The 65,028-nt window shown below is 35.7% G+C and overlaps 9 protein-coding genes across 9 annotated transcripts in view; 2 read left to right on the top strand and 7 right to left on the bottom strand.

The window, feature by feature from the left end:
* LOC111805571 ((R)-mandelonitrile lyase 1-like) overlaps positions 1-917 on the bottom strand; it is a 3,475-nt gene extending 2,558 nt beyond the window's left edge. Inside the window, exons 1-2 of the mRNA XM_023690686.2 lie at positions 764-917; positions 1-447 (exon numbers count right to left, since the gene is read on the bottom strand). The exon at positions 1-447 is cut by the window's left edge and continues 201 nt beyond it. Of these exons, the coding sequence (XP_023546454.2) occupies positions 1-447; positions 764-842 (526 nt within the window). The 5' untranslated portion in view covers positions 843-917. The remainder of the gene's footprint in view (positions 448-763) is intronic.
* Positions 918-6,096: 5,179 nt separating this feature from the next.
* Positions 6,097-9,948, top strand: LOC111804712 (linoleate 9S-lipoxygenase 6). The gene is made up of 9 exons (XM_087128736.1): positions 6,097-6,404; positions 6,483-6,772; positions 6,866-7,100; positions 7,273-7,611; positions 7,711-7,796; positions 7,885-7,992; positions 8,093-8,397; positions 8,477-8,740; positions 9,069-9,948. The coding sequence occupies exons 1-9, from the start codon at positions 6,149-6,151 to the stop codon at positions 9,820-9,822; spliced, it is 2,637 nt and encodes an 878-aa protein (XP_086984862.1). The 5' UTR covers positions 6,097-6,148; the 3' UTR covers positions 9,823-9,948.
* A 4,275-nt stretch (positions 9,949-14,223) lies between these two features.
* Positions 14,224-16,333, bottom strand: LOC147790425 (GDSL esterase/lipase At5g03980-like). The gene is given in 5 exon segments (XM_087128682.1): positions 14,224-14,426; positions 14,429-14,440; positions 14,516-14,786; positions 14,877-15,025; positions 16,321-16,333. Coding segments are annotated over 5 exon segments (648 nt in total).
* A 1,153-nt stretch (positions 16,334-17,486) lies between these two features.
* Positions 17,487-18,921, bottom strand: LOC111805559 (GDSL esterase/lipase At5g03980-like). Its single transcript, XM_087128720.1, has 5 exons — positions 18,651-18,921; positions 18,357-18,569; positions 18,128-18,276; positions 17,780-18,053; positions 17,487-17,704 (listed from the first exon to the last, which is right to left on the bottom strand). Exons 1-5 carry the CDS (start codon positions 18,919-18,921, stop codon positions 17,487-17,489), a joined length of 1,125 nt encoding a protein of 374 aa, XP_086984846.1.
* Positions 18,922-24,326: 5,405 nt separating this feature from the next.
* On the bottom strand, positions 24,327-25,821 carry LOC111805564 (GDSL esterase/lipase At5g03980-like). The gene is made up of 5 exons (XM_023690671.2): positions 25,554-25,821; positions 25,259-25,471; positions 25,031-25,179; positions 24,690-24,963; positions 24,327-24,602 (listed from the first exon to the last, which is right to left on the bottom strand). Exons 1-5 carry the CDS (start codon positions 25,819-25,821, stop codon positions 24,385-24,387), a joined length of 1,122 nt encoding a protein of 373 aa, XP_023546439.2. The 3' UTR covers positions 24,327-24,384.
* A 3,630-nt stretch (positions 25,822-29,451) lies between these two features.
* On the bottom strand, positions 29,452-31,010 carry LOC111805568 (acetylajmalan esterase 1-like). Its single transcript, XM_023690682.2, has 5 exons — positions 30,685-31,010; positions 30,378-30,590; positions 30,143-30,291; positions 29,794-30,067; positions 29,452-29,706 (listed from the first exon to the last, which is right to left on the bottom strand). Exons 1-5 carry the CDS (start codon positions 30,953-30,955, stop codon positions 29,489-29,491), a joined length of 1,125 nt encoding a protein of 374 aa, XP_023546450.2. The 5' UTR covers positions 30,956-31,010; the 3' UTR covers positions 29,452-29,488.
* Positions 31,011-31,986: 976 nt separating this feature from the next.
* Positions 31,987-33,421, top strand: LOC111805569 (acetylajmalan esterase-like). Its single transcript, XM_023690683.2, has 5 exons — positions 31,987-32,245; positions 32,328-32,540; positions 32,615-32,763; positions 32,842-33,115; positions 33,207-33,421. Exons 1-5 carry the CDS (start codon positions 31,987-31,989, stop codon positions 33,419-33,421), a joined length of 1,110 nt encoding a protein of 369 aa, XP_023546451.2.
* Positions 33,422-39,109: 5,688 nt separating this feature from the next.
* Positions 39,110-40,995, bottom strand: LOC147790424 (linoleate 9S-lipoxygenase 2-like). Its single transcript, XM_087128572.1, has 3 exons — positions 40,648-40,995; positions 40,310-40,573; positions 39,110-40,051 (listed from the first exon to the last, which is right to left on the bottom strand). Exons 1-3 carry the CDS (start codon positions 40,986-40,988, stop codon positions 39,298-39,300), a joined length of 1,359 nt encoding a protein of 452 aa, XP_086984698.1. The 5' UTR covers positions 40,989-40,995; the 3' UTR covers positions 39,110-39,297.
* A 9,506-nt stretch (positions 40,996-50,501) lies between these two features.
* On the bottom strand, positions 50,502-54,279 carry LOC111804714 (linoleate 9S-lipoxygenase 6). The gene is made up of 9 exons (XM_087128390.1): positions 53,969-54,279; positions 53,602-53,891; positions 53,304-53,526; positions 52,813-53,154; positions 52,610-52,695; positions 52,417-52,524; positions 52,031-52,335; positions 51,693-51,956; positions 50,502-51,446 (listed from the first exon to the last, which is right to left on the bottom strand). The coding sequence occupies exons 1-9, from the start codon at positions 54,222-54,224 to the stop codon at positions 50,693-50,695; spliced, it is 2,628 nt and encodes an 875-aa protein (XP_086984516.1). The 5' UTR covers positions 54,225-54,279; the 3' UTR covers positions 50,502-50,692.
* Positions 54,280-65,028: the final 10,749 nt, after the last annotated feature.

Raw genomic sequence — 65,028 nt, 5'->3', positions numbered from 1 at the left:
CACTTTGCCAAGCACTCAACCTCGGGCGAGAAACCACAGTCTGTTCAACCCATTCATAAGCCTCCTCCACCAATTCCATGTCCCAATCAACGCCTGCACTTTCAAAGAACTCCCGATGGCCCCTCGAGTAGAACCCAGCATTCACCATGCTACCACCGCCAAGAACCCTTCCTCTAATGACATCCACACCATCCTCAGTCATGAAGCGCTGGAAGGGGTTTTGGCCATCATCTTCTTCAGCAAAAACGTTCATTAAACCTTCCTCCTTCAACACGGACGGGTATTTGTTGGGCTCACTTCCTCTTTCCAGAACAAGGACTGAATATTTTGACGACAACGTTGCAGCTAATGGACACCCCGCTGTTCCTCCTCCTATGATTATGTAATCATATTCTTCGTTTTCGGGTAAGTCGGTCGCGTCATGAACTAGCTTCATGTAGCTCTCATCTTCAAAACAAGAGATAATATTGTTAGACGAACACTGACTCTCATGGCTTTACTTTGGGCTTCCCCAAAATGCCTCGTACCAATGAAGAGTGTATTCTTAGATTATAAACCCATGACCATTCCCTAAATTAGCCGATGTGGGACTTCCATCATCCAACGAATATAAGATCCCACGTCGGGGAGGAGAACAAAATACCCTTTGTAATGGTCTGGAAGCTTCTACTTAACAGACGCGTTTTAAAATTTTTTAAGAGAAGTCCGAAAGGAAAACAAAAAAAATAATATTTGCTAACGATGAGTTTGAGCTTGTTCTTACCTCGATTAGGGATAGCGTGCGAGGAGAGGACTCGTACGAGAAAGAAAGAGATAAAAATTAGTGGAAGAGTGATAGCCATAGAATAATGCTCTATGGTTTTGAAAAGCTGAATACAATATTATGCTCTCTAGTATGTTTCTTCCTTGGTGTTTATATAGATCAAAAGTTAGGAGTACGGATAGAGAAGTTAGCGTTTTCTATAGTTGTTGCCGTCATATGTTCTAACGAAAATTTTCATTTATTTTTGTAGGGATTAGGATGAAGATTCCGTGTAATAGTCGAAGTCTACTGCTAGTAGATATTGTCCGCTTTGGCCCGTTACATATGGTCGTCAGCCTCACGATTTTATAAGGTGTTTACTAAGGAGGAGTTTTCATACCCTTATAAGGAATGCTTTGGGGGCCAGCGTTCTCGCTGGTGCACCGTTAAGTGTGTGGTTCTGATATTATTCTTTTGGGCTTTTGAGATCCAACCCGATTGGAATTAGAGGAGGAAAACGAAGTATTTCTTGTAAGGGTGTGTGGAAACCTCTTCATAGCAGACGCGTTTAAAATCATGAGGCTAACGGCGATAAGTATCAAGTCAAAGCGAACAATATCTGTTAGCGGTGAGTTTGGACGATTACATTTCCAAAATTGATTGAGTTTTTCATAATTTTTTCGTTTTTATATTTTTTTATAAAAAATTATTCGTCAATAAATCTATTTAATTGATAATTTTATTTTTTTTTAGTAAACTTCTATTAAAAAAAATGTAAAACCTCTCGTTAATCTAATAATATTTTATAAACAAATAGTTAGTATAATTTCTAAAAAATTTAATTTTAATATTACAACGCCAATTTTCGAACACTTAAAAACAACTTCAATATTCTAAAGAAAAAAATCTCACCTCACTCCCTCAATTTCCCATCAAGCGGGTTCTTCGTAGGTTAAATGGAAAAACAAGCTTCGTACCAAATCAGAAGGGTCTTCGTTAAATATGGATGACAATCCAAACTTGATATAACATAGATAGAACAATCAGCACCCGAGATGGTATTACAAAGATCTAAGAAGAAAAATGAAGCGTTATTTGTCATAATCAGATGAGTTATATATAATTTCTAATACCAAATGCTCTCGGGTTCTATAATTTTAAGCGAACTGTGTTTGGAACACGAGAAATTTTGAATTTTTTTTAACGACAATTCAACAAATTTGATTTAATATTTACGAGCAAGAATTTAATGTACGGCCGACCTAAGTACTACGGCACGTCCAATAATGGCTACACCTAAATTAGGCGGCCATAACATTCTTTTATAAACTCTCTTAATATAATAAACTAACGTAATTTAGATTAATTATTACAAAACTATAAGTTAAAAAGTAAAAATATTTTTTAAAATATATATTATTATTTTTAAAACAAATTTCAATATAATTTTAATAGAATTTTCAAATTATTTTTTATAAATATTATAGTGTACTAGCTTTCATATTTAATGCTATTAAATAATAAAACTACGGAAGTGGGTTCCAACCCGTCCTTGCCACTTGTTCCAATGAAATTTCTCGTTTACTTTTGACAAACCTATTCGGGGCTAGTCTCTGCAAGGACATCGCTACTCGGTTTGGAGTTTAGATGTCAAATTGATTAAGGTTGGTTGGTGTGTAATGTCATGTTTGATTGGTCGATTCACATATATTTATTAATACGAAACGAAAATATGTAGATATGAGTATTCTTGTTTCTCACGCATGGTGGTGTACAGGGTCTAGGTTGGATTGGGTTAGGTTTTTTTTTTACCCAACCCTCTATTTTCGGGTTGGGTCCGGGTTCGAGAGTAACGAAACATTCTTTATAAGAGTGTGAAAATCTTTCTCTAACCGACACATTTTCGATAATAGGTAATGGGCCAAAGCAAAAATATCTACTAGCAGTGAGCTTAAGTATTCGACAAATCGAATCCATTCATAAAAAAAATCATTTATTTTGGCTTTTTAAGCGATACGTTAATAAAACAACAATTACACGTCAAATTTTCTTTAATAATTTTTTTTATTGATTAAACCTAATTGAAAAATTTTTAAACACAAAATTTACATTAAATATTAGAGAATATTTAATATATATATTATATATAAAGCTAAAATTAAATAAAAGTTCTAACAAAAGCAGGAGAGGGAAAAAAATCCACGTAAAACTTTAGGAATTGTGGTCGCCAGGGTTCGAACAAGGGAACACACATATGAGACGACCTATCGGTGCACGAAATGTGGCATGCTAGGAGTGCGAGTTCTTCCCCTGAAGTGTGTGGCTTACTCGTGCGTGGGCATACGCGTATAAGGCTCCTTGAGTGCGTGAAGGCGCGTGGGTGGCGCGTGAGGTTAGTTTTTCAACTTGTTCGACTCTCGTTGGACTGTTTCGCTCTCGTCTCGAAATTAATCATATTTTGACTTGAATTATGACCTGCCGGAGAAATTTTAGAAATTTTGAAAGTATTAATACGTGAAAAAGTTAGCTCGAAAAGGTACACGTCATTCAAGAAAGTAATCACACGGACTTTAGGCAAGTAATACTTATAAGAATCGCTAGGACATGCTAACATGTGAACATCTATTACCTTAAATGGTTTAAAAAATGCATGCTAAGGACTTCAAAATGACATTTTTGAATGGGTATGTAGTATACTTATGTTATTGTAAAATTACGGTTAGGATCCTAGGTTTAGATTTATGAGAAACATGTTGTTTTACACGTTATGCAAAGCTAGAAATAAAGATAGCACGTGATTTAAAGTAATACTCAGTAAGTAACCCAATTGTTGGGGTCGATGTAGCTTGAGTATTTTAAGCATATGCGAGTATTTCTTAAAATACTCAACCCACGCATACTCTTATTTTTTCAAATGAAGCTAAGACACCCCTGTACGGATAACGACGTCGTGGAGAAGGCTATGAGACTGAAGCTAGGGTCGTTGCATTCATGTTTGTTTTTGTAGCTCTTAAGTTAGATCAGGTTATTGCTTTATTTTATTTTATTTATTGTTTAAATTCACGTTATTTATGTATGCTATATAATTTAAAAATGACTATATTATTAACGTTTAAGTTCATGACATTGTTTATCCTCTCGAGATACAACTTCGTGCCCCAACTCCACATGATTCACATTTGAATTGTTTTCTTATTTTTAATTTTTAAATACATAAAATTTAGTTGCTGTCTCATCTTCTAAAATCACAGATTTCTTGAAATGCTAAAAACGATAATATTATTATCTTTTATGTACAGAGACAAAAATTTACCCATAAATTTAAATATCAATTTTTTCTATTTTTTAATTTCTGAAATTTTTTCTCACTAATTCTCTATTTTTTTTTTTTTTAAATGGGTTTTTGCACAAATGTCCGGGTGGAGATGGAGACAGAGAATATAAGCCCGTCTCTAGCCCCATTTATCTAATAGAGAAAAAATGCTCATTCCCCATCTAATGGAGAATGCCCTCCCATTCCGGGCGGGTAAAATAGACATCTCTATGTCTGATACAATATTGTGCTTTTTGAACTTTTCGATTCGGTTTTCCCTTTTAAAATGTGTCTGATAGGGAGAGGTTTTCACACCCTTGTAAAGAATGTTTCGTTCTCCTCCATAACCGATGTGGGATATCACAATCCACCCTCTTCGGTTTCCAGCGTCCTTCCTGGCACTTGTTCCCTTCTCTAATCAATGTGGAACCCCTCAATTCACCTCCTTCGGGGCCTAGCGTCCTTGCTGGCACACCGCCTCGTGTCCACTCCCCCTTCGAGGCTCAGCTTCCTCGCTGGCATATCGCCCAGTGCCCGGCTCTAATACAGGCCCAAACCCACCACTAGCAAATATTGTCCTATTTGAGTTGTCCCTTCCACACTTCCGCTCAAGGTACTAAAACGCATGGATTAGGGAGAGGTTTTCACACCATCATAAAAAAAGTCATTTAGAAAAAAAAAAAAAATGGAAAGAACATTCGAAGTTTTTGTGTAAGAAGCTCGAGAGTATATGTAATGCTTAATGTCCAAGATTCAAATCAAAATTTGGAAACTTAATTATGGACATGAGATGTTACAGATGGTATCGGAGCAGAACCTCTCCAATAGAATATTGTGACACTGAGTAAAAGAGAGGTATAGGAATAAACCGAGACAAAATCTAAATGAGAGCGACCGTGAAAATAAGATAAATAAGAAAAACTTAAAAAAAAGTTAAAGTTACCGTCTATATCAACAAGGTATACCTTCATTTTTTGTGGTTCATTATAAAAACTTCATAGTAAAGCGTGCTTACGTGCCAGTAAAATTTAGAAAGTCTCTCTTTGAAAATATATTTATACTAAGCTATGTGGGGTGGGGCAGGTCGAAAAATTGAGCAAGGACGGGGATGGAGATTATCGTTGAAAAAACTCTATCTCCGCTCCCTCTTCCGTTCCGGTCTAAACGAGAAATCTCTACCCGTTCTTATTTTATATATATAATAAAATAAAATAATAATAATTGGAGGGGGAGACGTGGATTATTCATAATAATTGAGAGTGGGACTGTGAATATTAATTGAATTGGCAGAGAATATGAGGGTGGAATTTGTTACTGTTAAGGATAAGATATGGAAAATGAAAGATTGCAAGTTTCAATGCCCAAATTTAAAATATTATACGTCTATTTTATTATATTTATTTACTTAACATTATAAAAACTACTCCCAATTAAGTTCATTTTTCATTTTCATGCAATATTGAACTAAAATAAAATGTCACCGCCCATAGATATTGTTATTTTTGGACGTTCCTCTCTTTAATTGATGTGGGATCTTACAATTTACTTTCTGTTGAGGCCCGACGTCTTTGTTGGGACATCGCCCTATGTCCACCCCCTTCAAGACCTAGCATCCTTGATGCACAGTGCCCACTGCTAACATATATTGTCATCTTTAGACTTTCCGTTTCACGATTCTCTTTAAGGTTTTTAAAACTAGTCTATTAAGGAGAAGTTTTCAGACACTTATAAAGAATGTTTGTCTCCATCTATAACTGATGTGGGATCTCACATAAAAATACTGTTGTATCGTTACAAAGTAGTGGTACATATAATAGTCCATATCAATTATCAAAACATATACGTCGATAAAAATATAACGAAAAATAAAAATGTATAAATGATGATATCGAGGTCGAAAACTAATTAAATAAATATATCTATTATTGAGGGATTTGAAAATGTGAATGATGTGAGGTGTGGAGGTGGGTATGGCTATGAACATGTGTTGATATTGAAGAAAGGACAAAGTTTTTAGTGTTATAAATAGCATTCCCTGAAACCCTCTTCTCCAAACCATCTTCTCTAGCACTTCCAAATTAGAGACATACAAAATGTTTGGAATTGGGAAGAACATCGTAGAGGGAGCCTTGAATACCACCGGAGACCTTGCCGGCTCCGTCATCAATGCCGGCGGTAACATCATAGACAGAGTCACCCATCTCCGGGGAAAGAAGATCAAAGGGAAACTCATTCTTATGCGAAGCAATGTGTTGGATTTCACTGAGTTCCATTCCTCTCTTCTCGATAACTTCACGGAGCTGTTGGGCGGCGGCGTTTCTCTTCAGCTCATCAGCGCCACTCATGCTTGTAACATCTCTCTTTCTCTAACTCTCTCTCTTTGTTATCTCTATTTGGTGTCCACTTTGTAATGAGTGATATCCACAGCAAATGACTCACGAGGGAAGGTCGGGAGCAAGGCGTTTTTGGAGAGGTGGCTCACTTCACTCCCCCCGCTATTCACCGGAGAATCTGTGTTTCAAATCAACTTTAATTGGGAAGATGACTTTGGATTTCCAGGAGCTTTCTACATAAGAAATGGGCATACAAGTGAGTTCTTCCTCAAGTCACTCACTCTTGAGGATGTTCCTGGCTATGGAAACGTCCATTTCGATTGCAACTCATGGGTTTACCCTTCTCCACGATACAAGAAAGATCGTATTTTCTTCGCTAATCATGTAATCATTTGTTTTTCGTCTTTCTCTCTCTCTCTCTCTCTCGTCTTACTTTCGTCGAGGTTTTATGTTTTTAATGGAATTATTGGCACGTAGACATGTCTTCCAAACGACACACCAGCTCCTCTTCGTAAGTATAGAGAGGAAGAGCTCTCGAATTTTAGAGGAGATGGAACCGGAGAGCGGAAGGAATGGGATAGAATCTATGACTATGATGTCTATAACGACCTTGCTGATCCTGACGATGGTGACCATCGTCCTATTCTTGGTGGTAGCCAAGAGTATCCTTACCCTCGTAGAGGAAGAACTGGAAGACCACGAGCAAGAAAAGGTAAGACTTACTGTTTTCTAAGGTTAGATTATACTTTCACGTTTGTATTTAACTAACGTCAGGTTAAAGTAATAAATAAGTTAACGACCCATCAGTAAAAAGTTCAAATAGACATTTTTAAAACTAAGGAACTTATAATTTGAATCATGAAATCATATTTCTTTATTTGCAGACCACAACTACGAGAGTCGATTGTCACAAGTGATGAGCTTAGACATCTACGTACCAAAAGACGAGAATTTCGGGCACTTGAAGATGTCGGATTTCCTTGGGCATACCTTGAAAGCGGTTTCGATATCTATCAAACCAGGGCTTCAATCCATATTTGATGCAACTCCGACTGAGTTTGACAATTTTAAGGAAGTTGATGATCTCTTTCAAGGAGGGTTTCCCGTTCCATTTAATGCGTTTAAGACTCTCACCGAGGACCTCACACCACCTTTGTTCAAAGCTCTTCTTAGGAATGATGGTGAAAAATTCCTCAAATTTCCCACTCCCCAAGTTGTCAAAGGTAACAACATGGATATCTTTTTCATACAACATGTTTTGAGACCAAATTTTACTAGTTTTTAGTTTATTATTGCATTGATCGTGTAATGATATGGAACAGATAACAAATCTGCATGGAGCACAGATGAAGAATTTGCAAGAGAAATGTTAGCCGGAGTCAATCCTCTAGTGATTCGTCGTCTTGAAGTAATCTTAATGCAGACTCAATATCAATTTTTTCAAATCTTATTCTTTTCTTCCCATTCGTTAATTCAATTTATTTTTATATTCACAGGTTTTTCCACCGGTAAGTAAGCTTGACCCAAAAGTTTACGGGAATCAAAGAAGTACAATCACTGAGGAACACATAAAGAATGATTTGAACGGACTCACAGTCGATGAGGTGAGGTGATTTTAAATGACTTCGAAAACAAATTTGATTTTTTTCTTCTCATAGTTTAGATGAAAATAGCCAAAAATGATTTGTTGATTATGTTGGATAGGCAATCAAACAAAACAAACTCTACATACTAGACCACCATGATGCGTTGATGCCATATCTTAGAAGAATAAATGCAACATCCACAAAAACATATGCCACAAGAACATTGCTCTTTTTGAAAGATGATGGGACTTTGAAGCCTTTGGTTATCGAGTTGAGCTTGCCACACCCTCAAGGAGATGAACTTGGTGCCATTAGTAAACTCTACTTCCCAGCTGAAAAGGGCGTCGAAGGCTCAATTTGGCTATTGGCTAAAGCTTATGTAGGTGTAAATGATGTTGGATATCATCAACTCATCAGCCATTGGTATGAATCTTTCTAAATAATTCTTCAATTCCAACGTATCAATTACGAACTTACGATACCAACTCTTTTGAAATTACAGGTTGCATACTCATGCAGTACTCGAACCTTTTATTATTGCAACACATCGACAATTGAGTGTGATTCATCCAATTCATAAGCTACTCGTTCCTCATTACAAAGACACCATGTTTATTAACGCATCGGCGAGACAAGTTTTGATTAATGCGAATGGTCTGATTGAATCGACCCATTTTCCATCCAAATATGCTATGGAATTGTCATCTTACATTTACAAGGAGTGGACCTTCCCTAACCAAGCACTACCTAATAATCTCATCAAGAGGTAAATTGGTTGAACACAATTCTCCATGAGAAACACTCACACTCTTTATTAACACAAATCAAGAAGAGATTACAAGACTCTCTCTCTCAGCTTTGCATTTCTTGGGATGAAAAAACATTGGTAGGGTGGAAGGGTATTTATAGCAGACACTAACCATTTATTCTAGTAACAATTTATTCCTAAAATACCTAAATCATTTTTTTAAAATGCACCGACAATTGACTCATAGATAATTTGGTTTGACCTTATTGGACTAGTGATGATATATTAACAAAATCATCTTCGACATGAATTTCGTATTGACTTCCTTTGGGTTTGGTTTGTGTAGAGGAATAGCGGTTGAGGACTCAAATTCCCCGCATGGACTTCGACTACTAATAAATGATTATCCATTTGCTGTCGATGGGCTTGAGATTTGGTCGGCCATCAAATCATGGGTTACAGATTATTGTTCTCTTTACTACAAAGACGACAAGGCAATCCAAAACGACTTCGAACTCCAATCTTGGTGGACTGAGCTGCGGGAGAAAGGCCACGCTGACAAGAAACACGAACCATGGTGGCCAAAAATGCGAACTTTATCCGAGCTGATCGAGTCATGCACAACCATCATATGGATCGCTTCAGCTCTCCATGCAGCGGTGAACTTCGGACAATACCCATATGGAGGCTATGTTCTCAATAGGCCAACTACAAGCCGCAGGTTGATGCCTGAAGTTGGCACCGCTGAGTATAAGGAGCTTGAGTCCAATCCTGAGAAGGCCTTCCTAAGAACAATCACCTCAGAACTACAAGCACTTATTGGTATCTCAGTCATTGAAATCTTGTCAAAGCATGCTTCGGATGAGGTGTATCTTGGGCAAAGAGCTTCCATCGAGTGGACTTCGGATAAATTTGCATTGGAAGCGTTTGAGAAATTTGGGAAAGAGCTGTTTGAAGTTGAGAATAGAATTATGCAAAGGAATCAAGATGGGAAGTTGAAGAATCGATCTGGACCTGTTAACATGCCCTACACCCTACTTGTTCCATCAAGTACTGAAGGACTCACTGCCAAAGGAATTCCGAATAGCATCTCTATCTAAGTCGTCTAATTAGTATTTCAAGGGAGTTGTGTAATTTGAAGGTCGCAAATTGCACTTTAAGCTACCCATTTATGAGGAAATAAAGACCATATTGTTAGTTTAATGTAGCCTTTTAGGGTTGGATTTCAAACTCAAAGTTCATGTACTTCGCATTTCTATTTAATGAATAAAAGTTGAGTTTAGAATTAATTTCAAATTTCATTCCAATGAAAATTTAGGGTTTGAAATTATACGCTAATGATAACATCCCCAACAAAATTACGCTTGCAAAATCTACGTATCAAATGTGGTTGTCCAACTACTTGATAACACCAACTGGTCTTGTCATATATATTTCTTATTGCAAATCTCCCTACGAGAGAACTGATTTTTATACCAAGTTGTGCAAGCTCAAGATTAAATTGAGCCACCAAAGCCAACAAAATCAAATGGATTGAGATAATCATAATTCTTGAAAATAGAACAGATAAGCAAACTTGCAATGAGAAACTTATTTTCAATAATTAATGGTGAATGTGAGCACGTCTAGTGGTCGATGAGGTTAAGTCTTTCACAATATCCCAAATGTCACAACTTGGTACTCTGATACCACTTGTTGAGTCGTAATGCCACAATCTTCAATACTGTGATACCACTTATTGTGTCGTAATGCCACAACCTTCAATGGTTTGATACCACTTGTTGTGTTGTAATGCCACAATCTTCAATGCTTTGATACCATTTGTTGAATCTGCCTACCAAATGTTGTACCCTAATGCCACAACCAAAATGTTCTGATACCCAATTGTTATTTGGAAGCAGAAGCAAGATCGATCGTACTCACATACCAACAAACAAAAATTAAACAAAGAACACAAAGATTTAGGTGGTTCAGAGAGAAGAAATCCCCCTACATCTATGAGTGATAGCAATCACTATAACCAAAGTGTTTACAAGTGTATCTCTCACACTTTCACACTACAAAGTCTCTCAACAAAGTTCCTCCCAATTGTCTCTAGACAAATATAAAATGACTATGACTTCGCATCTAACCCAAATGCCACTAGACAAATACAACTTGGACAAACATTTCTATAGGCATAGCAATATTAATTCTCATATATCAACCAAATACATGAGAACATAAACAAAAAGGGTTATGAACTTAATGACTTATGAACCAAAATAAATGAGAGTTATGACAATACATCTTCATAAGAACTTACAACACTATAAATGAGTTGGGTCAGTGCTCATAAGCTTTGCAGCCCCACCAAAAAAGAGGATCCGTCAAGACGTAGAGTCGATTTTCAATTTGGTTTCAAAGATAATTGTGATGCTACTTCAATCACATTTTTATGGTGTTTTGGGTGGTGGATTCGTGATGATTTTTTTTTCTAAAAATGTAGGGAAACAAAAGGGCATTGGATTGTTATGAAAATTTAAGTAAACTATGAGCCTGAATAATTTGAGAAGAGAAAATATTGGAAACCCTTACAAATTTAAATAGAAACCTTATGCAATTTATTAATCAAAACATCGGTCACATTTAACTTACTAGGTAATTTATTAATAAAATATTTTCTATTTTGATGTGTCTTATGTCAGAATTTAGTGCAACTTATTTCTAGTTTTAATTAGTCAACATATTCGTAATCGATTAATATTTGAATAATATATTAGTTATAAAATATAACTTCGTAATCAGTTAATATTTTCCTTTGTGATTTGATGAGTAGTATATTTTATTTTATTATAAGATTTAATTAGTTTATATCTTCCTTATTTGTAGTATTAGTTCTTAGCTTAAATCCTATTTAAATGTTGTGAATATCAATGAAGATTGAACCTTCGATTTCAATTCTATTTTTCATTCTTAACTCTGTTTTGTTTTCTTGAGTTCCCAATTCTATTTCTCATTCTTAACTCTAATGAGTAGTTCCCAATTCTATTTCTCATTCTTAACTCTAATGAGTAATAATATCTTCAGATCTTCACACTAGTGATAGATATTGTGTCAGTTGGTATTAGAGCCAAGTTGGTAATCAAGGGTTTGATATTATTACTCAACATGAAAATAGTAGAAGTGCTTGGTATAGCTATGGAAAAGCTTGTTGGCAATAATCATAATTATTGGAAATTATGTATGGAAGCTTATCTACAGGCACGCAAAATTGATTTGTGGGATTTAATTGAAGGTGATGACACATCAATTCTAGTAGATACTCCACAGAAGGCTGCATTACGCCGAAAATGGAAGATCAAATGTGGAAAAGCTTTATTTACCTTGCGAACTTTCATTAGCAAGGAATATATTTATCATGTTTGTGGAAAAGCTTTATTTACCTTGCGAACTTTCATTAGCAAGGAATATATTTATCATGTTTGTGAGTTAAAGTCACCAAAGCAAGTTTGGAAAACACTTCAAAAGCTGTTTTCTAAGAAAAATAGAGCTCAATTGCAATTTCTAGAGAATGAACTAGATGTGGTAACTGAAGGTAATTTTTTTGTTGAAGAATATTTTCGGAAAGTGAAAAATATGTGTTCTGAAATTTTAGAATCAGATGCTGAGAAGACAGTGAGTGATGCTCGATTACTGCGTTATCTTATTCGTGGATTACGAAAAGTCTTTATGCCCTTTGTTTCCTCGATACAAGGTGGGCAAATCAGTTATTGAATTGGAGAATTTGGTTTCTAATCATCAAGTTTTGATTAAGCAAATGACTAGCAGCAACGAGCTTTTCCCAAAGTTAGAAGATGTGTTGTATCTCAAAGATAAAAGGAGACTGAATTTTCATTCAGAGCCTTCATCAAGCAATGAGAATCAATTCAGGAGTGAGGAGTTGTCAAAGAAGCCATTTACAATTTGTTACAAGTGTGGAAAACCTGATCATTTCAAACGAGATTGTCGGGTGAAAGTGGTGTGTGATCGTTGCTGAAAGCGAGACCATATTAAGCCAAATTGCCGAACCAAAATGCAGGAATCAGAAGCAATGAGGGATCAGGGGAAGAATGGAGTTTTAAAGGTCATGGTAAACAAGAAGAAAAATGTGAGTGGATCATCCGAGATGTATGATCATTGCAAATTAGAAGAAAATGTTATGGCAGGAAGTTGAATGACAGAAAATATAATGAGCAAGTTGCAGATATATTTACTAAAGCACTCGCTAAAGTGAAGTTTGAAGTTTTTCGTGAGCTCTCCAAGTTATTGAGAAATAAACTTGCACTATAGGAAATTCTCATAATTGAGTGATACTTATGCTAGTTTGAATTAGTTAAGATATTCTTAATCCATTAATATTTGGAGAATATATTAGTTATAAAATATATCTTAAAATATTTGTAATCAGTTAATATTTTTTTTTTTATGATTTGATTAGTAGTATATTTTATTTTATTGTCAAAGTTATTTATAGTATTAGTTGATAGCTTGTATCTTTTAAATGTGAATATCAATCAAATTGAACTTGGATCCCCATTCTATTTTATTTATGTTAAGAAAGAGGAATGGAAATAGAATTAGAATCCTGTATTCTCATTCATATTCATAACTTTTAAACAGTATATAAACTACTCACTAATACCTATCAATAAAGAAAATATAAACTAATTAAATATTAAGAATAAAAATAAAATATACTACCAATCAAATCATAAATCATAAATAAAATAATATTAAGATATAATATTTAAGATATATTTCATAAATAATATATTCTCCCAATATTATATCTCAATAGTTTCGAGTAATAATATTTCGAGTAATAATATTTTTAGATCTATTCACACTTTTGAGTAGTAGATATTGTGTCATCTTAAACCAAATTTAATACTCAAATTACAGCTCCTCATATAAAAATATAGACTCGACAACAACCAAACATGTTCATGAGGATAATTTCATTATATTTCTTAGCTTTTGGAATAATGTAATTATTGGAATATATTTTAGATAGAAATAGTTAGATTTTCAGTAGGAATTAGTTAATAGTATATTTGATATAAGATTTGGTAGGTAGAATCTCTTATTTTTAGAATTTAGGTTAGTACTTTGTATTATGTTCAAATACGGTGAACATTAATGAAAATCTGACTTTAGATACCATCTATGTTTTCCAGACTTTCGATCTCTTGAACTTTTCAATCCCACTTTTGTTTTTCATTTTCAATATGATATCAGAGCTTCTCATTCTTAACATCTAATCAGAGCTTCATTCTTAACTGTAATGAAAAAAATATCAACCAAATATATTTATATGTTTCAAAAAAAAAAAAAAAAATACTAATATTCTATTAATGAACTTTATAAAATATCACACCCACCAATAAATAAATAAATAAATAAATAAATAAATAAATAAATAAATAAATAAATAAAAAGGGGGAAAGCCAAAAACTAAAGATAAACAACTAAAACAAAATTCAAACAATGCAATGAAGTTGTGGAAAGATGTCGTGAATGAGCCAATATGCCATGAATTTGTAAGCCTTTTGAGTCAAATGGATTCCATCCCAACTAACACGTTCATCTGGATTTGAACAAACGGATACTCCACCAACTCCGCACATCTTCATGAGGCTGAAGTTGTAGTCTCCTCCAATCCCGCAACATGATTTTTGCAAAGAGTTTCATCAAACTCTAAATACAACAAACATGAATGATTAAGATATCAATTCTTTTGTATTAAGCTAATAATAATGAAGAAAACCATACCGAGGGTAAAAGCACGACGAAGGATCCACAACAATGCATTATAGTAGTCACCATATACGATTATGTGTGGATTCTCTCTCTTGAGCACTTCAATAGCTTGTTTGATTTGATCATTGTGATAAGTAGCCAGACCATTCAAATCTTTCAAACAATGAAGTTCATCATAGGCAGTTGTATCATTGGTTTGGAATCCGGTGAGATAGATGGGTAAACATCCGATTGGAAAGTTTCCAGGAACAACAACTCGAGTAGCTCCGTAGCTTATTACTTTCTGCACAAAAAAAAAAAAAAAAAAAAAAAAAAAAACTTCAGAGGTAAGTAAAAAACTCTAATTCAAATAAATATATAAACACAAAGTTACCTCAACGGCGTTCTTTATGGTTTGAACAACTTGGGGCACCATATCTTTCACCTCTTGAATAGTTTTGCCTTGGAACAACGCATAGTTATAATCATTCCCACCGATCTCGCCCACCAAGAACAAAGCATTCCTTAATTTCTCGTTGCAATCTAGAAGATAGGAGCATAATAAAATTAAAATAAACATACATAAAACAAAAGCATTGTATATATATATATATATATATATATATATATATATATATATATATATATATATATATATATATATATATATATATATATAATATTTCAAGACTTTTAACAATGGACCGATCTAAACTAGAGAAATAATTTTATAGAGTTCAAACTTGAAACTGATGTCATGGGCTCAAACTTGGATTTCAAAGGACAGAATCTAACTTTCATTAGGGATATACGAGTGACACTAGCCTACACTAATCAGGTAAGTGGTCTTACTATCGACATGGTTATATTTAATGTTGACAAGTGCCCCGTAGTTATGTACATGTCATATATATTGATATGTGTGAATTGTTTGTGGATTAATATGCTTATGATATGTTATGATATGTGAATTGTATGATAATAATTACGGTACAATGTGTTCAATGATATGTTTGAGATAGAACACGAGAAGGATGCACAAAACGAAATGTAACGATAGGAGTAAGATACGTTCATGAAACGTCAAGGTTAGGTTACATACTGAAGTGCTATGGATATGAGAGATTGATAAAAGAATACGGTTAAGTTATGGATAGAAAGGGATAGGTTTGTGATAGAACGATAGCGTTAGGATACGTTCCTGTGATGATATGACTAAGGTACGTTCATGTAACGATATGATTGTGATATGTATAAGAATGTTAAGGCTATGATAAGTTAGGAACGATATGACCACGAAGTGTTTACGATATGATATGATTATGATACGACATGTGAATGACGGATATATATATATATATATATATATATATGCTGTCGTATGATATAAAATATGTTATGGTACGAGATATGTGATAAATTGACAGGTTTATGATATGATACATTGTGATGCAATATGTTATGGTATGATATGTATATGATGAAATGTTATGTTAAAAAGCATAGAACGTTATGATATGTCTCATAAATTGTGTGTATAGAGCATGATATGAATGACATGAAATAACAATAAATGACATGAAATATAACCCCGTTAAAATTATGTATGATACAAGAACTGAAGAATGAGAAACAATATGATATAAATGATGATCGATATGAAAAATGGTATGATATGTATAGAATGCTAGCAGGATTGTATTAAATGATAATGAAAATGAAAAAATGTTGGGATCTCATGCATTATGTGTTCTCATGCATTGGGGGATACCCCTATTCCATCACGAGGGTACGGATGCGTACATCCATTAGGCAGGCGAAGTATCATTATGTTTTACATAATGCTGCCATGACGGTTACTAATTCTCTAATGGGTGTCCGGCCAAAGTTGAGCTACCAGAGAAGGCTCGTTCCATAAGAAAAGGGGCCCAGCAGTGTGCGAACTGTCTGGTGAGCCCATACTCGCACATATGGGCTGTGTGTTGAGTATATGGTACACATCCAAGCTTCCCATTAGAATAGTGTTGTATGAAAAAAATAGACTGATTGGTCCTGTCATAGCATATTGCATGTTCTTGCATTTAACCCCCAATAGTGGGGTCACTTACTGCGTATTTTTTAAAATACTGAAACCACGTGCTACCTCTATTTCAGGTTAAGGCAAGACATTCATATATGGCTAACGACGACATCGCAACTCGAGACCTTAATACATGCATAGGGTAGTCGTATCATTTTCTTCGACTAAAGCTAGAATATGATGTTTTTGATTCAAATGTTTATTTATTTTATTTAGCCTTTTATTATGTCATTTTTAAAAGTGTTTTCAAACACGCAAGTCCATGACAATGTTTTAAGTTAAAGTGTTATGTTTTACAAAGTCGTATTATTTTCAGGTTATGTTTTATGAAATTTAAATGAAGTTTCCGCATTCAATGTTTACGATATGGATACAGTAGCGACCTTAAATTAAGTAGAAAATTTTGGGTCGTTACATTTTGCATAGAATGTTTCTCGTTGTTTTATCTTAAGACTCTTATGCAAACGTATAAGTCCATGACATCGTCTTATAAAATTATTTTAAATGAGTGCTTCCACATAAAAAAAATTATGTTATGCCTAGGGTGATAGCTCTAATTCAGCAATAAATTAGGGTTGTTAGAATGTAAGAGTAATGAAACATGTTCATGATAAAAATTTCATTATATTTCTTAATTTTTAGAATAACACAACGAAAATATCAACCAAATATTAGCTAGGTTTCAAATATGTTTCAAAAGAAATTTAGAAGAATTACGAATATTCTATTAATGAAATTTATAAAATATTACAAAAAAAAAAAAAAAAAAAAAAAAAAAAGAAAGAAAAAACAATAAAACAAAAACAGAAACAAAAGCCAATAACTAAAATTCAATTAATGAACTTTATAAAATATTACACCAAAAACAAAAATAATAAAACAAAACCAAAACCCAAAAACTAAAAATAAACAAGTAAACAAAATTCAAACAATGCAATGGAGTTGTGGAAAGATGTCGTGAATGAGCCAATATGCCATGAATTTGTAAGCTTTTTGAGTCAAATGGATTCCATCCCAACTAACACGTTCATCTGGATTTGAACAAACTGATACTCCACCAACTCCGCACATCTTCATGAGGCTGAAGTTGTAGTCTCCTCCAATCCCGCAACATGATTTTTGCAAAGAAGTTTCATCAAACCCTAAATACAACAAACATGAATGATTAAGATATCAATTCTTTTGTATTAAGCTAATAATAATGAAGAAAACCATACCGAGGGTAAAAGCACGACGAAGGATCCACAACAATGCATTATAGTAGTCACCATATACGATTATGGTGTGTGGATTCTCTCTCTTGAGCACTTCAATAGCTTGTTTGATTTGATCATTGTGATAAGTAGCCAGGCCATTCAAATCTTTCAAACAATGAAGTTCATCGTAGGCAGTTGTATCATTGGTTTGGAATCCGGTGAGATAGATGGGTAAACATCCGATTGGAAAGTTTCCAGGAACAACAACTCGAGTAGCTCCGTAGCTTATCACTTTCTGCACACAAAAAACGTCAGAGATAAGTAAAAAAAAATCATAATTCAAGAAGTTAAATATATACCCAAAATTACCTCAACGGCGCTTTTTATGGTTTGAACAACTTGGGGCACCATATCTTTCACCTCTGGAATAGTTTTGCCTTGGAACAACGCATAGTTATAATCGTTCCCACCGATCTCGCCCACCAAGAACAAAGCATTCCTTAATTTCTCGTTGCAATCTATAAGATACCAAACAAAATACACATTAAAATGAAGATATATAAAAGAAAATATAATTAATTGGAGAGAAATTAGAAACCTCTTTGATTGTAGCAAATGGAGTTGAAATGAGAGAACATCCAATAAAGTTGTTGGTTGAGAGAAGAGTTGGTGAGCGGAGATAAGATTTGGTTTTGAGAAAGAAGTTGAGAAGACAAAGCCGTAGAACCAGCCACTGCGAAATTCACACCATGCCTTGTCAATGCATCTTTGTTCAAATAAGGGTTCACCAAGGGAAGTCCAGCGTCCAAAGCTGCAATTTGACATATCATTAGACACCAATTTGGGGGGCTTCACAATATTAGTACACTATAAGGTTAGAAGGAAGGGATACCAAAGTAATCAATCATGAGAAGACCATTGGAGCAGCGACCAGTGGATTTGTTGAAGAACGTTTCACCGTAAGGAAGATTAGAAAATGGGGTGTTGGGGTTTTGACGAATGAGATTTCCAGTGTCGGAAATTGAATCGCCGAGTTGGTAAATAGCGTCGAACATACAAGTTTTGAGCAGATGGGCTTTGGATGAAGGACAGCCAAGAACTGAAAGAAGAACAAGAAGAACAGCAAGAACAATAGAGGAAGAAGATTTGGTTGAAGGCGCCATTGTGGAAGAACTTCAGATGGAATTGGAATTGGAATTGTTGAATGATGGAAGGGTGAGAGGTTTGGTTTTATAGGTTACTATCCTTTCCCAATCCTTTTGAGAAAATAAAAGGGTTTTGATTTGTTTTCCAATTTCCTAAATCTTTGGAACTTCTAATTTGATTTCGAAACAACTCTGTTTTTATCTTTGATGATTTTAGTTTTGAGTAGCTTACCTTTAGGAAATATAATCTATCATAGAATGATGATATTGTAAGGGTGTTCAAAAAATTTCTTAAATCTTAAAAATCCAAAAAATCTTATAACTTTCAAAATCTAAAAAAAATTAATAACCATAAAATTTTAAGAGTACTCGGTTGGATTAAATTCAAATAAATGAAAATTTTGAGATATATTATTTATGGAATATATCTTAGATATTATATCGTAATATTCTTTTTTTTTATGATTTGATTTATAGTATATTTTATTTTATTTTCAATATTTAATTAGTTTATATTTTCTTTGTCGGTAGGTATTAGTTACTGGCTTGTATCTCATTTAAATGTTTTGAATATTAATGAGAATACACACTTGCAATTCCAATTCTATTTCTGTTTCTCATTCTTCACAAAAAAAAAAAAAAAAAAAAAAAAAAAAAAAAAAAACGAATAACTGTAACGACCCTAGATTTCTACTAATCTAAAGTAGTTATCATCATCATAACCTATGTTTTTGTGTGAAATTAAATATTTAAAACTTAATAACAAAATACTGTCATGGACTTACCTGTTCAAAAACATCTTTAAAATGACATAAATACTAAATAAAACATTAAAAGTAAAAACATCATACTCTAACCTAAGTCTAAAATTGAAATACCATTATCCTATGCACGTGTCATGGTTTGGTCTCTACTTTTAGTGTCGTCATGGGTGTCTTGCATTTACTTGAAATAGAAGTAGCACACAGTCGGAGTATTTTAAGAAATAATCAATGTAGGGTCACGGAATGCAAACACATGCAACCCATGATCCAGGGACCTATTGTTAAACCTATCATAAGAGTGGCCTCTAGTTCGCACAAAATTGGATGTGTAGTACTCTCTACACACGACGCACACGTGCGAGTGTGGATCCCCAGGCGTTCGCACCCCCCTCGACCCATCATAGTCGAGCTTGCATCATCATCATCATATCATCATCATATAACATCGTCATGTAACATCATCGTATAACATGATACAATATCATATAGCATCATCATATAACGTAGACATGTCATCATGAATGAGCATCATTTGATACGACAAAACAACTTATAATACTATTATTGAAAATTTCTTTAATGTTTATGATGTGTATCGAAATGAGGAATTTTACAATGCACAACCCCTAAGCTATGATGTGAAAGTTATGATGTGAAAATTATGCTATGAATGAAATGATTTACGAAAGTTTGTGTATGCATATTAGCGAGTGTAGTATGTGAGGAATGATACGAGTTGTTCTGCATGATTTATTTATGATAGAAAGTATGAGGACCTCATGCATAATTGTATATTCACGTACATCGGGATACTTCTCTTTTATGATAAGCACGTATACTATGAGACTAAAATGACCATCATGCTTGGCATGGTGCATGACAGTCGTTGCACTTTCTGTTAGGATTGCACAACAACGCACATATTCGATCAAGATGAACACAAAGAAATAGGAGAGAGACATGCAAGGAGCCATGTTCATTTGTCCAAGTCTATTGTGCCATATACTTGACTTTGAAGCACTCTCAGCAACCAACCGCAGCCATGTTCGTACACCCTGCAGTGGTCTATAAGGTTCCAGATTTTGTGACATGTGCTACCACCATAACAACCTTCACAATCTTCCATGAACTCTTTACAAACTCTGTTAGTGTTATCCAATTGACCAATAGGGACTAGGTTCTTCTGGAGACAAAGGAATATATCTAACATCCTTTAATATCCATTGATTTTCTGCGCGAGTTTTTATGCAGTCATCCCTCTTTCCATCAATCTTCAAGGCTTTGTTGTTGACAAGATACGCTCTCTCCAAACTTCAGACTTAAAATTCAGAACAACTCTTTATTGGATGTCCACGCTGATGATTAGAGCATCCCTAATGTCTTTGAATATATAGAATCATTGTCATCTTCAAATTTGTTGCTTCTTCTTCAATTTTGTACAATCAGTTCGAAAGTGCCTATTTTCTCCACAACTCCAACACGTTACGTTTGGTCTGTTTGAAAAATTTTCACAATTCTTTGATTTTGATCGACCTTTTTTCGAGCCCTTCAATTTACTTCTTACCCTTTGGTCAATGCTGAGAGCACTACCAGATGAATCTCCAGATTCTCGTTTACGAATACTTTCGTTGAGAACTACATCTCGGATTTCATTGAGATTCAGTTTCTTAGATCCTCGAGAACTGTTGATCGCAACAACAGTATCCCACGACACGGATAAAGATGACATCAAAATCAATGCTTGAATTTCATCTTCGAAATTAATATTCACCGAACTCAGTTGACTGGCAATCATATTGAATTCATTTATATGATCTGCAACATATCCACCTATAGACATTTGTAGATTGAACAATCTTCGCATAAAATACATCTTGTATTATAGCCGACAATTTTTCGTACATATTCGACAATCAAATGTTGTCTTCTCCTTGATGATGTTGAACGTCACGTTTCTGGACAACGTCAACCGAAAAAACCCTAAGGCCTGTCGATCCTTGGGCTTCCACTGCTCCGTCATCATGGTATCCGGCTTCTACCCTAACAAGGGTTCGTGAAGATATTTCTGGTACAGATAATCTTCAATCTGCATCTTCCAGAAGCTGAAATCGGATCCATCAAATTTCTGAATTTCAATCTTTGAAATTTTCATCTTCACAGATAGCAGTAAATATCGCCTAGCTTTGGTACCAGTTGTTAGGATCGCACAACAATGCACACACTCGATCAAGATGAACACAAAGAAATAGGGGAGAGAAAATGCAATGAGAAGTATTGACTAAAAGATTTGTATTCATGACTTCAGGTATGTACAACAAATAATGAGTAAAGTACTGGTGTTATATATGGCTTCAATTTACTCTCTATATAGTTTTAACAGTTATAACCACCTACTATATATATACCATATATTTCTACCCGCTTTTTAGTATAAATAGTCATGTACTATATATTACTCTTTTCCATATATAGCTTTACTATCTACAACAATTGAATAAGCTATAGATAGGCAGCAGACTCCATGTCCCAACCATTACGGATGTTCGACTATAATTTAGAGAACAATTGAATAAGCTATAGATAGGCAGCAGACTCCATGTCCCAACCATTACGGATGTTCGACTATAATTTAGAGGAGCTAGCCCGACCAGCAGGCTCAGGAGGTGTGCGAGCCCATTGAGCATGGGTCGTGTGTAGAGAAATACTACACATCCAACTTGCCCGAATTGGAGACCACCTAAAAGAATACTATTTTAAATGATAGGTCTCATTCATGTTGCTAACGTTTGCATTCTCTAACCTCAACAGTTGGGTCACTTGCTTACTGGGGTCACTTAAGAGCATTTCTAGAAAAGACAAAAAGGCAAGAAACCCTTGTACACCCATGTACGATTGACTGTGGCGTCGCACTAAAAACCACAGAATTTGCGGTAGAGTAGTTGCATTTTATTTTGTAGAGGTTAGGTTAGTCTAAGGCATCATTTTAATTTTTTTCTTTCGTTTTATTTTATTTTGCCTTGAATATATCTCGTTGTTTGTTCTTAAGACTCTTATGCAAACGTATAAGTTCATGACATCGTCTTATAAAATTATTTTAAATGAATATTTTTGTATAAAAAAATTAGGTCAAGTGTTAAGGATATTTAATTCTAAATTGTAGTTTACCATATATATCATATTTGATATTTTATTATAGGAAAATATCTATATATTTGTTTTATTACCATAGCTATCTTTCCATATATTGTTGTTTCCATTTATTACAGTTTCCATATCCTTGTAATTTATTTGATTATAGATAGAGAGCTTTCACACACCATTTAGGTGTGGTGACTTAAGCAAACATTAAATGGTATTGGAGCCCTTTTCGGTTTAACAACCCCGATCCTTTCTTTTCAATGGCTTTTGAATCTTCTACTGTTTTTCTCCACCACCACTGCTAGCTTTGACGCCGCAGGGGCAGTCGCCATGGCTGCCGCAAGCGGGCCCGATTGATTACTCTTCGGCTCAACCCTTTTGACCTCCAAATCACCCTTCGCCATACTCTGTACATACAACCTCACCTTTTCCAACCCAACCAGTTTTCCCTTAACCAATATAGGCTCTTTCATTTTCTTCCCAATCTTTTCTTCAACGTTCATAAGAACCCTAACCTCATGATCCTCATCAGCATTCTCATCGAAAATATACAGAATCTCGAGAAGGCTATTGACCTTCTACAAAGATTTACCTTCGAAATCTGAGTGGTGCACTGGCCTCTTCGACAACCAAGTTGCCACCTCCCTTCTCGCCAAAATTGGCTTCTTCACCCACTGTGGCAACTCTTCCGGCTTCAACATTGTCTTTGTCCCTTGCTCTAGGTTTCCCCCTTCTACTTCTTGGGTTAGAAATATTATCACCGGAGCCAAGGTAGCATCGTCGCCGAGCGACGATCCCTTTTCATGGGTTAGATATATTCTCGCTGAAGCCAAGGCAGCATCGCCGCTGAGCGACGATCCCTTTACAGTTTTCGATGGGCAAGAAAGTGTTTTTCTATGCCTCCTCCGAACCAGGTTGTTGACATCTTCACGAAAAGTGTTTCTCAACCTCTCTTTAAATTTTTCAAATTTAAGTTTCATGTTCGTTCAAATCCGACACTTGGCTTGCGGGGTGGTGTTAAGGTTATTTAATACTAAATTATAGTTTAACATATATATATATATATATATATATATATATATATCATATTTGATACTATATTATAGGAAGATATCTAGATATTTGCTTTATTATCATAGCTATCTATTGTTGTTTCCATTTATTACTGTTTCCATATCCTTGTAATTTATTTGATTACAAATAGAGCACTTTCACACACCATTTAGATGTGGTGGCGTAAGCAAACATTTTCATCAAACATATGGTAACAACTCTATTTCAATAGTAAATTAGGGTTGTTACAATATATCTTTAACCCAATTTAGTACTTAAACCACAGCTGCTACTATAAGAACATACATTGTGAGAGTAACGAAAGATGTTCATGATGATATTATCATTATATTTCTTAGTTTTCGGAATAATATAATGAAAATATCAACCAAATATATTAATACGTTTTAAAAAAAACTGAAAACGAATATTCTATTAATGAACTTTATAAAATATTACACCCAAAAAATAAAACAAAAACAAAATAGGAAAGCTAAAAACTAAAATGAAACAACTAAAACAAAATTCAAACAATGCAATGAAGTTGTGGAAAGATGTCGTGAATGAGCCAATATGCCATGAATTTGTAAGCCTTTTGAGTTAAATGGATTCCATCCCAACTAACACGTTCATCTGGATTTGAACAAACTGATACTCCACCAACTCCGCACATCTTCATGAGGCTGAAGTTGTAGTCTCCTCCAATCCCGCAGCATGATTTTTGCAAAGAAGCTTCATCAAACCCTAAATACCACAAACGTGAATAATTAAGATATCTATTCTTTTTAATTAAGATCTAATATTATTTTGAAGGAGTGTAGAAAAACGTACCGAGTATAAAAGCACGACGAAGGATCCACAACAATGCATTATAATAGTCACCATATACGATTATAGTGTGTGGATTCTCTCTCTTGAGCACTTCAATAGCTTGCTTGATTTGATCATTGTGATAAGTAGCTAAGTCATTCAAATCTTTCAAACAATGAAGATCATCGTAGGCGGTTGTATCATTGGTTTGGAATCCAGTGAGATAGATGGGTAAACATCCAATTGGAAAGTTTCCGGGAACAACAACTCGAGTAGCTCCATAGCTTATCACTTTCTGCACACAAAAACATCAGACGTAAGTAAAAAACCCTAATTCAAATAAAATATATACACGAAATTACCTCAACGGCGTTTTTTATGGTTTGTACAACTTGGGGTACCATATCTTTCACCTCTTGAATAGGTTTGCCTTGGAACAAAGCGTAATTATAATCATTCCCACCAATCTCACCCACCAAGAACAAAGCATTCCTTAATTTCTCATTGCAATCTATAAGATAGGAGCATAATACAAATTAAAATCAACATATATAAAACGAAACATAATTAATTGGAGAGAAATTAGAAACCTCTTTGATCGTAGCAAATGGAGTTGAAATGAGAGAACATCCAATAAAGTTGTTGGTTGAGAGAAGAGTTGGTGACCGGAGATAAGATTTGTTTTTGAGAAAGAAGGTGAGAAGACAAAGCCGTAGAACCAGCCACTGCGAAATTCACACCATGCCTTGTCAATGCATCTTTGTTCAAATAAGGGTTCACCAAGGGAAGTCCAGCGTCCAAAGCTGCAATAAGACATATCATTAGACACCAATTTGGGGGGCTTCACAATATTAGTACAATATAAGATTAAAAAGGAAGGGATACCAAAGTAATCAATCATGAGAAGACCATTGGAGCAGCGACCAGTGGATTTGTTGAAGAACGTTTCACCGTAAGGAAGATTAGAAAATGGGGTGTTGGGGTTTTGACGAATGAGATTTCCAGTGTCGGAAATTGAATCGCCGAGTTGGTAAATAGCGTCGAACATACAAGTTTTGAGCAGATGGGCTTTGGATGAAGGACAGCCAAGAACTGAAAGAAGAACAAGAAGAACAGCAAGAACAATAGATGAAGATTTGGTGGAAGCCGCCATTGTTGAAGAACTTCTGAATTGGAATTGGAATTGGAATTGTTGAATGGTGGAAGGGTGAGAGGTTTGGTTTTATAGGTTACTACCTTTTTCCCAATCCTCTTGGGAAGATAAAAGGGTTTTGATTTGTTTTTGAATTTCCTAATCCTTTAAGGATAAGATTCCAACTTCGCTAAATCTTCGGAAATTTCAAATTGGTTTCCTTTTTAGATTTTAATTTTTATTAGTTTTGTTTTAGGAAATATAAATTCAAATATTATTTCAAAAGAAAAAAGCTATTGAATATATAAATTTAAAATAAATGAATCTTCTCAGTTTAGGATAGGATAGATCAAATCAAATTTAAATTCTAGAAATCTATCATATATAAAATTAAAAGGTTGACAATTAATTAGACTTTTCAAAACAAAAAAAACGTGTAGCTATTTATTTGACCTAAAGTTAAAAGTTAAGAAACTTGATAAACACTTGAAAATTTTGAAACTAAATAGATGGAAACGTGCATGTAGGTAAACACTCAAAAATTCAAAAATTCAAACTTGATCGGTTTGATTTCAAAAATCTAAGTTACAAACTTTGCACGTATATTATTGAGATTTTTTTTATTATTATTATTGGAATGAGAGATCTATCACAATTGATAATACACGTTCTAATGATACAGCTACCTCGTAGCTATCTTGTATATTATGAGAAAGCTTGAAAGTTTGAATTCACTTGTCTTATCTTAGATAGAGAAATATTAGTGTTGTTCCAAATAATTAACTTGAATGTGAATGCAAGGTTTAAAAAAATGCATGACTCCATTTCCAGTGTTAGTGAGGTAGGTTGGATCATCCTTGAGATTGACAAAATTTAAGATTGTGTTTAACGAGAGAAAATTGAAGGTAAGGTACTTGTTTATTTGGATGTGGCAACTAAATGAAATTCCATCTATTTAATGTTTGATCATGCCTTAAAAGTTGAGAAAAATCTTCTAAGTATTGGAGGAAGAATTAGATTAGGTTGAGTACTTTAAAGAAGGGGATCATGGAAACGAAAAGAATATGGCTACCAACCATTGATGATTGAAAAAAACGTTGTGTAAAGTTTTTGAAGGTTTTCTATGATGTCATTAAAAACATAAGTTGTTCTTTATATCTGACTTCTAATTCTTATTTTCATGAACTTTGGGGTATTCAATAATTTTTAATTGAGTGGAGTACAAATGTGAACTATGTTTTAAGTAATATGAGTTCAAATATGAGTTTAAATGTGAACTCCAGACCAATATTTCGGCTGATCTAGCTTGGGTCTGATACGCTCCAACCCTTTCGTACTAGTTTTGACTAAGGTACGTTCACGTAATGATATGTCTGTGATAGGTATAAGAACGTTAAGGCTATGATAAGTTAGAAAACAATATGACTACGAAGTGTTTACGTTATGACTTGTTCATGATATGATACATTGTGATGCAATATGTCATGGTATGATGTGTATATGATGAAATGTTATGTTAAAAGCATAGAACGTTATGTTAGGTCTCTTAAATTGTGTGTATACAGCATGATATGAATGACATGAAATTACGATAAATGACATGAAATATAACCCCGTTAGAATTATGTATGATTTGAGAACTGAAGAATGAGAAACGATATGACATGAATGATGAACGATATCTGAAACGATATGAAAAATGATATGATATGTACATAATGCTAGCGGGTTGTATTAAAAGATAATGAAAATAGAAAAGTTTTGGGACCTCATGCATTATGTGTGCTCATGCATTTGGGGGGATACCCCTATCCCATCACGAGGATACGAACGCGTACATCCAATGGCAGGACAACGATCGTTATGCTTTGCATAGCGCTGCCGTGACGGTTACTAGTTCTAGCGGGTGTCCGGCCTAAGGGGCTCCCAGAGTATGCCCACCGGATAAGGAAGGTAGCCCAGCGGTGTGCGAACTAGCTGATGAGCCCATACTCGCACGTATGGGCTATGTGTAGAATATATGGTACACGTCCAAAATTACTCGTTAGGACAGCACCATAGGGAAAACGAAATGAAAGATAGGTCCCATAATCTCATTACATGTGATTGTTGCATTTAATCCCAATAGTGGGGTCACTTACTAAGTATTTCTTTAAATACTCAAGCCATGTGTTACTACATTTTTCAGGTTAAGGCAAGGCATTCCTGTACGGCTGACGACGGCATCGCAACTCGAGACCATGACACATGCATAGGATAGTGGTATTTATTTTCTTAGACTTAGGCTAGAATAGAATGTTTTTAACTTAAACTCTTAATCGTTTTATTTAGTCTTTTGTTGTGTCGTTTTAAAGATGTTTTCGAAACACGTAAGTCCATGGCTGTGTTTTAAGATAAAGGTTATGTTTTATGGAATTTTAATGAAGTCTTCCGCATTCAATATTTATGGTATGTACACAGTAGCGACCTTAAATTAAGTAGAAAATTTTGGGCTGTTACACGACACGTGCCCAGTGACCCTGCACATGTCATATATGTAATATGTTTGATATGTCTGATGATATGATATGTATTGCTTTATGATATGCCAAGACATGCCAAATAACATCGTGTTATAAATTTAGTATCAATTCATATTACGATGAATTATGTTATGATATGAAGTGCCACGATGTACTATGATATTGAAAGTTATGTTATGAATGAAATGATTTATGAAAGCTTATGCATGCATATTATCGAGTGTAATATGTGAGAAATGATTGGGGTTGTTCTGCATGATTTATTTATGATAGAAAGGATGGGGACCTCATGCATAATTTTATATTTACGAATCGGGATACTTCTCCTTTATGATGAGCCCGTACACTATGATACTGAAATGACAATCATGCTTGGCATGGTGCATGATGATCGCTGTACATTCGGGTGTCTGGCTATAGTCCAGAGGAGCTAGCTCGACCAACAGTCCTAGGGGGTGTGCGAGCCCGCCTAGTGGGCCCATGCTCACACGTGTGGGTCGTGTATAGAGAAATGCTACACATCCAACTTGTCTGGATTAGAGACCATCTAAGAGAATATTGTTTTAGATGATAGGTCTCATTCATGTTGCATGTGCTTGCATTCTCTGACTCCAAGAACAGAGTCAATTACTTAGTATTTCTAGAAAAGGCAAGACACCCTTGTACCGTTGACGATGGCGTCGCATTAAAAACCATGAAATATGCGTTAGAGTAGTTGCATTTTATTTTGTAAATCTTAGGTTAGTCTAGGACATCATTTTAATTTTTTATTTAGTTTTATTTTATTTTGCATGGAATATTTCTCGTGGTTTTATCTTTAAGACTCTCATGCAAATATATGTCCATGACATAGTCTTATAAAATCATTTTAAATGAATGTTTCTCATAAAAATTATTAAGTCATGCATATAATAGCAACTCCGTTTTAGTAGTAAATTAAGGTCGTTACAATTTGTCTTAAGCCCAATTTAATACTCAAAACACGTATCCTTGTATGAAAACATACATTGGGAGAGTAATGAAACATGTTCCTGATGATAATTTCATTATATTTCTTAGTTTTTGGAATAATATAATGAAAATATCAACCAAATATATTCATAAGTTTAAAAAAAAAAAAACTAAAAGGAAAGCCAAAAGGTAAAAAGAAACAACTAAAACAAAATTCAAACAATGCAATGAAGTTGTGGAAGTATGTCTTGAATGAGCCAATCTGCCATGAATTTGTAAGCCTTTTGAGTCAAATGGATTCCATCCCAACTAACACGTTCATCTGGATTTGAACAAACTGATACTCCACTAACTCCGCACGTCTTCATAAGGTCGAAGTTATAGTCTCCTCCAATCCCGCAACATGATTTTTGCAAAGAAGTTTTATCAAACCCTAAAGTCCACAAACATGAATAATTAAGATAACTATTATTTTTAATTAAGATCTAATACTAGTTTGAAGGAGGGTAGAAAAGCACACCGAGTGTAGAAGCACTATGAAGAATCCACAACAATGCATTATAGTAGTCACCATATACAATTACAGTGTGTGGATTCTCTTTCTTAAGGACTTCGATAACTTGCTTAATTTGATCATTGTGATAAATAGCCAAGCCATTCAAATCTTTCAAACAATGAAGTTCATCGTAAGCAGTTGCATCATTAGTTTGGAATCTAGTCAGGTAGATGGGTAAACATCCAATTGGAAAGTTTCCAGGAACAACCACACGAATAGCATCATAGCTTATCACTCTCTACACACCAAAAAAATAACATAATAAGATAAGTAGAAAAACCCTAATTCAAATCAAATATATATACAAAATTACCTCAATGGCTTTCTTTATGGTTTGAACCACTTCGGGCACCATATCTTTCACCTCTTGAATAGTTTTGCCTTGGAGCAAAGCATAATTATAATCGTTTCCACCGATCTCCCCCACCAAAAATAAAGCGTTCTTTAATTTCTCAATGCAATCTATAAGATACCAAGCAAAATACACATTAAAATCAATATATATATATAAAAAACGAAACATAATTAATTGGAGAGAGATTAGAAACCTTTTTGGTTGTAGCAAATGGAATTGAAATGAGAGAACATCCAATCAAGTTGTTGGTCGAGAGAAGAGTTAGTGACTAGAGATGAGATTTTCTTCTGAGAAAGAGCTTCAGAAGATAAAGCCGTAGAACCAGCCACTGCAAAATTCACTCCATGCCTTGTCAATGCATCTTTGTTCAAATAAGGGTTCACCAATGGAAGTCCAGCATCCATAGCTGCAAATTGAAAGGAGAATATGGCATAACATTAGACACCAATTTGGAGGGCTTGGGAATATGAGTAGAATAAAAGGTTAGAAGGAAGGGATACCAAAGTAATCAATCATGAGAAGACCATTGGAGCAGCGACCAGTGGATTTGTTGAAGAATGTTTCACCGTAAGGAAGATGAGAAAATGGGGTGTTGGGGTTCTGAAGAATAAGGTTTCCAGTGTCCGAAATTGAGTCGCCCACTTGATAGATAGCGTCGATCATGCACGTTTTGAGTGAAGGGGCTTTGGATGAAGAACAGCCAAGAACTGAAACAAGAACAATAAGAACAACAAGAACAATAGAGAGAGGAGATTTGGTCGAAGCCGCCATTGTTGGTTGAAGAAGGTGGAAGGAGGAGAGGTTTGCTTTATAGATTACTATCTTCTTCCCAATCCTTTTGGGTAAATAAAAGGGTTTTGATTTGTTTGTTAATTTCCTAATCTTTTAAGGAGAGAATTCCAACTTCGCAAAACATCCGGAAATTTCAAATTGGTTGGCATATCGGTTTTTAGTTTTTATTATTTACCTTTAGGAAATTCCAATTTCGTTTCGTTTTAGGAAATTCCAAATTGGTTTCCTTCTTTGATATATTTAGTTTATATTAGTTTCCTTCTAGAGAAACATAAAATAATGGGAAATTGGGCGGGAATAGATACCGAATATAATCTTGTCCACTAACACATTTAGATAATGGGTAAAAATGTTCCCCACTCCCTCTCCATTCCCCGTTTAAACGGAACCCCTCCCCACTTGCGACGGTCTCTGTAAGGGAGAGGTCTCATATCGGTTGGAGAGAGAAACGAAACATTCTTCATAAGAGCGTGGAAACTTCTCCTTAGTAGACACGTTTTAAAACCGTGAGGCAAATAACCATACATAACGGGCCAAAACAGACAATATCTGTTAGCGGTGGATTTGGGCTGTTACAGGGTCCCATCCCGAAAGTAAAGTGGACATCTCTAGACCCTAAATATCCTATTAATCATTAGAAATCAGTTTAGATGTCAAATTTTTATACCATCAAAACCCCAAACTTCTTATCATTAATAATATTTTGATGATATTTTAGTTATATTTCATAGGTTTTTTCATAATATAATGGAAACGTTGGTAGAAAGTTAATATATCGGTTCAATTTTTATCCCAAGTTACAAACGGGTTTAATTTTAAAATGGGAACTAAATATGGTCATACGTTTCAAAAAAAAATAAGAACAGTTTCTGACATTAATAATTTAATATAACAAGTTGATGTATATTTATAATTTTGAAGAGTTTTGGAAGTGTAAAAGTTGTAAGGAAATCAGGTTGGAATTTGAGAGTATAAATTACAACGATTTTATTGGATGAGTTCCAACAATTATGGCGACTTTAATCAAAACTGTTTTATTACGTGTTCTTGTTCTTATTCTTGTTCTTTGTTGTTCTTGGTCGGATTCTCATTCACTGAAGCATTGTAAATTCGATCAAATATACCAATTGGGAGATTCCATTTCCGACACTGGAAATCTCATTCTTGAAAACCCTAATACTCGTTTCTCTCATCTTCCTTACGGAAAATCACTCTCCAAAGCTCCAACGGGTCGCTGCTCTAATGGCCTTCTTATGATCGATTATTTTGGTACTCATTTTGTTTCATAGCTCGATCACTAATTCGTAACTTTGTTTTATAGCTCGATCACTAATTCGTAACGAATTTTCAGCTTTAGACGCCCGACTTCCATTGTTGAATCCTTATCTAAACAAAGATGCTTCCAAGAATCATGGAGTTAACTTCGCAGTGGCTGGTGCCACGGCTTTGCCTTTTGAGCTTCTTTTAACGAAGAATCTCTCTACTTCTTCAACCAATTCTTCTCTCGACCATCAACTTAGTTGGATGTTGTCTCATTTTAGCACAATTTGCCAAAATCAAATAGGTATATTATTTGGATTTTCACCTTCCTTTTTCTCTTTACATATGTTTATATTTCTTTACTTATATACGTGGTAGAATGTCGCGACAAGTTAAGGAATGCTTTGTTCATCGTGGGCGAGATTGGCGGGAACGATTATAATTTTGCGTTGTTAATGGGAAGAACTTTTCAAGAGATAAAAGATATGGTTCCTCATGTTGTTCAAACTATAAAGAGGGTTGTTGAGGTAATTGTGTTTTGATTTTGATTTTTGTTAGTCGTATTATGAATTGATCGTTTTTTTTTTGTTGGATGGGGTTCACAGAGAGTGATAAGTCACGGTGCTACTCGAGTTATCATTCCTGGAAACATTCCAATTGGATGTTTTCCTCTCTTTCTCACTATTTTTCAAACCAACGATATAACTGCTTACGACGAATTTCGATGTTTAAAAGATCTAAATGCTTTGGCAATTTATCACAATCATCAAATCAAGCGAGTCATTAGAAAATTGAGAAAAGAGAATCCTCATACTATTATTTTGTACGGTGATTATTATAATGCATTTCGATGGATTCTTCGTCGTGCTTCCAATCTTGGTACGTCAATTCAAAACTTTGAAGTTATTTTGCATTATTCTTAATACACAAAAATTACATATGAGATCTCAATGTTCATATTTGTGAGCAGGATTTGATGAAGATTCTTTGCAAAAATCATGTTGTGGAATTGGAGGCGACTACAACTTTGACCTGAAGAACATATGTGGACCTGAAGTACCTGTTTGTCCAAACCCTAATGACCATATTAGTTGGGATGGAGTCCACTTGACACAAAATGCTTATAAGTTCATGGCACATTGGCTCATCGATGACATTGTCCCAAAGTTGAGATGTATTGTTTAAAACTATATTGTCATAAGTTTTGTTGTTTATGATTTTTTGTTAAGATTCTTAGCAACCTTGTGATTTGCTATGAAATAAGAGAACTTACATTTTGTAGTACTAAATATTTCATGAGGTTGAAATTGTAGTCTATTCATGTCTTAATTCATTACGCGAGCTCTTCTTCTGTTTTGTTCGGTTCTTCTTTGTCCAATAAAGAAATGATGGATTCGCCTATCTTTGATCGCCAAGTTTAAATTCAGGTGAGAGAGAAGGGATGCTCATTTTTGAAGTCCTAACAATACTATGTGTAACAAGTGTGTAAGAGTTCAAGTCCATGGCTACCAAATATTATCCTTTTGAGCTTTTCATTCAGGGCTTCTGCCCAATGTTTTAAAACGCGTCTGCTAGAGAGAGGTTTCCACACCCTTATAAAGAATGCGTAGTTTGTTTCCCTCTCCAACCGATGTGGGATCTCACACTGTGAACTTCTCCTATATAGCTCGTTCTTTCTTTCGTTCTTGTGCACATTTACTACAATGCGTAATTTACTTGTGCACGTTTAATGAAATTGTAACAGTGCAAGCCCATTGCTAGTAGATATTGTTTAAAATAAAAGCTCGCTCTGATACTAATTATAAAAGCTCGCTCTGATACTAATTTGTTAAAATAACACTCACGAAACTGTGAAAGAGATGTGGAGAGAGACAAGGAGACAAATAATTCTAAAAAAAAACCCCTTTTTCTATTACACGTTACTTAAATGAGACAATTTCTCTCTGCTTGCTCTCCTTTTTTAAATGGAAAAAGTTTTCAAAAAGGTTAAAAATGCTATCCCATAAACCTATTCCTGATACATTGGCCTTTATTTTTAATCCTCTAATCCTAAAATAGTTCCCACTATTCCCCAAATTAAATATTGGACTTTCATTTTTTTACGCATTTTACTTGAACGACTTAGTTTCAAACCTAACTAAAATTAACAAAAAATAATAATAATAATAAAACTACCCTTTTCATTTAAGTTTTTCCAACTGAATTACCCCTAAACTTAAATGATCCTGCCAACTGTCATGCCAATCATCTTCTTGTATTTGTCAAAAAGTACTTTCGCTAGCGGTTTTGTAAAGATGTCCGCAACTTGATCCTGACTTGCCACATGCAGCAATTCCACGTTTCCCTCATTCACATGATCTCAGATAAAATGAAATCGAACGTCAATGTGTTTACTTCTTTCATGGTTCACTGGGTTCTTGCCAACTCAATTGCTAATTTGTTGTCAACTTGTATTACGGTTGCACCTCGTTGCTTTAGCTCCATCTTACTCAATAAATTTCTAAGCCATATTGCGTGACACACACACCAAGAAGCTGCTACATACTCAGCTTCACACGTTGATAGTGTCACGATCGGTTGTTTCTTTGACAACCAAGTAAGTGTCGTGTTGTCCATGAAGAATACATAACCCGATGTACTTTTCCGATCGCCTATGTCTCCGCACCAGTCATTGTCCGAGTAACCGACTAACTTGTAATCTTCTGTTTTTGAGTAGAATAACCCAAGTGACACCGTTCCTTGGATGTATCTTAGGACTTGCTTCAATGCCTTCCAATGTAAATAAATTGGCTCCTCCATGAACCGGCTTATTATGCCAACACTTAATGAAAGATCTGGCCTTGTGTATGTAAGATAGCGAAGGCTTCCCACAAGACTCCGGTACCTATTTGCATCTACTCGTTCTCCTTCATTGTACTTTGAGAGTTTTGCACCTGGTTCCATTGGTGTTGATACCGGGTTGCAATTTTCCAACTTGTACTTCTTCAAAATCTCCTTTGCATATTTCTCCTGTGATATAAAAATACTTGTCTCTCCTTGTTTAACCTCCAAACCGAGGAAAAACTTCAAAAAGCCCAAGTTTATCATCTCAAATTCTCGTGTCATTGTGCTTTTGAACTCTTCTATCATTTCATCATTGTTGCCTGAGAAGATTAGGTCATCGACATAAAGAGCGACAAGTCTCACACTACCTTCACTCTTCTGTGTAAAGTGAATGTTTGTGGGGACATTGCTTGTACCCGTTCTCCTTGAACTATATATCGACACGAGTCTTCCATGATAGCGGTGCTTGTTTCAACCCGTAAAGCGCCTTCTTCAATTTTGGTACCTTCTTCTCTTCTCTAATTTTCATCTACCCGGGAGGTTGTTCGAGGTATACTTCTTCTCCAAGCACACCATTCAAGAATGTTGACTTGTCATCCATTTGAAAAATCGGCCATTTGAATTGAGCTGCTTGGGAAATGAGCAATCGGATTGTCTTCATTCTAGCGACGGGAGCAAACACTTCGTCATAGTTGATTCCCGCATTTTTCTTGTATCCCTTTGCAACAAGTCGCGCCTTGTACCGCTCAATCTTGCCTTGAGCATTCATCTTTTTCTTGAATACCCACTTCACACCTATGGGCTAACTTCCTTCTCCTAATTAGTCACTTCCCATGTGTTGTTGTGATGAATCGCTGTCCTCATCCATGGCAGTTTGCCACTTCGTGTCTCGCACCACCTCTTCAGACCTGATATTTTAAGCATCTGCCAGAAGACATACAAGGTGTACCTCATTTGTTGAGTCATACAAATCTCGTAAACTTCGCATTTTGGGTTGTCATGGTTTATCTTCATCATCGAAAATTTCTGAGTTTGTTGGTGCACTTGTTGGTGCAGCGACTGATTATTCTCCAACTTCGATATTGACTTCCGTCGAATTGTTCCAGTCCCATTCGCTTGCTTCATTTACTCGCTCATCGCCACTCACTATCACCATCTTGCTAATCGGGTCAAGTAGTTTGTATCCTTTTGTCTTCTCATCATATCCAATAAAGATATACCTTTGGCTTTTGTCTTCGAGCTTCGTTCTTCGTTGATCCGGTACGTGAGCATAAGCCACACTACCGAACACTTTGAGATGAGAGATTGTAGGCTTTTGTCCGCTCCAAGCCTCTTGTGGTGTTTGATCATCTAACTTCGCATGTAGACAACGATTCTGTACGTAGGTGGCACATTGCACAACTTCTGCCCTAAATTCCTTCGGCATCCTTTCGCTCTTGAGCATTGAGCAAACCATGTCGAGAATAGTCCGGTTCTTTCTCTTAGCAACACCATTTTGTTGAGGGGTGTACGGTGCGGTTAGAGATCGCCTTATGCCTTGCTCCTTGCAGTACTCCATGAAAGCCGTCGAAGTATACTCGCCACTTCTATCGGATCGTACAACTTTGATGTGTCTACCAGTTTCCTTCTCCACCATTACTTTGAACTTTTTGAACACCTCGAATGCCTCGAATTTTCCTTTCAGAAGTAAGCCCAATTTTTTCGTGAGCAATCATCGATAAAGGAAATGAAATACCTCTTTCCGCTGAAGGACTCGAGGGTAATTGGTCCATATATGACTGTATGGATCAATTCGAGAGGTTGTTTAGCCCAAAATTCAGCCTTCTTTTGAATTGAGGTTCTCGCATGCTTGCTGAGCACGCATTCTTCACAAAATTTTCCTTCAAAATCCATGTTTGGTAGCCCATGTACTATATTCTTCTTCGCTAACTCCTTTAGGTCGTCATGATGTTGGTGACCAAAATGGAGATCCCACAGTGATGCCTTGTCTTCTACGTCGACTCGCAAACACTTTTCTCGTATGCTTCTTAAGTTCAATTTGTACATCCGATTCCTTCCTATCTCAACTCAAGCAAACAAACGCCCTTGCTTATCCTTCAGGTGTAGCAGGCGGTCCTTTAAGAATATTGAGTAACCTTTCTCTGTGAATTGCCCCATACTCAATATGTTGGTCTTGAGGTTTGGTATGTAATAAACATCTTGGATTGACCACATTACACCATCCTTTTGCAAGAAATGTATCGTACCTCGGCCTTTGACCTCCACCTTTGACGCATCTCCAAATAACACGTGACCATCTTCAATCTTTTGCATCTTTTTGAATAGGTACTCGTGACCGCACATATGGTTGCTTGCCCCTGAGTCGAGGTACCAAAGAGTGTCGTTGTTGATGCTCTCTTCATCTTGAGCCATCAAGAGAAGACCTTCATTTGTTACGTCTTCCAAGGCTAGGTTGGGTGCTACTTCCACCCTTTTTTCAGCTCGACAAGTTTTTGCAACGTGCCCCATTTTGCTACAATTGTAACATTTTTCGGAGTAAAAATCATTCGCATAATGGCCATATATTTTACATTTATAGCACTGAATGTTTGATTGGCCGCCTTTTCCTCGACTGCGTCCTCTTCCACGCCAATTTGCTTGGCTCGATAGTCTCTTCTCCTTATAAATTTCTTCATTTATGCCGTCTTGACTACCTCGACCATTCCCGCGACTTCCTCGACCTCTACCTTGAACATTTTGAGAGTAGAGAGTAGAGTACCTTTTCATTTTTTATTGATGCTTTGGTTTGAAGTGCTTGATCGAGTGTCTCATCCTTCTTCTTCTTACGTTGCTCGTGTGCCTCAAGAGAGCCGGCGAGCTCATCGACCGTGAACGTTGCTAGGTTCTATGACTCTTCTATCGCACATACAACATTCTCGAAGTTGTCGGTTAACGACATCAAGATCTTCTCCACAACCCGCGTCTCGAGTAACATTTCTCCATTTCCATTTTGTTGATTTGCCTCGGTTTATACACGCATAATGTAGTCAGATACATTTTCTGACTCCTTCATCTTCATGCTCTCCAACTCGCCACGCAGAGTCTGGACACGCACTTGCTTGACTCGGTCGGTTCCTTTGAAGTTCTTTTCTAAAGTGTCCCACACTTCTTTTGAAGTAGTTGCCCTAGTAATCTTCTCAAAGCCCAACTCGTCTTTCAACGACCCGGAACAACATGTATAATACTGCCTTATCCTTTGATCGTAATTCTTTTAGCGCCTTGTTTTGCGCCGCCGTATAACCCATGGTATCCTTTGGTTCTTCGAAACCTTTTTCGACCACCTCCCATGCGTCTTGTGAACCGAGAAGAGCTTTCATTTGGATGCTCCAATTCTCATAGTTCGTCTTCGTTAATTGTGGTAGCGGCATTTGTTCCATCATATTCGCCATCAGCTCTGATAACAATTTGTTGAAAATAAAAGCTCGCTCTGATATTAATTTGTTAAAATAACACTCACGAAACTTCGAAGAGATGTCGAGAGGGGAGTGACAAGGAGACAAAGAATTCTCAAAAACCCTTCTTCTATTACATACTTAAATGAGACAATTTCTCAATGCTTGCTCTGCTTCTCTCCATTTTACAATGCCAAAACAAACTAATTTAAAAAATGACTATCCCATAAACCCACCATTCCTAATTCATTGGCCTCTCATTTTAACTCACTAATCTGGAACTATTCTTTAAATAGTTATTTGCCTCTCCTTTTTGTTTTGGTCTTTTAATTGAACAGAGTTTCAAAGCTCACTAAAATTGAAAAAAAAAAAAAAAAAAAAAAAAAAAAAAAAAAAAAACTTTCATTTAAGTTTATTCCAATTATATTTGTCTTCTTTCGCTGTTTCTACTAAGCTTTCCCTCAAGATTTTAAAACTTTTCTACCGTAGAGAGGTTTCACTCTTATAAAAAATGTTTTTGTTCCAATCTCCAACCAATGTGTCTCCACCGAACCGATGTGAAATCTCACAAAAATATTCTTATTATTCAATAATGCATGGAAGTAAAGGGCAAGAATGGTAAACAACAAAAACATCACTTTTATTCATGACTATCAAATACAGAGAATCAAAGTACAGAGCTACTTAAGAACACACTTTTATTGACTTATATCATGCATAGCTATAGGAGTAGCTTGTTATAGAACAGCAATAGAAAACAAGGCAATAGCTTTAGAACCCCGCCATACGTTCAAAGAAGCCATCAAATCAAATAGAGATGCTGTTTGGAATGCCTCTACCGGTGAGGCCTTCGGTGCTAGATGGAAGAAGCAAAGTGTATGGCATATTAACAGGCCCACTTCGATTTTTGAGGCTGACATCTCTATTCCTTTCCATGATTCTATTTTCAACTTCAAATACTTGTTTTCCGAAGTTCTCAAAGGCATCTAATGCGGCTTTGTCCGATGTCCACTCAATGCTAGCTCTTTGCCCGAGATAAACTTCATCAGAAGCATGCCTTGACAAGATTTCAATAAGCGAAACACCAAGAAGTGTTTGAAGTTGTGAATTGATGGTTTTAAGGAAAGCCTTCTCAGGCTTTGATTCAAGCTCTTTGTACTCAGAGCTTCCTACTTCCGGCATTAACCGGCGGCTTATAGTTGGTCTATTGGGAATATAGCCTCCGTAAGGGTATTGTCCAAAGTTGACGGCTGCATGGAGAGCTGAAGAAATCCATATGATGATGGTACAACTTTCAACTAGATCATTAATGGATTGCATCTTCGGCCACCATGCTTCGTTTTTCTTATCCGCGTGACCTTTTTCTCGTGCTTCCTTCCACCATGATTGGAGTTCGACGTCGTTTTGAATCGCCTCATCGTCTTCGTAGTAAAGAGAGCAATAGTTTGCGACCCATGTTTTGATTATCGACCAAATCTCAAGCCCATCGACAGCAAATGGATAATCCTCTATTAGTAACCGAAGTCCATGTGGGGAACTTGCATCCTGAACCGCCACACCTCTACAAAAATCAAGAGAAAGAAGATGTTGTTAAGAATTATTGGTAGAGGAGTCCCACATCGGCTAATTAAGGAAGGAATACATCTCCATTGGTATGAAGCCTTTTGGGAAAACTAAAAGTAAAGCTACAAGAGCTTATTCTCAAAGTGGACAATATCATACTATTATAGAGGGTCGTGATTCCTAACCGATGTACCATCTTTGTTGTACGATTAAAATAGCTTAAGAAAGTTCATGCGCTTTGTAAATGGTGATTTACCTCTTGATGAGATCAACAGGTAATGCTTGTTCTACGAAATTCCAATCCTTGTATATGTAAGAAGACAACTCCATGGTGTATTTTGCTTGAAAATGAGTGGATTCGAGTAATCCATCGCCATTAACGAGGACTTGTCTTGCAAATGCATTTATAAACATAGTGTCCTTGTAATGAGGAACAAGCAGCTTATGAATCGGATGAACCACACTCAAATGTCTATGTGTTGCAATCACGAAAGGCTCTTGTACAGCGTGAGTATTCAACCTACAATAGTTTTGTAAGATTAGAGCGTTCAAATTAGTAGCATTGAAAGGTTATTTTGAAGAGTTAGTTCATACCAATGGCTGATAAGCTGATGGTAGCCAGCATCATTTACAACCACATAAGCCTTAGCCAATTGCCATATGGACTTTTGGACTCCTTCTTCAGCTGGAAAATATTGTTTACTAACAGCACCAAATTGGTCGCCTTGAGGGTGTGGCAAGCTTAGCTCAATCACCAACGGCTTCAAAGTGCCATCAGCTTTCAAAAGGAGTATTGTCCTTGTGGCGTATGTTTTGGTAGATGTTCCATTGATTTTCCTAAGAAATGGCATCAATGAATCATGATGATCCAATATGAACAATCGCTTCTCATTCAATGCCTGCATGGATTCAAGAATTATACCCATGAGTTGCATTATACAACAATATTAATTGTAAAGAAAATTTATAATACTTTGATGAAAGAAAATTTATTTTAATACATGGGCATTAGAAAATACATGGGCATTAGAAAATTTATTTTCCCACATCTTGAAAACGTGTTCATTAATACTTTGATGAAAGAAAGAGATTATTATAAATGGTATCAAGTTAGTTATCGAATGGTATGCCAGCGAATACCCTAACATACGAAGAGGATGAATTATAAGATCTCACATCGAGTGAAGAGAGGAACGAATCATTCCTATTAAATGTGTGAAAACCTCTCTCTAATAGACGCATTTTAAAATCGTGAGACTAACGACGATACATAACAGACCTAAGTGAACGATATCTACTGGCGTTGGATTTGAGCTGCTACAATCCATTTAAAAAAAAAAAAAATTATTTTCTTATGTCATTCTTTTCCCTGTTTTTTTGCTAAGATTATATTCTATTGCCATTATGTACATGTGATCTTATCAACAATTGATATTATTATAATACACTATATTACTAATATTATTATATGCATGCTCGTGTCCTGTCTTTAAATCAAAATGGAAAACAAACAAAAACTCATTGATTACAGTGTCGGTTGGGTTGTAAACAAAGAGTGTCGAATTTTATCGAAGAAAAATGCTTTTTTAGTTCTTCTCCCACGAGAATGCTAACTTCGGCTAGTGACCAAGTCCACGACCTGTAGCGTCCAAGACACACCACACAACACAACCATCGTCCTACCCATATTAACATATTATCAGAGGGTAAAAAAAATGTAGAATTGTAAATGAGGATAAACACGACAACCAAAGGGATGAATAATTTGGAGTGTAGTCATAAAGGAGTTCAAAGGGTGACTTACCTCCAAGAAGTGGAGTAGGCAACCGATTGATAATATAAGCTGCAGTGCTGAAGGCGTCAACCCAAAAACGAGGAGAAAGATGAGAGTGAAAGAGAAGGGCCAAGCCAGTCTCAGTCACATGACGATGTTTTCTCTCAGCACGACCATTTTGAGCAGGTGTATATGGACAAGAGAGTTGATAGTGGATGCCAGAATTACGTAAATGAGTTTTGAAACAAGTACTAGTAAATTCGGTACCACCATCGCTTTGAAATACCTTGATACGAGAAGAATATTGATTTTCCACAAATTTTTGAAAGTGAAGAAAAATATCAAAAAAAAAAAAAAAAAAAAAAATCAAATTTAAATTTTGAAGGGTAAAGCCAAGTGAATCTAAAATAATCATCAATAAAAATAACATAATAAAGAAAACCTGAATTTGATTTGACGGGAGAAGGACCCCAAAAATCACAATGAATAAGATCTAACACATGAGACGACCTACGTTCATTGCGGGAATAAGGCAATCGATGGCTTATCGCAAGCTGACAAGTATTACATAATGATGGAGAAGGTAATAAAGACGTAAGAGAAAGATGATCTTTTCTATTTAAAAAAGAAATAATAGAATTATTCACATGACCCGAGCATGCCACAAATCGTATGAAGCACGTAAAGATTTGTTTCTAAGGACTGAAATAAAAGCAGAGTTGCCGCGCTCCAGCACATATAGCCCTCCATCTCTTTTACCGGTTGCCTCCATCCTTCCTGTTTGACGATTCTGGATAGTAATAAGATTATTAGTAAATGTAACGGGGAGAGGAAAATCAAACGTTAATTTACTTATGGAAAGAAGATTTTTAGTGAGGTGAGGGACAACCAAGACATCTAATAAGTGAATATTTGGAACAGGAGAAAGAGTACCGATGTGGGTAATGGGTAGGGATGCACCGTTTCCTACGATCACAGAGTCCTTACCCGTGTAATTTTTAGACTGATCCAGAATAGATGGGTCGGCAGTCATATGGGCCGAAGCCCCAATGTCCAGAAACCAATCAGCAGCATCGGGTCCAGCAATAGAACATGACGTGTTAAAGGCTTCAGCAAGGTGAGCATGAGAAGAATCAGGTCGAACATACCATTAGTTGCAGCGGTCAGCATAATGGCCCTCTTTGCCATATTTGGCAATGAGGTGGTCGACGATCCTGACCTGAGTGGGTTTGTCCTCGATTAGAAGAGCTATTTTTGTGAGAATAAGAACAACCTCGCTGGTTGCTAAAGGAAGCAGGGTGGCTTCCATGGGTGCGACCACGATTAGTGGCTGTGAATGCTGTAGGGTGGAGTTAGAGAACTCAAGGGAGCGCTGGAACAACTCAAAACTTTCATCTTTAGAGACTAAATCTGCAGAACAGGGGATAGGGGTGAGAGCCATCTGAGCAATAGAAAAAGCTGAAAATTCGGTGCCGAGTCCACGAAGGAACCAGTGCACTTTATCAATGTCCTCGATGGGTCTGCCAATGGCATGAAGTTGGTCACAAATTTTTTTGAAGGCACGGGCATACTCAGCAACAGGTTTGGTGCCACGTTTCATCAACTGCAAGTCATCCTTGAGTCTCAGTTCACGAGCTTTCGACTAATGGCTAAACGTAGTTTCGAACACAAGCCAAACATCACATGCAGCAGAGAGACCAACAGCAACAACCATGGCTTCCTCAGTGAGAGAGGAGAGTAGGAGACAGAGAAGTCGTTGATCGGCTGCTCTTCATGCCAAATATTTGGGGTTGAGTGTTGAGGAGGTTTCTGGTTCAAAGCGAGGTGGTGGAACCATAGTTCCATCAACATAGCCCAGCATGTCTTGACTCTCAAGGAGAGGGAGAAGTTGGCTTTTCCAAAGAAGATAATTGGAGGAAGAAAGTTTGATAGTTATCATATGAATTCGAGTATTGAAAGGAAGAAGATGATAAGAAGATTCGGAAGCCATAGAGAAGAAATGATCAGGGTTGTTTAACCGAAAGGCTCTAATACCATGTAAATGTTTGCTGAATCCACCCCACCTAAATGGTGGTGAGAGTTCTCTTATTTATAATCATTTACAGAATATAGAAATACGGTAAATTATAAATAATATGGAAATAGCAATAAAAGAAAAGAATAATAAATGAATAAAATATATTCGCCTTTAATAAAAAGGCATGATAAGCCGTAATGTAAGGTAAATATCTATAATGAACGGTCAACTATCCTTAACAAGAATATTATATACTAAATGGAGAGGAAATATGATTCTAAATGTATAATCACCCACTAGACTTCTATAACAATGCTAAGTCATAAACAATACATGTCGTTAAACAACGAAGGGTGTGAAAACTTCTCCCTGACAGACCCATTTCAAAAATCTTGAGGGGAAGCTCGAAAGGGAAAACCCAAAATGACAATATTGTCTGACGGTGGGCTTGGACAGTTACAAATGGTATCAGAACTCAAGGTTTTAGATTCTGTAGACTTGCCTACGATGTAGGCTTGGTGTCACGGTCCTACTTTTTCAACCGCGCGGCGTCGCGATCTTGATACTCTCATGACTAGCCATACGGGGAATTATGCTCCATATATATTTTTCACCCTGCTTTGTGGCTTCATTAGACCTTAGGCGAGGTTTGTTTTCATCAATTGAAAATCGCTTGTGCGGAATCGAAGCTTGTTCGACCACACACGCCGCCTACACGTGCATGTTCGATCATCTGCGACACAACCGACTTGCCTCTACACTAGGCCAAGTCATTCGGCTCGACCTTGCCTCTGCTCGAGGCCAATGTCTCTCAATGCAACGTCGCGTCTCACCTTGTCATCTTGAGTCCCATCAACATGACCCATATGTCTTGACACCATCCCGAGTCTCGGGGTATCGTCGGCCATCACAACTCGCTTGGTCATTTTTAATCCATCAGGCATAGACATGATTTTCGCGAATGGTCATATGGTGCCATGGAGCGACCGTCTGGTGTCCGATTGAAACTAAATTTGGCGAGCATTCATATTTAGTATGGATGAACTTAACTCTAGAACCGTATGCCCAAATTCCTTTCGAAACCTCAACTTTTGTGGTTAAGGTCCGAGACCCTACCCGGCCCTCCAACAAGCCTATTTTTGCCCCTCTTGTCTATTTGATGTCTCTATCTTGCATATGTCTCAACTTGTCTTCAATGCCCACTCCTATGGTGTGTTAGATGATGCACCTTCCTCCTCGTCACATCTTTCCACTCATCTAGGCCCTCGTGTGGCCGGATGGGCGCCAATTGAGGGTCGTCGTTCTCTTGTCGCAACATGAGGGTCACAACCTACTCTCTTTATAGTTAAGTTGTAATATTTGGCACATTCCATGTTCCCACATCGATTGGAGAAAGGAATGAGTGCTAGCGAGAAAGCTAGGTCCTGAAGGGGGTGGATTGTGAGATCCCACATAGGTTTGGGAGGAGAATGAAACACCCTTTATAAAGGTGTGAAAACCTCTCCCTAGCTTACGGGTCTTAAAAACCTTGGCGAGAAGTCCGAAAGAGAAAGCTTAGAAAGGACAATATCTGCTAGCGGTGGGCTTGAGCCGTTACAACTTACTCTTCTAATAAACTCATTATCAGATATAGGAGAAACGGACGGACCGTTAAACATAACTTTAAAAAATTTAATGACTTGTTAAATACAAAATTAAAATTTTAGAGAAAGTTAACAAACTTATTTAAAAAGTTTTAAAATTAGGAATCAAGATATGAGAAGTTGAAAGTGCCATTGTTCCTTGATTTTTTATAGTTCCATAAAACCTTTAAGGGATGAAAAATTCAAATCTATGACATTTTTAGTCCATAATATATGTCTTATTTAATTGAGATAAAGTGAATTAGTTGATGATACATGTCCAAAATGAAATTAAACATAGGTATGTTTTTATATTCAAAATCATTTAATTTCTTTTGTTCTTATTACTTTTAGAATAAAAAGTATAAAAATAATTTAAGTATGTTTTTATATTCAAGATCATTTAATTTCTTTTTTGTTCTTATTACTTTTAGAATAAAAAGATATAAAAACAAGGTATGTTTTTATCTTCAAAATCATTTAATTTTTATTTGTTCTTATTACTTTTAGAATAAAAAGATATAAAAAAAAAAAAAAAATAGGTATGTTTTTATCTTCAAAATTACTTTTTTTTTTCTTATTACTATTAAAATAAAAATATAAAAATCAAGAAATAATTGAGTTTTTAGAATCGTTGAGAGAGTTCTACGACATTTAGTTCTGTATGAGATTTGATATTTTTTTTTTGGAGCGTTAATGATAAGTTCCTTTTATAATTACTTGGTTATTTTCTTTGCTTGATTGAAGTCTCTTTCTTTACATTACTCTCTTTTTCTTGTATGCCCTTGTAACTTACCTTAAGTTTTACTTCAAGCTATGACTTAAATTTTACCTTTTTGATATATATAAAGTTTTATTGTAAAAACATCGATGACAATATACATTTATTATTATTATTATTTACATTTATAAGACATGTGTCGATGTCATTTGAAATTGGTAAAATTTGAAATATTTCGCTCTAGTATTTATTTAAATTAATGGATGAATTCACTCAAAATTTATTACAGGCTAAAAATAGCTACAAATATATAAGATTAAAATTCAAGAACTTAAATGAGTAGCATAATTAGCTTCAAAAAAAATCTAACCATGGCTAAATTGATCGAGACATTCTTTCAACTGGCCATATTTGTAACAACCCATGAGCATATATAAACAATTCCATTAAATGAATTAGAGTGGTTCAACGGAAGTGTAATGAGCATATAACGTGCAAGTTTTTTAGATTGTAAGAACTAATGTCCAAGATTTGGTAGCTGATAGTTTCGACACCTTCTAAGAGTAAACCCCACGAGCCGTTTACAATATTAATATTGAGTAAGGATTAAATTCTAAAATTTAATGGGCATTACAAGATGTCAAATTTTTTCAAGAAAAAAAAATTATTTTTAAAATGAGCAAACTAAATTATAAATAATAAATTGAAAGTATATAAAATATTATAGGCATGAATGAAAAAGTTTGATTTGATGTTAATGTTAGAATAAAATATAATTAGCGTCATCTAATGATTGATTATTTTACTTTTATTTTCTATTCAAATAAAAACAAAGTGGAGGCATACGTGGCTATTAGTCATTATAGGAGTCCATAATTTAATTATTTATTTGGAAATCAAATAGATTTAGAAGACTAATTTTAGCGTCCTAATAATATTTTAAAACAAACAACGTGCTTCTAAGCTTCCATATTTTTTAAGTTGAATTAGGTCAGAGGATCTTTTCAATTACTTTTTTTTTCTTTAATATAAATATATATTATTTGTGATGTTTGGACGATGTGAATAGATTACTAAGTTTGATCTTATCTAAGTAATGAACTTATGAAATATAATTTAAGTAATTAAGCGTTTGTTTTATGATGTTTGATTTTTTTTTTTTTTTTTGAACCATCAAAATTATTACAATGATGAATTAATATTCTACTCACAAGATTCATATTAGAATTCGAAATTCGAAATTGATATATGATGGCCCTTGCATCATGTCATCTAAATTGTTATAAATCTTATTTAATTGGGTTATTAACCCATTTAATTTATATCGATTAAATAAGAATATTAATTTGATTAATATTCTTGTTTATTTTAATTATTAATCATCATTTGGTTCATATTTTTTTTGGCCAGGAAACATGTGAAGTCATTGTTATTTTGTATTTGGGTAGAGGCAGTTGTGAGAAACTTTGTAAGAGAGACTCTGTAGTGTGGAATTGTGAGAGATACACTTGTAAACACTTTCATGATACACTTGTACTTGTGGATGTAGAAGAATTTCTTCTCTCCGAACCAAGTAAATCTTTGTGTCTTTTTGTTTAATTTATGTTCATGGGTGTGTGATTGCGGTCGATCTTGCTTCCGCTTTTGCTACAACAATTGGATATCAAAACATTTTGGTTGTGACATTCCGTTACAACAATTTGATATTAAAGTATTTTGGTTGTAGCATTTGGGTACAACAATTAGTATCACGACATTTGAAGACTCTGACATTTTGCACAACAAGTGGTATTAGAGAGGTTGTGGTATTTGGGGTATTCTAAAATACTTAACATCATCGACCACAAAACATGCTCACACTTACCATCAATTATCAAAGATAAGTTTCTTATTGCAAGCGTGCTTATTGGTTCTTGAAATAATATTTTCAAGATTTGTGATAATCTTGATCCATTCAGACTTTGTTGGCTTTGGTTCCTCAATTTAATTTTTGAGCTTGCACAGCTTAGGATGAAAAACTATTTTCTTGTTCGGAGATTTGGCAGACAGATTGAAGAAATTTTTATATGGGCTACTATAGTGATATTAGTTCTTGGAAATCAGATGTGTAATAATCTCCATCCATTCAGATGTGTACTTGGTATGAAAAAATGTTTTCTTGTTTGGACATTTGGTATGTATACTGAAAAAAATCTTTGTATGGGTTATTGGTGATACTTGTTCTTCGATATCTTTTTTTTTTTTTTTTTTTTTTTTTTTTTTTGTTGTTGTGGTGGGAGATTTGGAAGAAAAAAATATGACACAGTCGGTTGGTTTTCAAGTAGTTGGACAACATTTGACATATAGATTGAAGAAATCTTTGTATAATGGGAGGTATGTCCCTGATTAAGATTTCTTAATTTGATTTGTGTTTTGGATGGGAAGGGTTATTATATCACTTTGGAATGAGGAAATTTGATAAATTTTGGAGGGCTTTGATTTGATCAACTGAAGATGTAATATGTTGACTTGTTGGCAACCAAACCAATTATCTACTTGTGGATGTTATGACAAGGGGGAGATGGTTGGAAATTGTCAAAAATGGCATTCCCGCTTCAACAATTGGATATTATAGTATTTTGGTTTTAGCATTTGGGTACAACAATTGTTATCACGGCATTTGAAGGTTCTAATATTTTGCACAACAGTCACGACCAACACCAGTTCTTAAAACATGTTTTGTCTTCACTCACATGCATCTTACGAAAATTTTCAAGAGGTCACAAAACATAGAATTGTTCCAAAAAAAAAAACATGCTTAACTATAGAGTTCCTCTAATTGAGCTACAGAGAAGGAAAAAAAAAAAAAAAAAAAAAAAAAAAAAATACACATTGTTGGTACAACTAGTAACTTTCATTTTATTTAAGGCTTTCATAGTCATCTTATCCTAAGGATCGCTCTCATTCGAATATGGTCTTGATTCATTCATGTATTCCTCTTTTACTCTAGTGTCACATAAGTTATTATCCTCTTTAGACATAAACTCTCGTGAGTTTTCTTTTGATTTCACTAAAAAAAAGCCTTACTTACCATGGATCTCTTCTTCATTGAACACAAACACGAAAACATATCACAAATGACAACTTGAGGTTCAATAGTTTTCTGATCAAAATTTGAGGATTCACTTCCAACCACGGTTACGGTTTGATCATGGCTCTTATACCAGTTGTTGAAAACAACATAACCTCCACTTATCTCCATATTGATAATATTTGGTCAATTTTAGACAACAAGCTTGGGTGGCTATATCTTTCCTTTTAAACAAAATATCTATTTTTACAAAAAGATAATTGTCTTCACTCATATATTTCACTTGTATGTAGAACTTGTGACACTAATTATCTACATATATATTCTATCAAAATTATAGTTAAGTCATTTAACAGTAAAACTTGAATCAAAGCACAGGAATACTAATTCTCATACATAAATCAAAGGAACACTAATTCTCATACATTACATGAATCAAGATGATTCGTGTACCAATATGAGAGAATTACCAATATAATAGATGAACCAAATGAATTCATAGATTCATGAATCAAATTGGGGAATGAGCTAAAAGTATTCATGAATCTAAATATTTATGAACCAAATTTCATGAAAATTCTCAATAATCTCTATCTTGTTAGAAACCTCCAAGCAAATAACTAGTTTTGCTGCCACAAGTCAACTAGCTATTTCTTCCATCCAATGTTGATCAGATCTAAGTAATACTAGAACTTTTTGCGAACAACCACCTTTATCTACATATTCACACGATTACTAGCCGTTCCAATTTTAATAAATGAATGTCTCATTCATTGATAATTTCTCTCACAAATTGAAATTGAATATCAACATGCTTGGTACGACCATGATAGATTTGGTTCTTTCCACAGACAAATAGCACTCTGACCATCACAAAAACACCTTTACATGTTTTTTAGCACTACCCAAGTCATTAACTGAACCATGCATCCAAATAGCTTTTTTAAAAGCTTTAATGGCTGTCATATACTTTGCTTTAATGGTAGATGATGCAACAGTAGACTGCAAAGTTGAACGCCAGCAAACAGATCCACTAGTCATAGTGAATTGATTGGAGTTGGAACCAAGCATTTTTCATAAGAGTGTGAAAACTTCTCCCTAACATAGGTGTTTTAAAATCTTGAAAGGAAACCAGCAAGGAAACCAAATGACAATATCAAAAGATAATTTTACTTTTGCCCCCATATAGTTTAATGAAATATTCTTATTATTCAACAATTCATCAAAGTACAGCGCAAGAATGGTAAACAAGAAAAGCATCATTTTTATTCATTAATATATCAAATACAGAGAATCAAAGAACAAAGCTACTTAAGAACACACTTTTATTGACTTATATCATGCGTAGCAATAAAAGTAGCTTGTTTAAGAACAGGCAATAGAAAACAAGGCAATAGCTTTAGAACCCCGCCATACGTTCAAAGGAGCCTTCAAATCAAATAGAGATGCTGTTTGGAATGCCTCTACCGGTGAGCCCTTCGGTACTAGATGGAAGAAGCAAAGTGTATGGCATATTAACAGGCCCACTTCGATTTTTGAGGTTGACATCTCTATTCCTTTCCATGATTCTATTCTCAACTTCAAATACTTGTTTCCCGAAGTTCTCAAAGGCATCTAATGCGGCTTTGTCCGATGTCCACTCAATGCTAGCTCTCTGCCCAAGATAAACTTCATCGGAAGCATGCCTTGACAAGATTTCAATAAGCGAAACACCAAGAAGTGTTTGAAGTTGTGAATTGATGGTTCTAAGGAAAGCCTTCTCAGGCTTTGATTCAAGCTCTTTGTACTCGGAACTTCCCACTTCCGGCATGAACCGGCGGCTTATAGTTGGTCTATTGGGAATGTAGCCTCCGTAAGGGTATTGTCCAAAGTTGACGGCTGCATGGAGAGCTGAAGAAATCCATATGATGATGGTACAACTTTCAACTAGATCATTAATGGATTGCATCTTCGGCCACCATGCTTCGTTCTTCTTATCGGCGTGACCTTTTTCTCGTGCTTCCTTCCACCATGATTGGAGTTCGACATCGTTTTGAATCGCCTCATCGTCTTTGTAGTAAAGAGAGCAATAGTTTGCGACCCATGTTTTGATTATCGACCAAATCTCAAGTCCATCGACAGCAAATGGATAATCCTCTATTAGTAACCGAAGTCCATGTGGGGAACTTGCATCCTGAACCGCCACACCTCTACAAAAATCAAGGGAAAGAATGATGTTAAAGATCGTTGGATGAGGAGTCAACATCGGCTAATTAAGGAAGGAATACATCTCCATTGGTATGAGGTCTTTTGTGAAAACCAAAAGTAAAGCCACCCTAGCTTATTCTCAAAGTGGACAATATCATACTATTATGGAGGGTCGTGATTCCTAACAGATGTACCATCTTTGTTGTACGATTAAAATAGCTCCAAAGAAAATTAAAATGGTGATTTACCTCTTGATGAGATCAGCAGGCAATGCTTGTTCTACGAAATTCCAATCCTTGTATATGTAAGAAGACAACTCCATGGCGTATTTTGCTTGAAAATGAGTGGATTCGAGTAATCCATCGCCATTAACGAGGACTTGCCTTGCAAATGCATTTATAAACATAGTGTCCTTGTAATGAGGAACGAGCAGCTTATGAATGGGATGAACCACACTCAAATGTCTATGTGTTGCAATCACGAAAGGCTCTTGAACAGCGTGAGTATTCAACCTGCAATAGTTTTGTAAGATTAGAGCGTTCAAATTAGTAGCATTGAAAGGTTATTTTGAAGAGTTAATTCATACCAATGGCTGATAAGCTGATGGTAGCCAGCATCATTTACAACCACATAAGCCTTAGCCAATTGCCATATGGACTTTTGGACTCCTTCTTCAGCTGGAAAGTATTGTTTACTAACAGCACCAAATTGATCGCCTTGAGGGTGTGGCAAGCTTAGCTCAATCACCAACGGCTTCAAAGTTCCATCAGCTTTCAAAAGGAGTATTGTCCTTGTGGCGTATGTTTTGGTAGATGTTCCATTGATTTTCCTAAGAAATGGCATCAATGCATCGTGATGATCCAATATGAACAATCTCTTCTCATTCAATGCCTGCATGGATTCAAGAATTATACCCATGAGTTGCATTATACAACAATATTAATTGTAAAGAAAAATAAGAGAACATATTACCTCTTCAACCGAAAGTCCTTCTAACCCGAATTTTATGTCTTCTTCTTTTATTTTGCTATTTTGATCGCCGTAAAGTTCGGGATCAAGCTTGCTCACAGGGGGAAATTCCTAGAAAAGTTCAAACGGAAAATTATTTATTGAAAATAAAATTTATTAGATAGAGATGAACTTAGAAATAGAACTTTGAGATTACCTCAAGACGACGAATCATTACAGGGTTAACTCCGGCTAGCATTTCTCTAGCAAATTCTTCGTCTGTCTGCCATGCGTTCTTGTCCTCTATTTTCAAATATTATACGGAAAAGTTACAAAACTATGAAATTCAAAATTTCTCTCTTCTATCATGTTATCTCATAAAAATAAAGGTAGTATCTAATGACTCTCGATCTCTAATACCTTTCACAACTCGTGGACGAGAGAATTTGAGAAATCGTTGATCACTTTCGGTCCTCAGAAGTTCTTGGAACATGGGTGGTGTAAAACCCTTAGTGAGATTCCTAAACACATCCACTGGTACGGGAAATCCTCCTTCATAAAGATCATGAACATCTTGGAATTTGTCAAACTCACCCGGAGTTAAGTTTATTAGGTTTACAAGTTCTGGTTGGACGTTTGAAGCAAGTGATTTCAAAGCAAAGCCAAGAAAATCTGACAACTTCAAGTGACCAAAGTTCTCATCTCTAGGTACGTAAATGGTTAATCCCAAGATTGATGACAATCTCGTCTCGTAGTTGGAATCTGGAAAAATTAAATAATTAAGAAATTAAATTCAACTATATTATTATATATCATAATGTTTATGGTACAAAAATCTTATAGGAATCAATCTCAAAAACATTTGAAAAGGGTATGATTTAAAATTTCAAAATAATTATTACTAATCTTACCCTTTCTAGATCGTGGTCTCCCGGTTCTTCCACGGCGCGGGTAAGGGTATTGGTTCCCTCCAAGAATGGGACGGGCACCGGGGTCAGAAAGGTCATTGTAGACATCATAGTCATAGATTCTATCCCATTCCTTACGCTCTCCTGTTCCATCTCCTCTAAGGGTCGACAGTTCTTCTTCTCTATACTTGCGAAGAGGATTTGGTGTCTCGCTTGGAAGATATGTCTATGTACGGAAATCAATAGATTAGGAATAAAGAAATGGCTCGAAATAGAGAGAGAAGAGAGGGTAAAATGTTACCTTATTGGCGAAGAAAATACGATCCTTCTTGTATCTTCCAGAGGGGTAAACCCAGGAGTTGCAATCGAAATGGACGGTTCCAAAGCCGGGAACATCCTCGAGAGTGAGGGACTTGAGGAAGAACTCACTTGTGTGACCATTTTTGATGAAGAAAGCTCCGGGGAATCCGAAGTCATCTTCCCAAGTAAAGTTGACTTGGAACACTGATTCTCCGGCAAACAATGGTGGGAGTGAAGTGATCCACCTCTCTAGAAACGCCTTGCTCCCAAGTTTCCCACGCGAGTCATTTGCTGTGGATATCATTCATTACAAATTGGACACCAAATAGAGATAACAAAGAGAGAGATTAGAGAAAGAGAGATGTTACAAGCATGAGTGGCGCTGATGAGCTGAAGAGAAACGCCGCCGCCCAACAGCTCAGTGAAGCTATCAAGAACAGAGGAATGGAACTCAGTGAAATCCAACACATTGCTTCGCATAAGAATGACTTTCCCTTTGATCTTCTTGCCACCAAGGCTGGTGACCCGGTCTGCAATGTTACCACCGGCACCGATAACGGAGCCGGCAAGATCTCCGGTGGTATTCAGAGCTCCCTCTATGATATTCTTTCCAATTCCAAACATTTTGGCTCTCTTTTTCTTTGTCTTAGTTGTAGTAGATTGAAGAAGATGGTGTGAGTGTGAGAAATCAATCAATTTTGCTCTTCTATTTATAGCACAACAAAACACTGTTCTCTCTCTCTCTCTCTCTCTCACCTGCCCGATAAGCTCAATGAAAATAAAAATAAACCCACGTGAACCTCATTATCACGTCCAATGATTCACATTCAAAAAATATTTGTTTCACAATTACCTACCCTTTATTTTAATATGTGGGTATTAGAAAATTCGTTTTCAAACCTACCTTTATTTTAATATATGTGTATTAGAAAATTCATTTTCCACATATTGAAAACGTGTTCATTAATACTTTGCTGAAAGAAAGAGAGATTATTTCAAATAGTATCAAAGTTAGTTATCGAACCATATCCTAGTGAAAATGCTAACCTACGAAGAGGGTGATTTATGAGATCTCACATCGAGTGGAGAGAGAAACAAATCATTCCTAATAAATGTGTAGAAATCTCTCCCTAGTAGACGCATTTTAAAATCGTGAAACTGACGACGATACATAACGGGCTAAAGTGAACGACATCTACTAGTGTTGGATTTGAGCTGCTAGATCCATTTAAAAAATAAATAATTTATTTATTTTCTTATGTCATTCTTTTCCTTGTTTTTTTTTTTGCTAAGATTATATTCTATTGCCATTATGTACATGTGATCTTATCAACAATTGATATTATTATAATATACTATATTATTAATATTATTATATGCATGCTCGTGACCTGTCTTAATTCAAAATGGAAAACAAACAAAAACTCATTGATTACAGTGTCGGTTGGGTTGTAAACAAAGAGTGTCGAATTTGATCGAAGAAAAATGCTTTTTTAGTTCTTCTCCCACGAGAATGCTAACTTCGGCTAATGACCAAGTCCACGAACTGTAGCGTCCAAGACACACCACACAACACAACCATCCTCCTACCCATCTTAACATATTATCAAAGGGTAAAAAATGTAGAATATTATATACTAAATGGAGAGGAAATATGATTCTAAATGTATAACGAGCCACCCGACTTCTATACCGATACTAAGTCATAAATACATACATGCCATTAAATATCGAAGGGTGTGAAAACTTCTCCCTGGCGGACGCGTTTCAAAAACCTTGAGGAGATTCTCGATAGGGAAAACTCAAAATGACAATATCGTCTTGTGGTGGGCTTGGAAAATTACAAATCGTATCAGAACTCTAGGTTTTAGATTCTGTAGACTTGCCTATGATGAAGGTTTGACACATTTGTTTAAAGATGACAATATCTGCTAATTGGGCCGTTACAAATGGTATCAAATCTCTAGGTTGTAGATTCTGTAGACTAGCATACGATGTAGGTTTGACACATTTGCTCAAAGATGACAATATCTGCTAGTTGGGCCGTTACAAATGGTATTAGAGCTCTAGGTTGTAGATTTTGTAGACTAGCATACGATGTAGGTGTTGAACACAACTCACTGTGGGAAACACTCGCACTCTTTATTAAGACCAATCGAGAAGAGAATACAAGACACTCTGTACAATACTTCTGCTTTTTTATTATTTTTGGATTTCTTGGATGAATAACTAGGTAGGCTGGAGGGGTATTTATACTGAGCCTAAACAATCTATATTTAACCAATCTAAATCTAGACCTACCAGATTTGAATCTAGACCTAACAAATCTGAATCTTTCTCCTAAAATATCTAGATCTCTTTCTCCTAAAATCTCTACTAAAATAAATATACTAGGCTCGTACAATAATTGGGCTTGACTCTATTGGGCTTGACTCTATTGGGCTAGTGATGATATTTCAACACTCCCCCTCAGCACTAGTTCTCATTCGCTGCCCATGTTGAGCTGACAGCTAAAGCTCTCATGTTTGCCCGTATTCAGCCCTTTTGTAAACAAGTCTGCCACTTGGTCATCTGTCTTGATCTCCTGCATCTCGATTTCTTCCTTTAGGACCTTCTCTCTAATGAAATGGTAGTGCACCTCCACATGCTTTGTTCTAGCATGAAACACCGGATTTTTTGCTAGGCGAATCGCAGATTGGTTGTCGCAATAAAGTGGTATTGGATACTCAATTTTCTGGAGCCAATCTTCCATCAAAAGTTTTAACCATGTATTTTCCTGAGCTGCTCTATACTCTGCTTCTGTAGTTGATAATGATACTGTTGGTTGTCTCTTGCTACACCAAGAAATTGTTCCTGAACCAAACTTGAATACATACCCAGTGGTTGGCCTCCAAGTATCATGGTCTCGTGCATAGTCAGCATCACTATATCCAGCTTGCTTCTAGTCTTCGCTTCTTTTGTATAAACGATCGTAATTGATTGTACCTTTGACATATCTCAAGGTTCGTCGAGACGCATCCAAATGAGCCTTCTTCGGATTTTGCATATATTGATCAATGACTCCAACTTCATTTTCGAATTTCTTCGGTTGGATCATGTAGAACTCTCTGTTTAACTCTCCATGCAAGAAAGCATTATTCATATCCATCTGCCATAATTTCCAATCTTTATTTACCGTAAGTACTGGAGGAACTTGTACGATAATGATCTTTGCCACTGTACTGAACGTTTCATCATAGTCTAGTCCATATTCTTTAGAGAACCTTGAATCTATAGTCTGAGCTTTGTATCTCACGATTGATCCATTCGGGGTACACATTATTTCGTAAGCCCACTTGCAAGAGATGAGTTTGGTATCTCTTGGTCTTGGCACTAACTCCCAAGTCTGATTTTGTTCCAGGGCTATAGTTTCATCCTCCATTGCTTTCTACCAAGCTGAGTTTTGTGATGCTTCTTCATATGTCTCCGGCTCATTAACTTCGTCTTCTACTGCGTTGGCATACTCTGGATTTGCCTTTAGGATTATTTCTGAATGTCTGAGTTGTTGAGGTGTCATTTTATTTTCACTAGGCTCGCTTGGTTGAGTCACTTCTTGCTCACCAACACTAGTGTCACTTGAACCTTCAGGCACATCAGCACTTGAGCAAATGTGTACAATTTTTTCCCCCGTCTTTTGTGGAAGAATCTCTTCAGTTTGCTCCTCTGTGTTCTGTAAAAGAAGTTCTTCAGTTTGCTCCTCTATGTTTTGTAAAAGAATTTCTTCAGTTTGCTCCCCCGTGTTTTGTAAAAGAATTTCTTCAGTTTGCTCCCCCGTGTTCTGTAAAAGAATTTCTTCAGTTTGCTCAAGGCCTGGTAATACTTCCTTCTCTGAGGGCCACCCCTCTTCTATTGCACCGCTTTGATCGTTAATCATGTGGTTTAAGCATCCTGAATCAATGATCCAGTCATCCTCGTAACCGATATGCTCTTCCATCATTGCCATGAGTGCTTGCTCGTCTTCTACTATTGGACATAGTACCTCTGCATCCCATTCATCCTCTTCCTTTTTGGAGATTGCCATATTGCTTTCAACAGACTTTTTCTTGGACCAACAATCTCTAGACATGTGGCCCTTTTTCCTGCAATTATAGCAAATACCTCCAAATCTCTTTCCTTGGAAACTCTTGTTGTCGTTCTTCTGAGCTCTCTCGGGTTGTGAAGTTCCTTGGTGGCTTCTTCTTTTGTCACCATTGTATCCACGTTTGGTAGACGGCCTATTATTGCTCCGACTTTCACTCGTGTAGAGTGCTTCTTCTTCACCCTTCAATGTGAAGCCTCCCATTTGTTTAGCCATGGCTTCTTGGCTGGCTAACAAATTTTCGAACTCTACAAGTGTTGGTTGAGTGGGTCATCCTTGTACAGCAGTAATGAAGCTTCGATATTCCAGTCGTAATCCGTGGATTATAATCCTCTTCATTCGAGATTCTACAATAGCGGACTTTGGGTCTAGTTCAGTAATCTCCCGACAGATCGATTTGACCTTGTGGAAGTACTGAGCAATCGTCATATCACGTTGTGAAATTGACAACAACTCATTCTCCAGAAGTTGTAGCCTCGTATCATTCTTCTTTGAGAACAACATCACGAACGTGTCCCATGCTTCTTTCGGTGTCTTGTCGTCCCAAATATGTTCTAACATCTCTTCTCCGATTGTGGTCTTCAAGGCAAACATTGCTTTGCCTGCTTTGATTCTCCATTTACGCAAGGCGCCGTTGGAATCATCCTCTGGCGGCGTAGTTTCGCACCCGCCAACGATCTCCCAAAAATCCTATCCTTGTAAATAGGACATTATGCATGTTGCCCACGTGTTGTAGTTGTTGTTGTTGAGTTTCTTGATTCCTCCAACGATTTGGAAATCACCCATCATGTTGGCCATACCTCAGTAATACCAAACAAGCTCTTTCAACACAAGACTTGCAGAGTCACAGACTACTCACGATACAAAAGAAACTCACTACTAATCTCAAGAAATCGTTTCTGATGTGGAAGATCAGACAGAGCTGCAACCACAGAGCATACTAAGAATTCCAAGAGATCAGATAACCTACACTCACCTCGCTCTGATACCAAATGTTGAACACAACTCACTGTGGGAAACACTCGCACTCTTTATTAAGACCAATCGAGAAGAGAATACAAGACACCCTGTAGAATACTTCTGCTCTTTTATTGTTTTTGGATTTCTTGGATGAATAACTAGGTAGGGTGGAGGGGTATTTATACTGAGCCTAAACAATCTATATTTAACCCATCTAAATCTAGACCTACCAGATTTGAATCTAGACCTAACAAATCTGAATCTCTCCTAAAATATCTCGATCTCTTTCTCCTAAAATCTCTACTAAAATAAATATACTGGGCTCGTACAATAATTGGGCTTGACTCTATTGGGCTAGTACAATTATTGGGCTTGACTCTATTGGGCTAGTGATGATATTTCAACAGTAGGTTTGACACATTTGCTCCAAGATGATAATACCTGCTAATTGGGCCGTTACAAATGGTATCAGAGCTCTAGGTTGTAGATTTTGTAGACTAGCATACGATGTAGGTTCGGCACATTTGCTCAAAGATGACAATATCTGCTAGTTGGGCCGTTACAAATGGTATCAGAACTCTAGGTTGTAGATTTTGTAAACTAGCATACGATGTAGGTTTGACACATTTGCTCAAAAATGACAATATCTGCTAGTTGAGCCGTTACAAATGGTATCAGAACTCTAGGTTGTAGATTTTGTAGACTAGCATACGAGGTAGGTTTGACACATTTCATAGTCCCACATCCACTAGAGAAAGGAATGACTGTCAGCACGGACGCTGGGCCCTAAAGGGGGTGGATTGTGAGATCCCACTTTAGTTAGGGTGGAGAATGAAACACCATTTATAAAGGTGTGGAAACCTCTCCCTAGCAGACCGGTTTTAAAAACCATGAGGAGAAGCTCGAAAGAGAAAGCCCAAAGAGGATAATATCTACTAGAAGTGGGCTTGGGCCGTTACAACTTACTCTTCTAATAAATTCATTATCAGAAATCCAATTGAGCTGTATTTTTCTTAGTGAACAACTTTTGAAGTGTTTCCCACACTTACTTTGGTGACTTTAAATCACGAACATGATTAATATACTCCTTGCTAATCAAAGTTTGCAAGGTAAATAAAGCTTTTCCACATTTGATCTTCCATTTTCGGCTTAATTCAGCATTCTGTAGAGTATCCGTTGGAATTTTATGTGTCATCACCTTCGATTAAATCCCATAAATCTTGACCCTCTAGATAAGCTTCCATACATAACTCCCAATAATTATAATTATTGCCAACAAGCTTTTCCATAGCTATACTAGAAGCACTTCCACCCTTCATCTCGTTGAATAATAATATCAAACCTTTGGTTACCAACTTGGCTCTTATACCAACTGACACAATATCTACCACTCAAAAGTGTGAATAAATTTGAAAATATTATTACTCAAGAAAACAATACAGAGTTAAAGAATGAGAAATAGAATTGGGATCCAAGGTTCAATCTTTATTGGTATTCACAATGTTTACGATACAAGCTACCAACAAGTACCTGTAAATAAGGAAGATATAAACCAACTAAATTTTTCCAATAAAATAAAATATACTATTAATCAAATCATAAAAAATATATATATATATATTAAAACTAATATATTTTTCAAATATTAACTATTACGAATATATTAACGATTCAAACTAAGATGACTAAATTCAAACTAGCAAACTAACATGATTAAATTCAAACTAGCAAGAAAGGATTTCATTTAATTAAATTCCATCCAAATTTATAACATCAATTAAAAATAGTTTTATTAAAAAAAATAATAAAAATAGGGCATTACAAGATGCCAAATATCTTCAAGAAAAAAAAAATATTTTTAAAATTAGCAAACTAAATTATAAATAATAAATTGAAAGTATATAAAATATTATAGGCATGAATGAAAAAGTTTGATTTGATGTTAATGTTAAAATAAAATATAATTAGCGTCATCTAATGATTGATTATTTTACTTTTATTTCACATGAAAATTATTTTATTTTCTATTCAAATAAAAACAAAGTGGAGGCATACGTAGCTATTAGTCATATAGGAGTCCATAATTTAATTATTTATTTGTTAATCAAATAGATTTAGAAGACTAATTTACTTGTTAAGTTATTGATAACGTTTTAATAATATTTTAAAACAAACAACGTGCTTCTAAGCTTCCATATTTTTAAAGTTGAATTAGGTCAGAGGATCTTTTCAATTATTATTTTTTCTTTAATATAAGTATATATTATTTGTGAGGTTTGGACGATGTGAATAGATTACTATGTTTGATCTTATCTAAGTAATGGACTTATGAAATATAATTTAAGTAATTAAGTGTTTGTTTTATGATGTTTGATTTTTTTTTTTTTTTTTTTGAACCATCAAAATTATTACAACCAATGATTAATTAATATTCTATTCACAAGATTTAGATCAGAATTTGAAATTCGAAATTGATATATGATGGGCCTTGCATCTTGTACTATATGGTCACGGTGGTAAATTGTCATAAATTTTATTTAATTTAGTTATTAACTTTCATTTAATTTATAACCATTTTGATTAAGTAAGAATATTAATTTGGTTATGGATTCTATAACTATTTTGATTAATATTTTATTTATTTAGGTTATTAATCATTATTTGGTTCATGTATGAGAATTAGTATTGTTATGCTGTATAAAGGCTTGCTTAGCATTGTTTTAAGTGTGGAGTTATGTGAAATCATTGTCATTTTGTATTTGGGTAGAGGCAATGGTGAGAAACTTTATAGGAGAGACTATGTAGTGTGAAAGTGCGAGAGATAGACTTGTAAACACTTTGGTTATACACTTGTACCTGTGGATGTAGAAGAATTTACTCTCTTTGAACCACGTAAATCTTTGTGTCTCTTTGTTTAATTTATGTTCATGGGTGTGTGAGTGCAGTCGATTTTGCTTCCGCTTCGGCTACAACAATTGGGTAACAGAACATTTTGGTTGTGGCATTCCGTTTCAACAATTGGATATTAAAGTATTTTGGTTGTAGCATTTGGTTAGAACAATTGATATCACAACATTTGAAGGTTCTAATATTTTGCACAACAAGTGGTATCATAGTGGCAAGTTGTAGTATTTGGGGTATTCTAAAATACTTAACATCATCGACCACAAAACGTGCTCACACTCGCAATCTACTATCAAAGATAAGTTTCTCACTGCAAGTGTGCTTATTCGTTCTTAAAATAATATTTTAAAAATTTGTGATAATCTTGATCCATTCAGATTTTGTTGGCTTTGGTCGCTCAATTTAATTTTGAGCTTGCACAACTTAGTATGAAAAACTATTTTCTTGTTCGGAGATTTGGTAGACAAATTGAAGAAATTTTTATATGGGTTACTGGTGATATTTGTTCTTGGAAATCATATTTCCAAGATTTGTAATAATCTCCATCCATTCAGATTTTGTTGGCTTTGGTTGCTCAATTTAATTTTGAGCTTGCATTCCAGCCTTCTTTCTCCTTTTATGGCTTACTCGAAAGAGAATCCAGTGTTTATTAGTCGTAAATATCTGAAAAGGACAAACCGCCCCGTGGTTTGCTTCGGAACAAAACAATTAGAATTTGGCTCGTTGAACTAGAATGTGTATTATTCATATAGGGGATCTTTCAATAGAGAAGATCCGTCGACCTAAGACGAAGAGAAGGGTCTGTCTATTTTATTTAGTTATTCAGTTAAACCAATGATTCGTTATTGTAACTGTTAGTGAAAGAGGGATTGATTGAATGATTGATGAGATGATAAAATTATGAAGAGGAAGAATGCTCTATATATATAGAGAATACAAAAAGATATTTAGAAAATCTACCTAAAAATCTGGTAACAAACCAGTAAACAAATCAAATCAAAAGTAAATCTAATTACTAATGGAGATTTAATTAAATACTAACTGATAGCAATCTAAACAAATACGTGATCTATAACACTTCTCCTTGTTTAGATGTTGTGAACTCCAAGCTTTTTTCTGAACACCCATCTTGCTCCAATTATCTTTGTGTTTAGAGGTCGATCAACCAACTCCCAAATTTTGTTTTTCTCGATCACTGAAAGCTCCTCCTCGGACAGGTGCATCATCAACCAAAGCATCTTGTCGTTCATCTTTAGACTCTTCTAACATGCTACCAAAGATTAAATTGTTTGGTGCATTAGAAATCTAATTCACCTTCGTCAGTTCTTCCCAATTCCATTGCTCACTTCCAGCAAAATGAACATCTCGGCTCACAATAACACAACTCATGTGTGGTTGAAAAACTCTATAAGCTTTTGATATAATGCTATACCCAACAAAAATGCCAGCTTCTGCCTTTTTGTCAAGCTTATCACACTTGAGCTCTGGAATGTAAGTGAAGCAAAGACACCCCAATACTCTAAGGAACTTTAAAGAATGTTTGTAACCATACCAAACTTCAAATGGTGTCAGGTCCTTCAAAGTTTTTGTTGAAATTCGATTTTGCAAGCACACAATAGTGTTTGCTGCTTTTCCCCAAAAACGTTTTGGAAGATCCTTCTCATGAAGCATGCATCTCGTCATCTCCCTTATGAATCTATTCCTCCTTTCACTGACGCCATTCTGTTGAGGAGTGTATGGTGTTGTCAATTGATGTTCAATTCCAGCCTCTTCGCAAAATCTGTTAAAAGTTTTTGAAGTGTACTCTTTGCCATTATCTGATCTTACAGTCTGAATCAAGCCTGCACCTTCATTCTCAACTCTGGCTTTGAATTTCCAAAATACACTCGCAACTTCTGACTTTTGCTTCAGCAAGAATATCCAACACATTCTTGTTAGATCATTAATAAAAGCAATGTAATAAAGATTACCATTTAATGATGATGTTCGCTGAGGACCACAAAGATCAATATGAACCAGTTGCAGCTTTTTCGAGCCTCTCCATGCTTGTTTAGGAAAGGGTTGCCTATGTTGCTTCCCAAAATTACAAGCACGGTAAGGAGGCATGTCATCATCAATGTCAGTGAGTTCTTCTACCAGCTTCTTTGACTACATCTGAAGCAAACCTCAATGATGAAAGTGCCCAAGTCTTTTGTGGCAAGTCCCAATGGCACTAGCTCTGGATATAAAGGCCGTCGAATTTAGAACAAAGCTTTTTCCTTTCATTTTGACGTTGAACAAGTCTTTGCCACTAGCATTTTTTATCAAGCACTGCTTATTCTCAAACAACACTTTATAGCCTTTATTAAGTAATTGACCAACGCTTAACAGATTTTGATCAATTTTAGGTACAAATAAAACATTTGGAATAAATTTTGTACCTTCATAGCTTGTTATAGCTACTGTGCCTTTTCACTTGGCTTCCAAGTGTTCACCATTGCCAACCTCACTCTCTTGACTTCAGTGTCTCTTAATTCCTCAAAAAACTCCTTGTGTCATGTTATTTGTGCACCCACTGTCAATCAACCAGCTCTCGCTTGATTCTTTGCTTGAGGAAGAAGTGACTATACACAATTGATCTTCTTCTTCTTGATCAACTACCTGTGCATCTACTTCTTTCACATGATACTTAGCTTTGCAAATCACAGCTTCATGTCCAAGTTGATTGCATTTGGAGCAGAAGGCGTGAGGTCTTCTCCAACACTTGTATGGTGGATGATCTTTCTTCTCACAATGACGGCAAGGTGGATAGGATTTTTTGAAACCTCCTCCTTTTGTCTTTTGATAATTGGCAAATGAATCTCCATACGTCAATTGATTTTTGAAATTTTTGTTGTTTTTATACCTGCTGCTGTCTTGATGCTTAACAAGTAAGGCATCTTCAATCACCCCTTCTTGCCTCATAGACCTCCTTTGCTCTTGTGCTTGTAAAGCATTCACGAGCTCTGTAATAGAAATCTTTGACAAGTAAGTCTTTGGTGTTCTCCAGAGTAGTAATGGTGGCTTCAAACTTCTCTGGAACAGTGACTAGCAGCTTTTCAACGATCCTGGAATCATTTAAAACAGAACCAAGCAATCTCACCTTGTTGGCAATGCTGAGAAGTCTGTCAGAGTACTCTTTCACCGACTCCGACTCCTTCATCTTCTGCAACTCGAAATCCCTAATCAAATTTAGGACTTTCATTCCACGAATCCTCTCATCTCCTTCATATTCAGCCTTGAGATAATCCCAAATTTTCTTTGATGTTTTGAGGGACATTATTTGCAGGAAGATCATTTGAGATACAGCGGCAAATAGGCAAGCTTTCGCCTTTGATTTCCTTCTCTTCTTTTTCTTCTGTAATTTGATTTGTGCTACAGTAGAATTTGCTGGAAGCGAAGGGACCTCGTAATCCTCTTCTATTGCTT

Source organism: Cucurbita pepo, chromosome 11 (assembly GCF_057944985.1).
Source record: "Cucurbita pepo subsp. pepo isolate OVF chromosome 11, ASM5794498v1, whole genome shotgun sequence".
Lineage (NCBI taxonomy): Eukaryota > Viridiplantae > Streptophyta > Magnoliopsida > Cucurbitales > Cucurbitaceae > Cucurbita > Cucurbita pepo.
The sequence above is the reverse complement of the archived record's forward strand: the minus strand, read 5'-3'. Positions and strand labels throughout refer to the sequence as shown.

What these genes read in the sequence shown, in the direction of transcription:
- LOC111804712 (XM_087128736.1), top strand. Translation starts at nt 6,149, where the DNA reads ATGTTTGGAATTGGGAAGAACATCGTAGAGGGAGCCTTGAATACCACC. An exon ending in ACGGACTCACAGTCGATGAG is followed by an intron (nt 7,993 to 8,092) that starts GTGAGGTGATTT and finishes TATGTTGGATAG; the next exon opens with GCAATCAAACAAAACAAACT. An exon ending in CCTAATAATCTCATCAAGAG is followed by an intron (nt 8,741 to 9,068) that starts GTAAATTGGTTG and finishes TGGTTTGTGTAG; the next exon opens with AGGAATAGCGGTTGAGGACT.
- LOC111805559 (XM_087128720.1), bottom strand. Translation starts at nt 18,921, where the DNA reads ATGGCGCCTTCAACCAAATCTTCTTCCTCTATTGTTCTTGCTGTTCTT. An exon ending in CATTTGCTACAATCAAAGAG is followed by an intron (nt 18,277 to 18,356) that starts GTTTCTAATTTC and finishes GGTATCTTATAG; the next exon opens with ATTGCAACGAGAAATTAAGG. An exon ending in CCATAAAAAGCGCCGTTGAG is followed by an intron (nt 18,054 to 18,127) that starts GTAATTTTGGGT and finishes TTTTGTGTGCAG; the next exon opens with AAAGTGATAAGCTACGGAGC.
- LOC111805564 (XM_023690671.2), bottom strand. Translation starts at nt 25,821, where the DNA reads ATGGCGGCTTCCACCAAATCTTCATCTATTGTTCTTGCTGTTCTTCTT. An exon ending in TCTCATGATTGATTACTTTG is followed by an intron (nt 25,472 to 25,553) that starts GTATCCCTTCCT and finishes GTCTTATTGCAG; the next exon opens with CTTTGGACGCTGGACTTCCC. An exon ending in CCATAAAAAACGCCGTTGAG is followed by an intron (nt 24,964 to 25,030) that starts GTAATTTCGTGT and finishes TTTTGTGTGCAG; the next exon opens with AAAGTGATAAGCTATGGAGC.
- LOC111805568 (XM_023690682.2), bottom strand. Translation starts at nt 30,955, where the DNA reads ATGGCGGCTTCGACCAAATCTCCTCTCTCTATTGTTCTTGTTGTTCTT. An exon ending in CATTTGCTACAACCAAAAAG is followed by an intron (nt 30,292 to 30,377) that starts GTTTCTAATCTC and finishes GGTATCTTATAG; the next exon opens with ATTGCATTGAGAAATTAAAG. An exon ending in CCATAAAGAAAGCCATTGAG is followed by an intron (nt 30,068 to 30,142) that starts GTAATTTTGTAT and finishes TTTGGTGTGTAG; the next exon opens with AGAGTGATAAGCTATGATGC.
- LOC111805569 (XM_023690683.2), top strand. Translation starts at nt 31,987, where the DNA reads ATGGCGACTTTAATCAAAACTGTTTTATTACGTGTTCTTGTTCTTATT. An exon ending in TCTTATGATCGATTATTTTG is followed by an intron (nt 32,246 to 32,327) that starts GTACTCATTTTG and finishes ACGAATTTTCAG; the next exon opens with CTTTAGACGCCCGACTTCCA. An exon ending in CTATAAAGAGGGTTGTTGAG is followed by an intron (nt 32,764 to 32,841) that starts GTAATTGTGTTT and finishes TGGGGTTCACAG; the next exon opens with AGAGTGATAAGTCACGGTGC.
- LOC147790424 (XM_087128572.1), bottom strand. Translation starts at nt 40,988, where the DNA reads ATGCAACTCATGGGTATAATTCTTGAATCCATGCAGGCATTGAATGAG. An exon ending in CATCAGCTTATCAGCCATTG is followed by an intron (nt 40,574 to 40,647) that starts GTATGAACTAAC and finishes AAACTATTGTAG; the next exon opens with GTTGAATACTCACGCTGTAC. An exon ending in CCTGTTGATCTCATCAAGAG is followed by an intron (nt 40,052 to 40,309) that starts GTAAATCACCAT and finishes TGATTTTTGTAG; the next exon opens with AGGTGTGGCGGTTCAGGATG.
- LOC111804714 (XM_087128390.1), bottom strand. Translation starts at nt 54,224, where the DNA reads ATGTTTGGAATTGGAAAGAATATCATAGAGGGAGCTCTGAATACCACC. An exon ending in TAATGATTCGTCGTCTTGAG is followed by an intron (nt 52,525 to 52,609) that starts GTAATCTCAAAG and finishes GAACTTTTCTAG; the next exon opens with GAATTTCCCCCTGTGAGCAA. An exon ending in CCTGCTGATCTCATCAAGAG is followed by an intron (nt 51,447 to 51,692) that starts GTAAATCACCAT and finishes TGATTTTTGTAG; the next exon opens with AGGTGTGGCGGTTCAGGATG.